General features: G+C 35.4%; 4 protein-coding genes and 1 long non-coding RNA gene across 5 annotated transcripts; 2 read left to right on the plus strand and 3 right to left on the minus strand.

Moving 5' to 3' along the window:
* The first annotated feature begins 12,673 nt into the window (after window positions 1–12,673).
* Window positions 12,674–13,270, plus strand: LOC109152713 (agamous-like MADS-box protein AGL61). Its single transcript, XM_019300364.1, has one exon. It carries the CDS (start codon window positions 12,674–12,676, stop codon window positions 13,268–13,270), a length of 597 nt encoding a protein of 198 aa, XP_019155909.1.
* A 4,484-nt stretch (window positions 13,271–17,754) lies between these two features.
* Window positions 17,755–22,379, plus strand: LOC109152928. Its single transcript, XR_002049436.1, has 3 exons — window positions 17,755–17,892; window positions 17,980–18,096; window positions 22,047–22,379. It is a non-coding gene; the product is annotated as an uncharacterized LOC109152928 (long non-coding RNA).
* Window positions 18,435–21,383, minus strand: LOC109152926 (beta-amylase 3, chloroplastic). The gene is made up of 4 exons (XM_019300618.1): window positions 20,748–21,383; window positions 20,084–20,294; window positions 19,885–19,995; window positions 18,435–19,704 (listed from the first exon to the last, which is right to left on the minus strand). Exons 1-4 carry the CDS (start codon window positions 21,275–21,277, stop codon window positions 18,913–18,915), a joined length of 1,644 nt encoding a protein of 547 aa, XP_019156163.1. The 5' UTR covers window positions 21,278–21,383; the 3' UTR covers window positions 18,435–18,912.
* A 3,517-nt stretch (window positions 22,380–25,896) lies between the features above and the next one.
* On the minus strand, window positions 25,897–48,917 carry LOC109152925. The gene is made up of 51 exons (XM_019300617.1): window positions 48,509–48,917; window positions 47,605–47,708; window positions 46,953–47,087; window positions 46,819–46,869; window positions 46,305–46,399; window positions 46,119–46,236; window positions 45,805–45,906; window positions 45,538–45,726; window positions 45,277–45,437; window positions 44,969–45,139; window positions 44,692–44,790; window positions 44,290–44,611; window positions 43,580–43,684; window positions 43,397–43,492; window positions 43,245–43,312; window positions 43,016–43,136; window positions 42,390–42,599; window positions 41,983–42,186; window positions 41,784–41,893; window positions 41,583–41,679; window positions 41,403–41,501; window positions 41,121–41,285; window positions 40,950–41,024; window positions 39,936–40,385; window positions 39,357–39,680; window positions 39,141–39,272; window positions 38,859–38,972; window positions 38,590–38,774; window positions 37,932–38,040; window positions 37,716–37,859; window positions 37,333–37,623; window positions 36,591–37,235; window positions 36,328–36,516; window positions 36,078–36,181; window positions 35,673–35,962; window positions 35,510–35,588; window positions 34,759–35,433; window positions 34,011–34,494; window positions 33,267–33,430; window positions 33,041–33,197; window positions 32,412–32,681; window positions 32,103–32,294; window positions 31,955–31,997; window positions 31,753–31,856; window positions 31,197–31,664; window positions 30,137–30,907; window positions 29,611–30,033; window positions 29,429–29,527; window positions 29,184–29,339; window positions 28,918–29,099; window positions 25,897–28,757 (listed from the first exon to the last, which is right to left on the minus strand). Exons 1-51 carry the CDS (start codon window positions 48,603–48,605, stop codon window positions 26,090–26,092), a joined length of 12,906 nt encoding a protein of 4,301 aa, XP_019156162.1. The 5' UTR covers window positions 48,606–48,917; the 3' UTR covers window positions 25,897–26,089.
* Window positions 48,918–52,998: 4,081 nt separating this feature from the next.
* Window positions 52,999–54,496, minus strand: LOC109152927. The gene is made up of 2 exons (XM_019300619.1): window positions 54,130–54,496; window positions 52,999–53,565 (listed from the first exon to the last, which is right to left on the minus strand). Exons 1-2 carry the CDS (start codon window positions 54,471–54,473, stop codon window positions 53,373–53,375), a joined length of 537 nt encoding a protein of 178 aa, XP_019156164.1. The 5' UTR covers window positions 54,474–54,496; the 3' UTR covers window positions 52,999–53,372.
* Between the last annotated feature and the right edge of the window lie 5,353 nt (window positions 54,497–59,849).

The following is a 59,849-nucleotide window of genomic DNA, read 5'->3' on the forward strand; positions in this document are numbered from 1 at the left end:
TTAATTTTAGAAAAGTGTGTGACTGTGTGTAATGTGTGTATATATATTAATTATTATTATTTATTAATATATCAAGAGTTTGAAGTAGCTTAATTGGAAAGAACTTAAATTGGTAATTAAAATTAAGAGGTTATGGCCTTATGGGTTCAAATCTTATTTCAAACAAAAATATATCAATGTATAAAAAAATTTATATATTTAAAACAAAATAAACAATATAACAAATTGTTGGCCTAGCCCGGGATTGGCCCACAAAAAGCACGGGACCGGCCCACAAGAAGCTCGAGACCTGCACGGGATCGGCCCTGAATACTACCGGGTCCAAATTTTGGCCAGCTCTAAATTAAAATACAATAAATATTCATATAATCTTGGTTAATAATAATTTGTAAATCGTGACACATTATTTTGTATAATAATTTGTAAATCGTGACACATTATTTTGTATATTAAAGATAACAGATTTTTTTCTTTTCTTGGTTGAGTTCACATGAGGAGAGTGATATATAAAGGATTGTGCAGACAAAAAATGGACACACGATAAATTAGTATCATTCACACAATTTAAAACACAATTGCACACTAGCATACATATAAACATCAGGTTTTGAATCCAGACTCTATTAATTAATAAACATATGCACACGATATACATACTATCGCATAGAGATTTGCGTATCATATTTATATTTGAAATTTAATAAGACTAATAAATTTTACTATCACACCATAACAACAATACATAGTGTTGGGGTTGGGTTTTGTTTGTTTTGTTTTGTTTATCTTTTTGGCCAAATTTTGGTAATATGAATAAAAACTTTGATTTTGAGGATTAAATAAATGGGTTATTATGTTTAATAAATGAGTTGGGGTTTGGTTACATAAATTTATACTAATATGTAATTATTTTAGTATTTTTAAAATTTATATATTTACAATACTTTAGAATTTATGTAATTATTCCATCTAATTTTATAAAGTTATATTTATAAAAATATATAAATTTTAAATTTTAAATTTATAATTTGGGTATAATTTGACAAAGTGTAGAAGAAATACGATACAGATGAAGATCCTAAGATACAGAAGAAGAAAAAGACTAGAGAACGAGAGCTTGGGCTGAGAACTGGTATCGATGTTGACAGAGTGAAGATATGAGTAGAAGCCGTGTCTAGATCGCCTATTGAAGAAGGCGAAATGTTTTGCACCTTTTATACTTAGAGTTAGGATCAGACATATGAGATGGGCTTTACTCTATATGTTGGGCTAATAAAAAGTTTGGATTATGAATATAAAGATATTGAAGAGTGTGCAAACTGGATAGCTAATATATGTGACGGAACAATTGGTAATTCAAGTGATGGTGAGATAGATATTACAATTTCAGATGAGTTATTGTTAGAAATTTATATAGTAATGGAGATTAATGTTTCAGATGAACTATCATGAAAAGCTTAAATAATATTTGGAGTTGTGGAGTTGTAAATATTATTTTAGTTTGGTAGAAAGTAAAATGGGAAATATGATTTTCGTATGGTTGAAATCGAAAGTACTCAGATTGATTTGGGTTGTATAATTGCATTGCTTAATCGCGTAGATGGTTTCGTTCTCTTTTGTTGGTTACACGAAAGATGCATTATAACCTCTCAATTTGTTGTTGGTTTCGGCAAAACATGGTTACACGAAAGTTGTGCATTTCCTGTTGGTTTCGTGCGTGAGACATGAAAGTGAATTTCAATGTTAGCTTTACATGTGATGCATGAATATCAATGATTGGCATCTTTCGTTCACATGGGTTTAATATGTCTGCATGCATGTAAAGTATAAATATATATTATTTATTTATTATGTTGCATTGCATGGTTTCTACATGCATTGAATAATAAATATATATAATATATATATTACTTTGTTATTTTGTATGCAGTGCATGAACCTATGAAGGTCCATATGATATGAATATATATAATATTCAATTATATATTTCCCATGTTTGATATATCAGATAAGATATATCTTATGGAAGTTACGTTTTAAATTTAAATGATTAACCTCCATGTAACTTCTCCAAACTGCTGTATTTACATCTATAAATACTTGGAGAAATGTCTGAAAAATAGACATGCAATAAACTTGCATTAAACTGAGATATTTCACAGTACTGCATTTCAACAGGAAGTTCTTAAACAAGCAACTTAAGAATTTCATCATCTTCTTGTATCCCATAAGATTAAATCTTGAACCTTGTTGCTTTATATAAGGGAGATTTAAAGCTTATAGGAAAGTGATCACACGCCTGAAGATCCTGTTTCCTCACTTCCCTATCATCAAACACTCCATTTTTCTAACAATCTATAAGCTTTAAAATTCTGTTTCTGAGGAAGGATGAGTTCTGGACTTCTGGACTTTGCAACCAACTTCCCTAAGTTGGAGCAGTTTGAAGGCGTGGGCTTCCGTAGGTGGCAGAAGAAGATGAAGTTCCTCCTTGCGGCTCTGAACGTGGCATACGTACTAAGTACCCCAAAGCCGGAGGAACGGGAGGATGAGACTCTTGAGGCTACTCGCCGGAGACTCAAATGGGAGAATGATGACCTTGCTTGCCGCGGCCATATTCTGAATGGTATGTCTGACACCCTCTTTGATATTTATCAGTATGAGGAATCCTCAAAGGACCTCTGGGATGTACTTGAAGCAAAGTACATATCTGAGGATGCCTCCAGTAAGAAATTCCTGGTAAGTGAATTCAATGATTATAAAATGGTGGACAATCGTCCGGTCATGGAACAATTCCATGAGATTGTCAGGATACTTGGGCAAATGAGGCAACATGATATGCATATGGATGATTCCATTGCCATAGCCAGTATCATTGATAAGTTGCCCCCTTCCTGGAAAAAGGTACAACGTACCTTAAAGCATAAAAAGGAAGCTCTTACCATGGAACAGTTGGGGGTTGACCTTCGAGTTGAGGAGGGAATCAGACTACAGGAAAGCAAGAATGCTGGTAATGCAAAGGTCACCGGGGCTTCAGGTTTTGTCATCAACTATGTTGATGAAGACAAATCAAGTGGGAACCGTAAAGGAAAAGGGAAGCCAGGAAAGACCACAAATTCTTCAAAGTTTAAGAAGAAAGGAAAAGGAAAAGGAAAAGCATCTATTTCATGCTGGGTGTGCAACGGTTCACACTTTAAAAAAGACTGTGAAATTTGGAAGAAAAGAAAGGCACAAATGGAAAGTAAAAATTCTGGTGATCATGGCCAGGGAAGTGGCCAATGGAAACAAGGTAAAATAATTAATCTTGTTTCTGATAGTACTGAAAATTTCATTGCTATGATATCTGAAATTTGTGTCATGCAGACTGATGACTCGTGGTGGGTTGACACTGGGGCAACCAGACATGTCTGCAAGGATATAAATCTTTATAAGATTTATAAAAGTCTGAATGATGGTCCAAGCCTGTACATGAGAAATGATTCCATGGTGAAAGTCAAAGGCATTGGACAAGTTGAGTTGTTGCTTACTTCAGGAAAGAAGTTGACACTCACAGATGTATATCATGCCCCAGATGTTAGAAAAAATTTAGTTTGTGGCATTGTATTAAACAAGTGTGGTTTTAAACTTGTTTTTGAAGCAGACAGATTTATTTTATCCAAGGCCGGTATCTTTGTAGGCCAAGGATTTCTGTCTAACAATATGTTTAAGTTGAATATTAATAATATTGTTGGTTCTGTGTATTCAGTTTGTACATCTTCATTATGGCATTTTCGTTTATGTCATGTGAACTATAAACGTGTATGTGAGATGGCTAAAGATGGATTGATTCCATCCTTTGATCTGAATATGGAACAATGCAGTGCATGCATGTTGAATAAAATAACTAGGAATCCTTTTCCTAGTATAAAAAGGAATTCAATTTTACTTGAATTAATTCACAGTGACTTGTGTGATTTTCATAGCACCCCATCTTTGGGAAATAAAAAATATATAGTCACATTCATTGATGACTATTCAAGACTCTGCTATGTGTACCTCCTGCATTCTAAGGATGAAGCCTTAGAAAAATTTAAAATATTTAAATTGGAGGTGGAATTGCAAACTAGTCAGTTAGTAAAAATATTACGTACTGACAGAGGTGGTGAATATTATGACCCATTATTTTTCCAATCTGTTGGTATCATTCATGAGACCACAGCTCCTTATACACCACAACAAAATGGTGTAGCAGAAAGGAAAAATAGAGTACTCAAAGAAATGGTAAACTGCATGTTATCAGTTTCCGGTCTGAGTGAAGGTTTCTGGGGAGAAGCCATGCTAACTGCATGTTATATTCTCAACAGAGTTCCTAACAAAAGAAATAGGGTAACTCCATATGAACTTTGGCACAAAAGAAAGCCAAACTTAAATTTTTTGAAAGTTTGGGGTTGCAGGGCCGTGGTACGGTTGCCGGAACCTAAACGGAAGGCTCTGGGAGAAAAAGGCATAGACTGTATTTTTATAGGATATGCAGAACACAGCAAAGCATACAGGTTCTATGTTATAGAACCAAATGACTTTATTTCGGTTCATACCGTAATAGAGTCCCAAGATGCTATTTTTGATGAAAATCGTTTTTCATCAATAAATAGAACTAAGGATTTAATTCCTAGTTCTAGTGGGACCAAAGTTGATGATTAAATTCATGATCATGCAAGTTCACAGGAACCTGAGCTTATAAAAAGTAAAAGAACAAGAAAGGAAAAGACATTTGGACCAGATTTCCAAATGTACTTGATAGAAGGATCAAGGGAGTCTACAGAGACTAAAAATCTATATTATTTTAATATAGAGGATGATCCTAATACTTTTGAGGAAGCCATGAATTCTCAAGATGTTGCTTTCTGGAAAGAAGCAATAAATGATGAGATGGATTCTATAATGGGGAATAATACGTGGATTTTAACTAATCCACCAAATGGTTGTAAACCAATAGGCTGCAAGTGGATTTTCAAAAAGAAAATGAAAGTTGATGGTACCATTGATAAATTTAAAGCCAGGCTTGTCGCACAGGGCTTTAAGCAGAAAGAAGGAGTTGACTTCTTTGACACTTATGCTCCAGTAGCAAGAATTGCTACTATTAGATTGTTAATTGCCATTTCGGCTATACACAATCTAGTGGTTCACCAAATGGATGTTAAGACTGCATTTTTAAATGGTGAATTGGAGGAGGAGGTTTACATGAAGCAACCAGAAGGTTTTGTGGTTGCAGGCCAAGAAAATAAAGTTTGCAAATTGATTAAGTCACTTTATGGCTTAAAACAAGCCCCTAAGCAATGGCATGATCGGTTTGATCAAGTAGTGCTAGCTAATGGGTACAGAATAAATCAGTCAGATAAATGCATCTACAGCAAATTTAATAACCAAGGACAAGGGGTTATTATTTGCTTATATGTAGATGACATGTTGATTTTTGGTACTGATTTGGAAAAGGTTAAGGAAACTAAGGATTTTCTTAGTTCCAGTTTTTCCATGAAAGATTTAGGAGAAGCAGAAGTTATTCTTGGGATAAGAATAATTAAACTTCAGGATGGTGTAAGTTTAACACAATCTCATTACATTGAGAAAGTGTTAAAAAGATTTAATCACTTTAGTGGTTCCCCAGTTTCTACTCCAATGGATCTTTCATTGAAGTTAATTCCTAATGAAAGTGATCCGGTCTTACAATTGGAGTATTCTAAAGTGATAGGATGCCTTATGTATGCAATGACAAGTACTCGGCCTGATATTGCTTTTGCGGTAGGGAAACTGAGTAGATACACTAGTAATCCTAGTGCAGTACATTGGATGGCATTAAAAAGAATTTTAAAATATCTGAATAAAACCATTAATTATGGTTTAAAATATTCAAAAGATATTTCCATCCTTGAAGGATATTCTGATGCCAGTTGGATATCTAATCAGGAAGATTATTCCTCAACTAGTGGATGGGTATTTCTGCTTGGAGGAGGTGCTATCTCCTGGGCTTCTAAAAAGCAAAGTTGTATTTCAGACTCAACTATGGCATCTGAATTTATTGCATTGGCAGCAGCATGCAAAGAAGCTGATTGGCTAAGGAATTTAATTCTTGAAATTCTAGTTTGGCCAGAACCGATGTCACCTGTTTTAGTACATTGTGACAGTGCTACTACACTGGCCAAAGCATATAACAGTGTTTATAATGGCAAGTCAAGACACATAGGCTTGCGACATAGCTATGTGAAAGAGCTCTTAAGTAATGGTGTTGTAGCACTAGACTTTGTACGGTCCCGGTTCAATCTAGCGGATCCGTTTACAAAAGCCTTGGCAAGGGACATGGTTTTAAAGACATCGGAAGGGATAGGTTTGAAACCCGTTGATAGTCAAGAGGTGAAGGAAAGCTCAACTCACGCCTAAGTTATCACGTTAGGCCTTGAGTTCAATGTAGATGATTACTTCATTTATTGGCGGCAAGTACTATATTAAAAGGTATCCCTAAAGTAAGTACTTGGCCTGCATTGTAGTATGGATGAGTTTAACTCTTAATTGATCTTTTGAAAAAATTCTTGGTGCAGGGCATGAAATAAAAGATCAACCTATGTGAGCATGAAGTGTGGCCGCTTCAACAAGTTTGGGTTTGGCTTGGAAATGCTTATGAATGGATACGGACACAAGGCCTTTAATAGTGTCAAGTTATTTTGAGTTGTAGTAACTGTAAAGCTTGTGTGTATTGTATCTACGTTTTTTCAAAGAGACTGCGTGATTCAAGGTTCGTCCATCACTGCAATCCGAATTAATGTAACGCATATAATACTATGTGAAAGTTCAATCTGTAAGACACTTTCATTTATGCATGAGTCTTTGGATCTATCTTGGTACAGTATTAATTTTTACTATATAAATGGAGGAGGAATGTTAGAAATTTATATAGTAATGGAGATTAATGTTTCAGATGAACTACCATGAAAAGCTTAAATAATATTTGGAGTTGTGGAGTTGTAAATATTATTTTAGTTTGGTAGAAAGTAAAATGGGAAATATGATTTTCGTATGGTTGAAATCGAAAGTACTCAGATTGATTTGGGTTGTATAATTGCATTGCTTAATCGCGTAGATGGTTTCGTTCTCTTTTATTGGTTACACGAAAGATGCATTATAACCTCTCAATTTATTGTTGGTTTCGGCGAAACATGGTTACACGAAAGTTGTGCATTTCCTGTTGGTTTCGTGCGTGAGACATGAAAGTGAATTTCAATGTTTGCTTTACATGTGATGCATGAATATCAATGATTGGCATCTTTCGTTCACATGGGTTTAATATGTCTGCATGCATGTAAAGTATAAATATATATTATTTATTTATTATGTTGCATTGCATGGTTTCTACATGCATTGAATAATAAATATATATAATATATATATTACTTTGTTATTTTGTATGATGAACCTATGAAGGTCCATATGATATGAATATATATAATATTCAATTATATATTTCCCATGTTTGATATATCAGATAAGATATATCTTATGGAAGTTACGTTTTAAATTTAAATGATTAACCTCCATGTAACTTCTCCAAACTGCTGTATTTACATCTATAAATACTTGGAGAAATGTCTGAAAAATAGACATGCAATAAACTTGCATTAAACTGAGATATTTCACAGTACTGCATTTCAACAGGAAGTTCTTAAACAAGCAACTTAAGAATTTCATCATCTTCTTGTATCTCATAAGATTAAATCTTGAACCTTGTTGCTTTATATAAGGGAGATTTAAAGCTTATAGGAAAGTGATCACACGCCTGAAGATCCTGTTTCTTCACTTCCCTATCATCAAACACTCCATTTTTCTAACAGTTATTGCTCAAGTGTGATGATGATCCTATTGCTACAATTGTTGATAACATCTTTCCTATGTTTAGACGTGGTAATGGGGATCTGTCATATCTTAAAGATAGTGCTATTTTGGCTCCAACATTGGATGTCGTAGATAACATTAACCAATACATGAATGATCATAATCCGGCTGAGGGTAGGACTTACTTCAGTTGTGATTCTGTTTGTAAGTCAGATTCAAATGTAGATATGTTAGCGGATTTGTACACTCCAGAATTCTTGAATGGTCAGCGATGTTCTGGAGTACCATATCATGCTTTGACTTTTGAAAGTTGGGTCACATGTTATGCTATTGAGAAATATTGATCACACTCTTGTGTTATGCAACAGTACAAGGTTGATTGTTACAAGGTTAGCTGATCACGTGTTGGAAGCCCATATCATGTGCGGTACAAATGCAAGTACAAGAGTATTAATTTCGAGAATGTCACTGACACCGTCAGATCCAACACTGTCTTTCAAGTTCAAACGGAAGCAACTTCCTTTGATGTTATCCTATGCCATGACAATAAACAAAAGTCAAGGACAAACACTTTCCAAAGTGGATTGTTTTTTGAAAAAATCGATCTTTAACCATGACCAAATGTACGTAGCTGTTTCAAGAGTTAGTAATCCAATGAGTTTAAAAATATTGATTTGTGGCGAAAATGTAACATGTCTAAGTATGACAAAAAATGTTGTGTACAAAGAAGTCTTCAACAATGTGTAATAAAATTTCAATATTTATCATTTGAAATTTATTAGATTTTCAATAACTGTATTTTATACTGTATATTCCATATACTATACATATAATCGTGCATAGCACGACTGCAACTACTAGTGAAACAAATATTGAATATTTGGCTCTAGTTATTATGTACCATACTAAACATTCAGTTCACACGTTATAACAACGATAAATTTTAAATTAAAATACAATAAATATTCATATAATCTTGGTTAATAATAATTTGTAAATAATAAAAATTCTTTGTAATTCTCTCAATATTTGATTTGAAATATTGTTATTTATCCCTCGTGAGTCGTGACACATTATTTTGTATATTAAAGATAATGGATTTTTTTCCTTTCTTGGCAATGCATTTTCCTATATAAGATCATATAATTTTTAATATTCCTTAAATTTTTTTCCTATTTTAACATAATGAATAAGATTTCATCCGCCAACATACACGTGCTATTAATTTCACGCTTAATTAGGTAATTTTGTGTTCCCACTACAATTAATTTTACACGAATGTATTCTTGGCACATTAATTTGTATAAATAAATAATAAATAAATAAAATTCACACACACAACATAAATCACACAGAACATAAATATATCCTTGTTATTTTTAAACAATTTTTATCTTTGTTCAAATGCGGCACCCTATTCTCGTGCGACCATATGGATTGTACCATATGCACCACCACATGTTTAAAAATGGACCAGCATAAAATGCACCAATGTATCATAAAATGTACAAATGCATCACACCCTGGCGCATTTTTGAACACGTAATGGTGCATTTGTGCATACATAGTGGTGCAAGATTGCACAATCCCACACGAAGCAGTGGCCGCACCAGATCTTGACCCTATATATATAAATAAATAAATAAATAAATAAATAAATAAATAAATAAATAAATATATATATATATATATATATATATATAACTAAAAAATAATAAGTGTAAATGAAAGTTACACTCTTCATTTATATCTATTTTTTAGGTTACATTTTATTTTTTTTAAGAATAAGGGTCAAATAGGTCATTCAACTACACAACAAACTGCAATTAGGTCATTGAACTAAAAAAAAAAAAAAAACTACAATTAAGTCTCCAAACAATGTAAAATAATGCAATCCAACCTAAAATGACATATCGACTTGGTAAAATGCTGACATGACAATTATCAAATTTTAAATTATTTTTTAATTTTATTTTAATAAATTTAAATTAAATAATTATTTAAAAATTAAAAACAAAACAATCGCCTTCTTAGCGAGGGGCTGACTTCTCACCAGAGAAGGCATCTGGGTTACCTTCTCTATTGAGAAGCTAACCTAATTGGTCGCCTTCTCCAGTGAGAAGGCGACCTGGGTTGTCTTTTTCAGTGAGAAGGCAACCCAGTTGTATTCTCAATAGAGAAGGCAACTGGATGTTTTCTTTGGTGAGCAGGCAACTGACCTGGTTTGCCTGCTTATCGAAGAAAGGCAACCCAGCTGCATTCTCACTAGAGAAGGCGGTTTGGGCCGCCTTCTCAGTGGAAAAGGCAACTGGGTTGCTTTCTCTGGTGAGAAGGTAACTTCAGGTCGCCTTTTCACCAGAGAATGAAACCAGTTGCGAGTTGCCTTCTCTAGTGAGAAGGCGACTTGAGGCTGCCTCCTCACCAGAGAAGGCAAACAGGTCGCCTTCTCACTAGAAAAGGTGATGAGTGATTTTTTAAATGATTATTTAATTTAAAGTTATTAAAATAATAAAATATTTTAAAATTCGGTAATTGTCACACCAATATGTTACTAGATGCACTGTGACCTAATTGTAGTGTTTTTGAGTTCGATGGTCCAATTGCAATTCACTGTGTAGTTGGATGACCTACTTGACCTTTATTCTCTTTTTATGCATTATGCTATTGGAGTGGTACTCTACTATATTTTGGTAAAAAATATCATTACTGTTACAACTGTCGTTATCTTTTTCCAACTATTGTTGTCATGCACAAGCATCCACCATTTTTTTTTTCTTCTTTGATGGTAATAATATATAGAAATTATATATTGGAGTACTATATAAGTTATTTTCTATTTTCAAAAAAGAGTTAATTATATTTTTGGTTCTATATTTATAGGTGACAGTTCACTTTTAGTCATTTTTTTATCAGAACATCCCCTTTTGGTCCTAATATTATTGTGACATGATTAATTTTGATCCTCTATCAACATAATCGTTGAAATTTCGTTAAATAGAAAGACATTTTGATCTTTTTAATACAAAGTGCGTTAACCCGTTATATATTTTATGTTTATTTTTTCAAAAAATTCATAATTGAAGAGCAAAATGCTCTTGTATTTAATGAAATTTCAATGATATTTTTGATGATGGACCAAAATTGGTCATGTCGCAATAATACTAGGACAAAAATGAATTTTCTGATAAAAAATGACTAAAAGTGGACTTCCACCTATAAATATAGGACCAAATTAAAAATGAAATTAACTCTTTAAAATAAATATAAAAGTTATTTTCTAAAATATAAATATCAAATATAAATATAATTATCAATGTAATAGAGTCAGTATCATTAAAAAAAATATCAAATTTATAAAAATGGTTTAGATTATTATATATAATAATTATTTAAAATCTAAATTAATTTAAGATTTTAATTAATATAGGGTACTAATATTGGACATTGATTTTTGCGCATCACGCATAGAAAATACTAGTATGTGTTTTTGTATATATATATATATATATATATATATATATATATATATATATATATTTATTTATTTATTTATTTATTTATTTATTTATTTATTTATTTATATAATTGAGAATTTTGTGGTCCCATTGTGATTGTGACATATATTCTTATGAGAAAAAGTGATATTTTTAACTCTTGAATTGTTTTATTTTTGGAAATTTAGTCTTTGTACTCCATAATAAGTTAATTTAAATAAATTTAGCCCCTTTTTGAGGATAAAAGTCTGGTCATTAATAATCAACCAAATGAGAGATACAGGTCGGTGCATGGCACAGATAACCACGACTCCGGGACAGACGAAGAATCAGTTGTCCGTGCCAATACATGAGCAACTTGATTCGCTGACCTCCTGACATGGTGAACGGACACGTTCCCAATGTCATTAGGAATATCACGACATTGCTTTACAATCAAACCAGTATACGAAAGGTTCAACGTGGAAGAATTAAAATAAGTGCAGAAATTAAGACAATCAGACTCTACTAAAACGTTATTATAATTACAGGCCTTCAACCACGTGAGCGAATAAATTGTTCATATTGTTGCACTTTTAGTATTTAGTGTTATAAAATTGTCAAACTCCATTAACATATAATATGTTGTTATTTTTCTCATTTAGAGTCAAAATTCATGGTTAAAAATGACATTCACATTATTAAGAGACTATATTTAACGATGGATATTGATTATATTTTAAGTGACAAAAATAACCTCATAAGACAGAGCGAGTTTGTTAACGGATTGGAGTTTTATATATATAACATGCACAATGGACTGAAAGATCAGAGCAACATATACTAGACAATTAAGATACTAAATCTATTTGTGTTCGTATTAATAGAGACCAAATATAATACACATTCATGAGCCAAAAATGTTGTTTTCCCTTCGTATTATTATTGTAAAAATCATACTTTATTAAGTAATTTTGTAACCCCGTTGTCATTGAACTTATCCGTATTACGCATTACTCTGTATATATATATACACAAATTAAATACAAAATACATGTATTCTTATTATCGTAAAAAAGTTATACTTGATTAAAAAAATTATTATAATCGGATTATAACTAAGCTGTCACTTGTGACGCATTACGTTGTATATATCAGCGTATATAGAATTCATATATTCTTATTATCGTTAAAAAAAAATTATACTTAAATAAGAAATATTATTTTATACTCCCTCACACCTACCTCACGTGACATCCATTTTAACACTTATAAATAGTGTTGTTCTTATTGTAAGATTTTATCATAAAGTTTCAAATATAGAGATATTGAGAGTTATTGGAGCAATGGAGGAGGGCAAGAAAACCAGGGGCCGGCAAAGAATTCCGATGCAGAGGATCGAGAAAGCCGGCGATCGATTCGCGACGTTCTCGAAGCGGCGCAAAGGTTTCTACAAGAAGGCGACGGAGCTCTGCTGGCTGTCGGGCTGCGACATCGGGATAGTTCTGACGTCTCCGACGGGGAAGCTGTTCTCGTACTTCAACCCGTCGCCGGAGTCGATCGCGCGGAGGCTCTTCAACCGGACGGAGAACGCCGGCGGAGAGATCTCTCTGGCCGTCGACGGCCACTCTCGGCGGCAAGTCAACGAGCTGTACGAAATGATGGACGGCGTGGAGGCTCGCATGGAGGGTTTGAACCAGAGATCGAAGGTTCTGGATCAGAGCATTCCGTCGAACACCTGGTGGGACACTCCCGTCGACGAGTTCTCCTTGGAGGACGTTGAGAGGTGCCAAGCTTTCCTGGCAGAGATGCAGACTCAGGTGAGTGCCCGCTTTGATGCACTTAATAATGGCGGCGCTGGCTCTTCAAGCTCCATAGCCGCTCAACAACAAAATCCTGCATTATTCACTCCCTTGCTTCCTTCAAACGCCCCCATTCTCTGATCTTCCATGGTTAGATTGATTGCAGTTTGATGGATCAAAGAGGGGTTGATGAGGTTAAGGTTTTAATTAAGTTCAGATCTTCATGCATGGCAAGGAGCTATAATTTATTACATATTTATATATTTATATATGCATTTGAATTTTATTATCATTTCAAGTTTGACTATATAATATAATAGATTGGTCTGATTATAGCGGGATGTTATAACTTGACTCGATTTATAGTCAAGAATTTTCTCGCGTATGGGTCAAGTAATGTCGTGTTTTCTTCTATTTCAAGGGTTCGTTTGCTATTATTGTTATCGTTCGATAAAACTATGTAAGTTCGCTTTTGGCTTCTTGTCATTTAAGATAATATAAATGTTATTTACTTATTTTTATGTTATTATTTTGATGGTTGCAATTTTTTTTAATACATTGAAAATAATTAAAACAATCAAGGACTAAATAAAAAAGTGTGACCATCCCTATATGCAACTTCTATAGAGTTGGTTTCTAGATGGAGGCTATTTTGATGATGCAAAAACTAGGGATTTCAATATGAGGCAAATTATTATGCGGACCCCGCACCAGGACTATGTGGTCTAATGGTATCCGGGGTAGACTTCCAAGTGGAAGGTTGTGATTTCGAGCCTCAGTGGAGGCGTTATTGGCTCTTTGTGTTTCAGTAGATTGAGAAAGTATATGAACAGATACTACAATGTAATAGAGCTAGTAGCATTCAAAAAAAAATTTATGCGGACCCCGCAAGGTGGACCCTCGTCCATGGTATAACAATTCAATCTAGCCAATTTTATTTGAGCTTATTTGTTTTGGCCTAATTGATTGACCCTCGTCCATGGTTAGTCATTTACATTATTATTTGTAAACCTAAACTTACCATTGTTAAGCTAACTTAAACCCTAATGCCGGAGACTAAACTATAATATAACAACCATCTTTCTAGTTACTAATTTAGCAAAGTCAAGTGGAAAGAAATGTGAAATGTCACAAATGTCCATATGAAAACTTAAAGACGCACTAATGTTGCTAACCTAAACCCTAATATCAGGGACTAATTTTATTTTATTTTATTTTATTTTTTTAAAGTGTTGGGCAATTTGGTGCGTGGATTACATTTAAAAACATTGAAAAAGATAAGGACAACTTACAAAATCACAATAATTAAGAGACTGAAATAACGTTTTTATATAATTTAATTAATGTGCATATATGTTAATAAGCAGATAAATAAGCTTGTTTTTATTTATAAAAAAGAATACTCCAAATCAAACATACTATTTACAAGTGGGATGAGTTCGATCTCCATTTCTCCAAATTAAAAAACCTAGGTTTTTTTCTATTTTTCTTTAAAGGAGAATTGTTCTCTATTTTTTTTAAAGGATAATTGTTCTCTATTCTTTTACTTGAACACAAAAAAGTAAACATATTTTCATTTCTTTAATTTTTATTTTTTTTAGAAAAAAAATCACTCATTTTTTAAAATTTACTAATCACATCTTAAAAGTGTGTGTTTATGTGTTTTTTTTTTTCTTTAAAAAAATAAATACTTATGATTTTTTACAAGATAGTATATGTTCTATATTTTCTCAAACATTTTAAGCACAAAGAATCTATGCTCCCATTTAAAAAAAAAAAAAAAAAAAAAAAAAAAAAAGAAGAAAGAAAGAAAGAATCTATGCCCCCACCATCCAAACCTAGCTATGACCACCATTTAAAAGGGTAATTAAGATTTTATTACTCTACTAGTTTTTTTACGCGCATTGCGCGATTAGGATAATGCCCAATGTTTTTTTTTTAAATAAGTACTTTAAAGTATATTATATTGGAATTGTTCATATATAAATAATTGAATGTTGAATTTGTGTATTTAAATAGGTAATTCTAAGTTTACAAATGTAAGATAATATAGTTAAGATTGATTATAATTGTCTATATAATAATTGTATAGGTATGGTTGAAACCAAATACGGGACATAAGGGAGAGCAAATAAAAATTAGGGCATAAAATATTAAATATATACTAATATTGAAGAGCTAACTGCTGATTGCCAAACAAGGACATTGCGAGGTAGTTTTCCACTTCAATTTGTTTTGTGATTTGATACTCTTTTTGTCAATAAAGCCCCAAGTAGTTAATATGATTGGTTTAATTATATATTTCTTATTTTTTTAAAACAATTATTATTATTATTATTATTATTATTATTATTATTATTATTATTATTATTATTATTATTATTAAATATATGTATATCCTTAGGTCATTTTACATGTTAATCTAAACAGCTAAGTTTTTGAAATATCTTTTTACCAACCGTTGATATAATTCGTTGGTCAAATCCGTTAACGCTAATCGCTAACTGCTGATTGTCAAATAAGGACATTAGGAGATAGTTCTCATTTCAATTTGTTGTGTGATTTGAATACTTTCTTTGTCAACAAATCCCTTAAGTAGTTAATATGATTGACTTTATTAATTATATTTTTTAAATTTTTTCATGGTATTAATAAAATACTTGGTAAATAAATATATAGCATTATTTTGTATTATAACTTTGATATTTAATTAAAAAAATAGTGCACAAAATAAAGACAATATAACTAATAAAATTATTTATCTTATTTAATTTATTGATAATGAATAATTTTTTTTTTTGAATAAAGACATTGTGAACACATAATTCTAAATTAAAAAAATGCATATGTATTATTTTTTGTTGTAACTACTAAATTATTATTTATATAATTTAATAAGAGTAAAATAGAGTACTAATTATGCCAACTTTGATTGGGATGAGGTTCGAACCTAAGACCCTTTTTTATTAAAATCAATGAGTAAATTAACGGTGAACTAACGGCAATTCTTAAAATTTTAACGGAATTAGTAACGGTGTGTGGGTATTTTAGAAAATTTTAGTGTAAAATTTAAATCTGATCAATCTTTTAATCAATCTGAGCCATTCATTTGACTAAAATCTGTGACCGCCATTTTTTCTATCCATTATAGGTCTAACTCTCTTGGGCTTTTATTAGTATAGTAGATATGATGTGCTTTTTCTTAAGTCCACCCATAAATTGAACGGTTGTTATACCGTACGTAGACTATGATCCAACGGTGCTGTTTCTAAGCAAAGAAATGGTCGTCGTTAAATTTAACAAATTTTGTATTTTTTTGTGTGTTTATAATAAAATAAAATTATCGTGTATTTAAAATGAAACGGAATAATTAATTGTCTCGCATATTGGTTTATATTATCAAATGGAACTGTAATTGAATTGAAATGATACTTTAATTAGTTGTGTTGAAGTGAAACTACAATATGATGAATAAAATGAAACTAAATAACATATCTCATATATTGAGTGTATATTGTCAAATAGAACTGTAGTTAAATTGAAATAATACTTTAGTTTTGCTGAAATGAAACTATAGTATGTATAAAAAGAAACTGAATAACATGTCTCACATATTTAGTGTATATTGTCAAATGAAACTGTAGTTATATCAAAATGATACTTTGGTTGTGTTGTAATGAAACTACAGTGTATATAAAATGAAACTGAATAATCGTTTCACATATTTGAGTGTATATTGTTCAATGAAACCGTAGTTGAATTAGAATTACAATTTAGTGGTGTTGTAATAAGACTACAACGTGTATAAAATGAAATTTAATAACATGTCTCATTGTAATAAGCCTATTGTATGTATAATGTCGAATGAAATTGTAGTTAAAACAAAATGAAATTTTAGTTGTGCTAAAATGAAACTATAATGTATATAAATAAAATTGAATATGTTATACAAACAGAACTAATTACACAAAACGTGTGCCATTTCTTTTTATTAAAAGAAACGACACTGTTTTGGACCATGGTCCACATTAAAATTTGGCTAAATTGAATGGCCCCAAAAATAACAATTCATTAATTCAATGTCCATTCTAACACAAATTCACAAATTATTCCGTGGAGTCAAATCCACCTGGTGGATTCGAATCCAAATGTTCACAATTTAACTTTTAAAATTCATAATTTGTATACTCTCTCTCACAATATTAACATATATGTAATTAATTACTTTGTTTTGTTTGACAAAAAAAAATTACTTTGTTTTGTATTCACAAGTTTCTTTCAAATATTACAGTCACATAATATTAACAAATTAGGATTTGATGACCCTATATTGTATTCACAAATTCCCTTTTACAACTGTTATGTGTTTTGACTTAGAAACACAATTTATATTCTAAAAGTTCACAATTTCAATACTAAAAATACAGAATTTATACGTCGTTTAAGACCAAAGTTCACATTGCAAGGTGGACCCTGGTCCATGGTATAACAACTCAAACAAATTTAATTGGGCCGAGATCTTTTTCTTTTGAAGCCCAAAAACAATGGTACCCAAAAAGAACTATTCGATGTCCAATATTCTTCTTGTTGGGCATAAATGGCGGCCCAATTTTTTTTTTTTTCTTTTCTTCTTCTTCTCCTTCGTCAATGAAGAACTAATTGAGTAATCTCTTTCTGAAATCTGAATCCACGTAAATGCAGAAGAACTTCAGTCTACTGCAAACAGTTGCCACTGCAGGCGTCTTCTCTGCAGTTTCTTTCTGGTAATTTTTATCATTCTCGATGTTGAGCTGTGAATTTTTATCGTGAAAACTGAAAAGTAATTTTTTTTTGGGGGTGCATATCTACAGGTATGGATTCATGTTCGGCAGAGAGTCTGCTCGCAAGGAGCTGGAAAGCTTGATTGATAGTCTTCGCCGTAACAACAACTCTGATTTGAGCTCAACTCCTCCATATTCCTGAATCAGGTAACCGTTACTGTCTCGTATGTTATATATCTGCATCGCTTGATCACTTTATAGCTTTGTACTCAGACAGTTATGTAGAGATGAAGATGAAACATGTTTAATTAGGTGCAATTTGAATAATCATAATTATTGGTAGTAATTGGTGATTAGAGTAGATGAAAAGTAGAGCCTTTGCTTACAAGTTGTGGTTTTCTTAGCGTTTTGGAGGACCATAATTTGAGTTTGCCTTGCATTTATGGGAATGCTTTGTGATTCCTGCAATTCTATATTGAGAATTCATCACTCTTACGAGAATAGTCTTTGGAAATTTGTGTTTGATTGTTTGAAAGTTTAGCTGAGGAAGAATTGAATGAAGTTATTCAACACTTTAATTTTCTTTTAGACTCATCAAGTCATTACAAATCATGATTAAAAAAATACAAGAGAAATATGATTGGAATTTAACTATGCACTGAGTACATGACAAATGGTTCTATATTTCATAAAAGGTGGAAAAGGCACAAATTTATTGTGCTAGAGTGGAAAGAATATATCATTTTATCCTTGTGGCAGTGAAGAGCTGAAGACGAATTAGTAAAGTTATCTTCTTTCTGACGGCCCCAAGCAGTGGATGAACTTAAGCCTCTTAACCATGGTGTTTAGACATTGTAGTGCTGCTACCTTTCTTTCTTTTGTTGCAGAAATAGATTCATCCTTGTTGGGTTCTCACGGGCTTATGGACCTATAAAATTTTCATTTATACCTTATGACATGTTCCTCCTCCTTAGCTTGGTTGTCTAAAGTGGAGTATCTTTACATGAGTATATATTTGCATCTTTACACAAGCACAGCCTCGTTAGCATTCTTGGCATTTCTCTTTTTAATGAGTCCAACATAAAGATCTGTTCTGCTCGAGTCACACTCTGGGAGCCTTGTACTACGACCTCCTTCTGACATGCTTTTAACAAATTCGACTAACTTCCTCCAATTCTCTGGCTCAAACAAATTCTTGTTCATTCTTAGATATGTAAATGCACTTAATCCATTTCCAGAGTCTGACCTGCTTGTTGCCAAAACTTGTTCATATCCTCTGCTGTCATACCTCTCCAGTGCATTTTCTCCTGCAAGCTCTGCTCCGGCATCTTTAGTAGCTACCTTTACTTGCCTAACTAAACCTTCTGGTGAGCAATTTGCACTCCCAGGCTGTTCGCCATCTTTCATCTCCATGCATGTAAAGTTGAATACAACACCATGTTTGGCTAACATATGTGCTATGGGCAAGTAACCGTTTCTTTCTCTGGTATTGTAGTATCCTGCATTCAACTCTGCTGCATGTGATCTTGTATTGTAATGCCAGTGAATTCCGGCAATTTTTCCTGATAATTTAGCTCCAGTTCCTTGAAATACTCCTGCTGCTGCTGTTAGGATTCTATCCCCATGTTCCAGTAGCTTTCCAGAATACCATTCGAGGAAGAACTGTCCATATTCAGTTTTCCATGTCCCATCCCTTCGGAAAAAGCCTGTGTCCTCGGGGAACTGATTGTACTGACCAGCATCATGAGGCCCACTTCTTCCCCACTCACTCTTTCCATGTGCCTCTGCTGATGCTGCTAGTGAAGCTCTCATATACTGTTTTAAAACAGAAAGAATTTAGTATCTTTGTCTGTTTGTAAAGATCTATCCTCAATGTTATCAATATTTCACCCCCTTGAGAAATGAAATTAGGAGAGACTTCATAGATAGTTAATGAATTCACTCTAAGCTTGGGGAGTTCTTAATTCTTAGTTTATTACTCCATATAAGGCTTACCTTATCATAGCACTGGAATTCTCCAATTCCGGGAAATCTCCAAGTCCCATTGCTCTCCGGATAGGATGGATATCTGAGCTCTCCACAAGGTCCCATTCCCACTTGAACCTCCTATATTAGGATACAAGCTTTGAGTTTCTCAAATAATGACATCAGTTGTTGGTCATTTATTAAATTTAAATAAGAAGAGGAAATATACCACTATAACGTTTCCCATATATTCCTTGAATCTCTCTCTGAAGCTTCTCATGTAGTCCGCGTAGACCTGAACTGGTGTTCTACCTCTCAGGACTGGTAATTGATCACAGCCTAAGGAAATATACTCTGGGTTTCTCCGGCCTGATCTGTCTGTGTAGACGAGGTCAGGATTCTTACTGATTTCTTCAAGCACCCACGGAGGCAATGGAATGCTGCAAAATTAAAACCGCTTTAAAACTGGAAAGCAATAAGGATAGGAAATGGTGAAAACACAATAGAGTTTAAATGAAAACTGTAATATTGAAACCCACAGGAGGAAATAACTATCTGAATGTTCTGTTACATCATAAACCCTAGCTGACAAAATCCTAAAAGAGTATAGCTCTGTAACTCTCTTATCCTATTGCATAATAAATCCAGTCCACAGAATCCTAAAAAATATATATATATAGTTCCATTATCCTCCTGGTCTTCCTTTTCCATTACAAATCTTAGTAAAAATTCCCTAAAAAGTGAAAGCTGTTGCAAAAATATTACTTGTATATACAGGAACTAGACAACTTGAGCTTTAGAATTGGAGACATATCACATATATAAGGAATTAAAAGTTTGAATAGAAGGAAATCTGAACACCAACTTAGAGGAAATGATTACTGTATTAGTACCTGCAAGAGTCACCAACGTTTCCTCCACATTGATGGAAAGACATGACAACTTGAAGCTTCAGGCCATGCTCTTGAACCATTTTCACAAGTGCAGCATAGCCTTCCCAATTGTACTTCAACGGTCCATCCTTTTCCACTAAACCCCACCAAGCATCCACCATGACTCCTTCAACTCCGGCACTTCTTAGGGCCATCAGACTTGCATTCATCGAGCGTGGCTTGTTCAGGTTTCCTCCCATTGTTATGGTGTCAAGTGGCAGCATAATAAAAACCGGCACCCTTGAACTGCTGCTGTGGCTTTGATTTGCTGCTAGACCATGAAGCCTCTCTCTTTTCTCATTCACCCTGCCTTCTAGAGGCTGAGAAAGTAGAGCAGCTTCTTGCATAGAACTTTTTGCTCGAAGGCGGTGGTGGCATGATCGCTTGAACTGGGAAAAACAAACTATGCTAGGGAAATCATCAGGATTTTTAACCCCTTTGATTTCTTTTAGATTGATAAAAGAAGTTGAAGAACGAAGAGTTAAAGCCATTATTGTTCAGAAGATGTAGGAATTAATGAAGCTTGGAAATGTTTATATTTATAAAGAAATTGCAGGTTTTGTGTCTTTGAAGGAGACAACGTTGGTGGGCTCTCGTTTAGACGTAAAAAAAAGTGCAAAAGTTCAAAAACAGTCAGCTTACCTTTTCAATGTCTGGTTGTCTGCTAGAAATAGTCATATTTTTCCCCTTCTCCAATATGCTAAAAATATTCAAATTTTATCAGCCATTCAAAGGACCACACGTGTTTGATGCCAAGAAATTGGAAATTTTTTTAATTATCTAAGTAGTTCAAAGAATATTCAGTAATGGAAACAATATTGTGCTATGATAGACTTTTATCTGTTGAGAATATCTTATTGGACGATTCATCTCTCTCTGTGATATTTTGAACTATTTGCCATATTAAGTGCATCTTATCATTCTTATGTGTCCCTGACTCCCCCTGTCCTAATCCAAATAAGATTTCACTGCTCTCTCTCTTGTTCTTTTTTTTTTTTAATGGAATCTTAATTTGCACTTATAAATCCCTGTTGGAGGCCTCATATTGCATAAATATTATCGAATGTTTGAAGTCCTTGTATATGTTGTGTGCTTCCTGACTCACTTTAGAATTAACCTCTCTGGCTTCCTACTTTTTAATTTTTCACTTGATTAAGTAACTAAATATATCAGATGTAACACTAGAATAAACATATTGTTTAAGTTCACACTAATGCTTCGGGGAGCCTCAATAGTAACACTATTCTTTATCATTTGCAGGTCTTATCTTATGGTTGGCTTATCAGATCTCCCATGTCCATCCCTTGTTCTTGCAACATATGATTACAGTAAGATCATGTTCTCGTTCTGAATAACCTGATGGAAAACGATAAGCTTATTCCTTGAAGTAAAAATACTCCCCGTCTCCCTAATTGTGAAATTATAATCTCCATTGATTAAACAAGTAACAAATGATGATACTTGTTTGGGAGTATTTTTACTCCCGAAATACCTTTAGTAGTCTAAGCTGATTGATTATTGGATGTTGGTGGGACTGTATAAACTTTTGTCAAATAGAACATAGAACTTTTTTTTTTTTTTTTTATGCTGGCATCTTAGTTGATTCTTGCGTGGTAAATTATGAACAAGGACACATGATCGAGCGCTGGTAGCTACAGTGTGGGAGTTTCACTCAATGTGGTGGACTCTTTGTGGGCACTGAGCATAGTTATTTACCCTTCTGCTATTCTATTGGGTCGGGGTGTGGGGGCCTTGGGAGCGAAGGAATTTCGCTTTTTCTGGGCAAGAAAATGGAAGGTTTACTATTTCCTCTTTTGTCACAAGAATCTCAGCCATGTTTGTGTGATAAGCAATGAGTGGTTTTGCTAAGCCAAAATCCATCAAACTCTACTAGCCCCCTTTGGCTGGCTTCTCTTGGCATATTCTTTCAAGACTCACTTTCCACACCTATATGTGGAGGGAAAAAGTCTTGAGTTTTGAAAATTTTTATTTAATTATTTTTGGTTATTTGAAGATAATTATGAACGAGTGAAGGGTGTCTTTGAATTATTTGGGCAAGTGGTTTCAACCAATGTTCCAATTTCATTTTCTTGAAAATCCTTTTTATGCATCTCTACATCACTAAATATTGCCATAACATGAACTCTAAAAGATGGCGTATAATTTTAGCAAAACTATTAACGGCTGTTGTTCATATATGTAGGTGGAGATGTTAAAACACATGTAATAAATAAATAATTTTTTTTTTCTCAAGTGCATTTTACTAAAAAAAGTGGGCATGTGACAAAAGTAATCTTTTTCTGTTTATGTGTAACAATCTAGAAATTATACTGGAGAAGTAAATAGCGTTAAGAAAACATGTGTGATGGACTCAACCAGAACAATTTTGACAATAATCGAATTTATAACATTTAAGAAACACTAACAAAGTTTAACTAATTTTTAAAATTAATATTAAATATGTAAGTTATATTGATGTTAAATATAGAATTAACAAATAATAAGTTAAAATTTAAATTGAATTGAGACGTGCAAAGAAGACATACACAAAATTAAGGTGGGCAACTTGTCTTGTCGGTGAAAAGTAAGAAAAACGGGCGCTGAAAACTGGAAGCGAATCTCAGTGCACAGCTATGAGTCATATAGCTTTGGAATTTAGCCAATGCACTTTTCATGTCTACGTGGGACAATTTGTTCATGTGGATGAGATTAAACCTTATCCATTTTGATTATGCCATGTTTTTCCCTTTCTAATTCTTGGTCTTAAGAAACAAAAACTGTACATCAAATGGTCTTTGACATTGATAATGACCAATTTAGAGGGTCACATAAAGTTTAACGCAAGTGTTTTTAAAGAATGGTATTTCATGCCTGCACGGGCTTAACTCAATGATTCAGTGGGCAATATTTGGAGCAAGAGACCAAGATTCGAACCTCGGCGGTGGCAGTGTGAAAATTATGTTTAAAGTGGGCAGATTTCTTATACGCACTCCCTGTCTGCTGAACCATTGAATCACCGTGACTTACATACTCCCAAATGCTTTGTTGGGCCAAGGTGTGAGGAGCTCTTAGGGTTGGGGATTCAACCTTTTGGAAGAAGAATGGTATTTCATTTATTTGAATCACAATTATGAGTTAATAAGACTTGGCTTTAAAAGGGCAAATGTGATTAATATTAAAAACAGTTCCAATTGAGTAGACTTAATTGACATTCTCGATTTGAACTGATCAGTTATAGATAATCTAAGCTAATTTACTTTATAATCATTTGTTAGTTAAAGTTATAAACTTCACTCAAAGCATACTCTTCAAATAGTAATTGTGAATTTTTTCATAAACTGATGATGTGATTGCCCTTTATTGCACCACATATAATTGTTAAATTTGAATAAATAACGCAATTGGAATGGGAATGGAGATGAAACAATTCCATCTTTTCTTCTCCTCTCACACGTAGGCATTGGAGCATGAAAATGAAATCCATATTAATATTATGTTGTTTATTTAGGACTAATTTAATTCTTGCATATGCCACACTAAGAACAAGAAAAATAATCCCTTTTAATGTACAAAATGCAATCTTAGCATCTAATATAATACTTTCTCTGCCTTACTTAACATGAGTTATTTACTGTTTATTAATCAAATCACTTTTATGTCTTTGTTTATTTTCTTCAACATTTTTTTAAAATAATTTTTAAATTTTATACTTAACAAACTCATTTTCTAGAAGCCATAAGTTTTGAACAAACTTTTAAACTCATTTTCTATAAGCTCAATTAGGCTAAATAAATCCAAAAAAAAAAAAAAAAAAAAAAAAAAAAGCTTTCAATCCTTTTCTATGTAAGACTATTGTATAATTATTATAGAATGGTCCCCGAACACTACAAAAGAAGAAGAGTCGTTTGGGTATTTACCTCACAGCTTGTGCGGTTCTCCGTCTGCTGAAACGTAGACGATTTCTAAACCCCACAAGCTTCTCATGGCTCTTGCTTTCTTGATTGGGACCTCTTAGTTCTTTACACTTAACATACAAGAAATCTAATGCACCAAATAAAACATACCAGCAAAGCAATCCAGTTTATGGTTCAAAGTCTAAGCAATGAAATGAAATATAAAAAACACACACAAACACAGTGTACATTTCTGACAAAATTATGCACTCTTTCCACATGATGAGATGAAAAGTAAAGAAAGAACCCTGAATTGGCACTGTTAGGCTTCATCTTTCTAATCTCTAATTATTGGAGAAAAATGTTTTCTCGAATCTAGGCGGCACTAGGCGGGCACCAAAAAAATAGTGACAGACTTGCAGTTTAACAATTTTAATGAGATTGTTTTCAATATTCAATCAAATAACACATCCAAATAAATGAAATAATGATAATTAATAAGTTATAACATCAAAACAATATTATTAAAAAATAGAAATACTCAAATACTTCAATCATCCAAAGATTCAAAGTATCAAACTAGTATACAGACGGTTGGACCAGACGACATCGGTCAAAATCGGACAAAATCGACCGACTCGGCTGAATTGGTCGACTAGGCCGCGTTGGCCGCCGAGGCCGACTTAGGCGCCTGGCCGACTTTTCGGCGCCTAATAGTGAAAGCGGAACGGCCTAGGGGCGCCTAGCACCGCCTAGGCCGATTTTTACAACAGTGCTCGCCATAAGAGGACGACGCTGAGTTAGGTGGGAATAGAGGGCTGCAAGGACAGGTGGCAAAGATAGATAGAACAAAATAGGTTATGTATACAATGTTTATCATCAAGCTACCAGTGTTCATAGGAGAGATATATGGCTTTGGTTTTCACTTTGGTATAACAAATATCTTCAGACTTTAGGTAGATATTATTGTGTGATGCATTACAGCATCGCTTTCAAACTTTTTTCAAGATCCATCCCTGCAAGGGATGATATTTCTAGCAGACCAATAAGAATATCGGTTTTTGCACTTTTAACTTTTCTCAATCTACTTTACAACAAGTCTCTAAGGGCTAATGTCAATGTCAAAATACCATAAAAAGTTAGGGGGATACAAAAGATCTGTGTATCAATATGGAAGTCATTCAAAAAGATATGTAGGATATGTGAAGAAACCAAAGAGACAAAATAAGGCAAATCTAATGTGATTCAATTTTGGATATGAACAATGTATATAAGCCATTAAAAGGAATGATGCCGTGATGAGAATAAGAAATGAATCGCAGGTGAGAATATATATCAGAATCTGGTACAAAAATTTGAAGGATACCTGCACTATTAAGCTCGATAGTAATCCAAAACCGGACATAATTCTTAGGGAATCTGAACCGAATGCTGGGAATCATCAATGACCCTCATAGGTTTCCAATCAGATTCTTCCTTGGGTTGCCGCAAAGCTACAAAGTGAAGAGCTTCACTGTGCACCTGGTAAATATGACATGCCCAGGGAAACGAATTTGGTGCCGACCAAATCTTTTGTTCCTCGAAAACCGTCTCCTCGACAAGTGATTCTGCGATGCAGTACATAGCGTCGGGTTCAGGCTCGGAAAAACAGGGCACCGCGACACAACCGAGTGAAACGTAGCCATCGGGGGCACGGGGATGCCAGATTGAGACGGCAGTAGTATACTCATCGGAGCAGTTCCTCCAAACCAGGTCGTAACCCATCGGCGGTGCGAAGTTGTCGTCAGAATAGCGATAAACGGCTGCGGCATTGGGAGGATGGCTGCCAGTACGGATTATATCCCCGATTGAGATGTAGCCGCTAGGACAGATTGGTCGCCATATGGTACAAAATCCACTCTCTTCGGCATTTTGCTTTTGGCACAACGTACACCGACCTTTCGGCTCTTGTTCGCTGCTCCAAACCTTCGAGAAGTTGATAACCCGTTGGATGAACGGAGAAACCTCTCCCGATCCAATGATGGTTTTGTGCCGTAAACTGGGATCTCTACCGTCATCCCAAGAAAAGCGCACATGTCGTTGGCTCGACGGAACTTTTAACTCGAGACTTTGCATGTCGGACTGGTGTTCTTTCCACCACTTACGAACAACCGAACATATCCTAACGGCTTGAGGCTCCTCCGACTCTTCTTCGTCTGTATTGCATTTCACAACTCGAACAAACTTTTCAGATCGTCGGAAATTTTTAAGATGAATGATGACATGAGAAGGTTTGGGATATCCGGCTTTCGCCAACTCGAGTGCCAGGAGTTCTTCCCACGGAACATCCCACATGATTTTGCACGGTTTCTTGTCCATCTTGTCGGGTGACAGACACTGTAGCAACATCACACGCTTATTTGTTACTAGAACGGTCCGTTGATAGGGCACCACAAAATGATCTTCGTAATAGTCCGACCAGGCAAATTTCGATGGCTCTTTAAACAGTTCGGTACATCCAAAATGACGTCTTTCTTCAGCGAGGTAAAGTATCATCTGACCAAGAGCTTCCCGTTCGCAGTAATCTCGAAGAACATTGTCGGCATGAATAGCCCGCGGGTTTCTTATCCTTTGGAAGCTGGTTTTGTTGCTTAGAATTTCAATGCAGTGAGTACAACTAGCTCCGATTCCGTCTACCGTCAAGGAAAAGAAATCGAGCGCCCCGCTCACCGGTTGTGCGATAAACCCTACAGCCGCTCGTCCCAATCCATGTGCGAGGCCGAGAAGGCCGTTCTGTCTCGCGCTCTCCACCGGCTTAGTCACGACCCCCGACACCCCAAACGCAACGCCTTGTGCAAGAGCTTCGGTTCCTTGAATGAAACCCTCCCCGACCCCCGTTATTCGTCTCGACCAGACTTGCTTCGAACGGAGTTGCAGAAACTGGCCATCTGTCGAGAGTTCCGCGAAGCCTTTGCTGAGAGAGGCTAAAGTCGAGCTCGCCATACCGAGCACATCTACGGAAAAAATTAAGTGAAGCGGATTGTGAATTATATCTCTCCAGAAACGATTACCAATTGCAGAAACAACCGCACTTTTCCTCATAAACCTGTCTCGATGCATAACCGGCCTTAAATGGACCTGAATTTTAAACGCGTTCCCAATAGCCGATAGTATAGGGCTCCAAACACCGAGGACTCCTCGAGGCCTCTGGGCGGGTGCCGGCTCCAACGACAACTTTAATCTCACTTCCGATATGTCAATCAGGTCTACACGTATTTCGGGATCAACTTGACTCACATTAGTACTCTTCGGAAGACGATCGAGCTGAAGATTATTATAGAACTCCACAAAAGCCCAGATAATCGGTTCATGAATGTTAAGCCTCCAGCACTTATCAGTTACTCGTACGTAAACATATGGATAAACCTGGATTCCGTTCACGATTTCGTTCTGGACAGTAACCGTCATCTTGAATACCGGATGATGAACATCGATCGTTTGTTCGGGTGCCAGCAATACGGGCATCAAAGTGAGCGGGAGCTGATTATCGAACTGCAAGTAACCCACGATGAGCTTGAACCTGCTTGTAGTGCCGCCATCATATCCGGTAGAATAAGATATCGAGACCCTTTCGAAGTACAAATAGGACAGCTCTTTAGGCCTATGATTCACGACAGAAATCCCGATAGCACCCAAGTCGATAGTAAGCTCTACAGGAGAACCGCTCTCCTGCTTCTGGCTCTGTATGTGAGAGCTTCCCGGATTTCCGGCTTCTGTTAAAGACATGCTCCCTTCATTTGGAGGTAAGATTGGCGTATTCTCGTCTAAAAACCGAGCAACTCTAATATCATCCAGATCTATAACGTGGAAAAGCAAGCCCAACCCGTCACATTTAGAGCAAAACCCGGAATTATTCAGGTCAAATTTCCAGACTGAATCCCTATTCTCACTATGAATCTCGGCATCGAGAAGCTTTTGACCGTATGGATTCTCCCATGAAAAGTTGGTAGTTGAGAGAGGTAACAATTGGATCCGTGTATCATCATCAAATCCAGATTGGCGAATTCTTATTACCATACTACTTGTTCTGTTCTCAATCCTAAGAAGCAAGAGATATTAGTCAAAACAAGGTTTGGCTATGTTGAGCATATAATATAACATAAACATAAATGTGCAATCCAACTATCAGCTTAGGCTTTTAGTTGAGATGGAGCACATGCTTCAATTTATTGAGGCATGAAATATAGGTATAAAGATACCTGATTGGACCATTTGTGGATCCAAGGCGAAAGACGACAATAAAGCGCGATCCTTCCTCAAAACCACGAATTTCCACCCTCAGAAACCTCCGTGTACCATCGGCTTTTCTCAAAACCAGAAAGATCGAGTCCTCCTTCACAATTCGAATGGGAAACGACCAATTCGTATCGTTCAGTCGAACCTACACAGTATCATCGGCCCCATAAGTGAGGTGGAGACAACAAGAAAATGAACTAAGTATAAGAGTAAAAAAGTGTGTTCTCACCTGCAATTCATTCGGGCTACTTGTTCCGAGAACTACAAACGACACTCTGGCATCTGATGCATGCAAAACCTTTGGCTCATCTTCACCGCTTAACTTAATAAACAAATTTTGGCCAACCCGATTTGTAAACGTAATGAAGGGACGGACAGAAATCACCTGAAATATAAGCGCAAATAAGCACCATTTTTATTTGGGGGTGGGGAGACCGGGGAATGTACTTGAGGGGCATTGAAATTTGAAAGAACCTTTGTTGGAACAGATTGATAAGGACAAGGTTTTGAAGATACGAAGATCTGCATGCAGTTTCGATCAGCATCGTAAGCATGAAGATCCAGCGACCCATCCTAAGAACGAGAAACGGAAAATTCAGTGGTAAACTAAATGACAAAAACTATGGAAACAGAAACTTAAAACGATGATTAATTACCATATTACTGAGTGGAGAAAGATCTGTAATGGGCCCAAAATGCTCCTCTCCAGAACGGTTAATCGAGGCTGCAAGCCCTAGTTTTTTGAAGTTCAATGCAGACGCGATTGTGTAACCATTGTATATTTCCTCCTCGGTGATTTCCTCAAATACGACCTCACTATTACTCGTTGACTTAAAAGGGAACGATATCTTCCTCGATTTCTTCCCTCCCAAGCCCAGAAATCTCAACGTAAGTGGCGGGCATCTTCGAATCGATAGCCAATAAGGACAATAAACCTTAATGGCCTTTGCTCCAAACGGTCTTTCCTCAGCATGGCTGCTGTGCTCAAGGATGATCTGGACGACCCTTCCAGAAATAGAACTTCGCAAACTAATTGTCTTTGTTGGTACTTTACTAGGGTGGGATATCGGAACAGCCTCCTATTTCAAAAGCAAAAACACCAAGAAAATCAAGGAGGCTTATATTATGGTCGAGAGAGAGAGAGAGAGAGAGGAAATCGAATAAATGTAACGAGATACTAACATGAACTGGCAACCATCCTCTTTGTGGAAGCAACGAGAAGTACAGAGGGTTTCGAATGTCGGCATTGTAAACCTTGACACACTCTCCCGGGTTAAAAACTCCTCGAACGCAGGCAAGCAAATGACCGGTGTTCTGACTCTCGAGAACCGAATACTCCGCTACAAGAGGAAGATAATTGGTTATCGAGAGTGGAGCCCGAATCACGAGGGTCCAGTCTTGAATGGGATCTGAATGAACGTCCTTTGCAATCTCGGTGGCTTGAATACTCAAACAGAACCACCTGCCACGTGAACTGCTCGATGTTCCACTAACCAACGAGCAGTACAAGAGTTCCTCGGACTCTTGGAGACTCGAGACACATATCCCCGAGTTTTCTGGTCGCAAACCAACATCATGTGAGTTGCGTGTTTTGTCAATAACAGAACTCCATGAATATTCTTCTGCTTCATCCAGATTTGACGGTCTAAATTGCAATAAATAGCGTCCAGACTGAGTAACTGCAGAGAGAGGAAGAGGAGTAACTTCACCGGGCCTTAGAGGCCCAACACAAAACTGCGGTTTATGATCTCCCAAACCACATCTTCTATGACGAACCCACCTCCTCTGTCGTGCATAGTTCACAGACTCGACTGGATTACAAGATTCCGGCCACTTCAGACTTTCAACGTTCGGAGCATAAGCCCATCCGTCAGTAATTTTAACACAACTGTTATCAACATGCCATTCATCAACCCATTCCCACCCTGATGGCAACCCAACTCCAGAAGCCATCTGTAGCAATACAAAATTAAAACATCAAAAGCCAAAGTGGACCGAACAAGCGGGCTTATGAAGCTTTGACACCATGTTATAATCTAAGATTGAATCAAGGTTACTCAACTGGGCTATAATGCACATGGGCAAAACCGCACTGAAAGATTGAATCCAATCAATCAATTAGTCTAACCCACGGCCCTATAAACCCATATGTTTTTCTCTTATATTTTCAATGTGAGACTCTTAACAAGTACAAATGCAAGTTCAGAAACAGTATAGATTGGAGACCAAGAAACGAACTTGCCTCATTGAAATCCGATCCAACCCAGCCAGCAGTAGGTGTATATTTCTGAGTTTCAAACAACTCGCAAGGAACGAATTCATAGCCATTATCGTTTTCTTCCTTCCTTTCATTATCCGGAGCCATTGTTTCATCTGAAGTTCTCAGTTTCAACAGCAGATGCATTGTAAATTCAGTATCATTACGGACTGAAACCAGGGATCTTATATTCACGTATCGGTTATTTTCCATTATGGTTACTTCACTGGCAACAACGTTGTTGCCTAACCGCCAACAGGCAGCAGGTGCAGCGTAGTTTAGCTTCACTGTAGTCCACGGCCCTTCCCTCGTGGGACTAATCTGAATAACGCCCACTTTTTTCCCCTTGTCAGATGATCTCTTGCTGATTTCCGTATCCATTCGAGGGGACAAGTAACACCCACACTTTATTCTCCCGGCTGATTTCATTACTCTTTCTTCTCCAGATGCCATCTGCATAGACATCGTATGATGTAAGGAAACCTCAACTTTCCCAAACTCGAGTAAACATAAAACACGAAGGAAAGCTTATGAGAACCACCGCGGGTGAGTCCGAAAACATCTCTATCCAATTAAGCCCGTCTAAATTGTCTTGAAATCGAGATATGTGTCTCAGTGGAGCGGAGAAATAACCAACCGCATCGCCTGCAAGGAAATTCGAATATAAATTAAAGGCGAGTTTTGACCTCCACGTAGGAACCCCGTGAAGATGAGAATATATCGAGTTCAAAAAAAAAAAGTACCTTTGCCAATGTCTGTTACAACAAGCTCTAAATTGTAGAAATCCTACAGAAGATTGGAAATCAGAAAATTGAGTATGTCATAAAGATCAAGAATGAAATATTTGACACCATTCATATCGGGGACTTTTCAAGGCAGCAATATACTGACCAGTGAATCGATTTTGAAGAAAAACACTTCATTCCATTTCACTGAAACAATGGCAGAAGAATCATCTACGCTGATTCCCCGAGTTCGAGCACTTTGTTCGTGTAAAAGTGATAGACCGGGTTGGTTCTGATCCAGGAACAGGCGGACCGCTACAGTATATTGATGAGAAGATAATCCCGCAACTTTCTTGAGCTGCATTTCAAAGTAACGCAGGTAGATGTGAGTTACGCCTGGAAAGGCAGAGATCTTTGGACTGCAAAATTTTATCCAAAAGTAAATTTGTTTTGAAGAAAAGATGATGAAATGCACCTCTGCCTCTGCTACGATTACTGTCACCATCGCTCTGCATTTACTGAAATGATTTCCTTTCATATGCGAGTCCAACATGTTCTTTGCAACTGGAACTTTTACGGGTTTGCTATCTCCAGACGGCATTTTAATTGCTTTAGTAGTCATCATCCCAGTTGTTCTTATAAAAATGTCCTGACCAAGCTTATTCCGTGGGATAATAAAATAGTTTTTTTTGTGATGGATATCAATGATCGGCTTGCCCCCATCAGTGGGAGAAACAGTTTCCGGCTGAATAAGTGGCACAAAAAGATAATTCATCAGGCTATGGACAGCGCCATCCATACAATAATCAGTACATAGATCTCTGGATGGAGAACTTTGTTGAATTTGGAAGATAGAATGGCCTGGCGGGTGGAGAATAACACCACCCGCCAGTTAGGCAAAAGCAATGATGAAGAATCAAAGAATAGAAAATGTGTATAAAGAAACATAGTACATATATAATATACAAACACATAATTGTAAGTAACTACCCATAACTGACACCTATTCATAAACAGACAGAACCCTATAGATAAACCTAACTGGCTAACTCTTTTATTTTCAACAAACTCTACCTATACTGCACAAAGAGTAGAAGATATTACCTCATAGGACTCGTGAATATGGCTAAGGTTGTTCCAGCTAGCATAAGCTTGAAAAATGGTGTTGACATTAGATACCGAAACATTCAGGTTCAGATCCCTTGTGGAGGTGAAGCGTAGCTGAGAAGCAGCCCCCGGAGCATTGATATCATACTGGTACCTGTTCAAGAGGAAAGGTATAAAAACCTGCAAAACATAAAAATGTGAACCGATTTGACAGAAAAATTACCTTAATAACCCATCAACTGGCTCAATAAGAGGCTCCCAGGAGTCATATTTGTCATTGTACGATCTACCAGCCAAGGAGAACGTGACACTGGAAATGAAATTGTCCGACTGTCCATGTAAACTAAAACCTATTCCACTTAAAGATACATTGCACAGTGGAACCATCTGCAGGCAGAAAGTTAGTTAAATTCACAGATGCATTGGTTTTTCAATGAAAATCAACAATTCATAAATAAATAAATATAGGAATAAGGGCCAAATAGGCCATCGAACTGCACAAGATAATGCAGTTAGGCCACTAAACTTAAAAAATCAACAATTGGGTCCCTAAACTAATCAATTTTAAAGAATTCTTTTAATTTGAAGGTTTCCAACAGGTCATCCTCCCAAATTAATTATTTTTAAAAAATAAAGTTTAAAAATTAATTATTAAAAAAAAAAAAAAACAGCCGACCGGAGACGAAGAGTCTTCGTCTCCGGCCGGATTCTGTTTTTTTTTTTTTTTTTTTTATAATTTAAATAATTAATTTTTAAATTTTACTTTTTTAAAAATAATTAATTTGGAATGATGACCTGTTGACCTATTGTAAACCTTCAAATTGGAAGAATTGTTTGAAATTGGTTAGTTTAGGGACCCAATTGTTGGTTTTTTAAGTTCAGTGGCCTAATTGCATTATTGTGTACAGTTCAATGGCCTATTTGATCCTTATTCCATAAATATATAATGATTAAGAAAGGTGATTACCAAGCCACCATAATCATCAAAAAGAGCTACAGAGAATGTTCGAATTTCTGCATCAACCAACATGTTATCTGAACCACTAGGGATATCTTGATCGGCAAGCTTTAAAGCAAACCTCTTTGGAGGTTTTTTAAAGCCACTGCGGACAACAAAGGGCCCGAGATCATTCCCAATAACCCATATACTGAAAGGGTATTTCATAAACTTGATCTCAGACGTATCCCATATACTTTCGTCTGAAAACTGAGCCCCGGTGACCATATCACTGCGAATGCATCTCAAGGAGGTAAAATCAGATTGCTTCGGTGTACCCTTAAAAGCTATACAACCTAACGAAACAAACCCTGAAGGAGGTTGAGGCATCCACAACGATATACTATCCACCGATTTGTGTTTCTTTATGTGCCCAACTAGTTGGAAATCCAAAGGGGCTTTTAGAATTTCATTGGACTCGTGAAAAACAATGCATGTATTAGGTGGCTCATACCTGAAACAAAATGCAAGATCTAAGTCATACCCCTGTGTTGACACAGGCTCTGTTTGGCAGAGCTTATAGCTTATTTTAAGTTATAGCTTATTTTAAGTTACTAATAAGCTATAAGCTCTGTTTGGTAATATTCCCAAAATAAGCTCCTAGCTTAAAATAAGAGCTTATTTTGGAACGCTACCATTGTAAAAAAAAAAAACATGAAGAAAAAAAAAAAAAAAAAAAAACATGAAGAAAAAAAAAAAAAAAAAAAAAAGACCCTACCCTTGGACTGCAATATCACCAAAATATACCATCCCTTGGGGTACAATAGGGCGCCATATAGATAATCGCTTTCTTGATCCCGAACCCTGATTCCACCAGATTAACCTAAAAGTTGCGACCGCTTCAAACCTCCTGGCAGAGTTTACAGAGGACGATAACTCTTGCTGGAGAGTATTACGGTGACTACTAGATGGGGCACCGTTTTCTGAACTTTCTGGTGATTTGGAAGAATCTTTATGTAATCCAAAGAATACGTGCCGCAGTCCATAAGCTCTACCAGACAAACTCAACGTAGTTGGATCTGCAGGGAGGAAGGTACGAACAGAATTGTCCACACGCCAAAACGCCAAGCTAGAAGATATGCTATTGCCAATACTAATACAATCTCTCAGATCACACGGAGAAACTAACGAAGCAGAAATACAGAAAACTGACGACGATGATGGTTGCACACTTCCGGGAGAGGCCACACAACCCAATGCAACATAGCCTTTAGGTGCTCGAGGGAACCAAATGGAACAAACTCTGTCCTCTTCAGAATGACCAGTGCCGAGAGAAAATTGAGAATCAACCTGAGACTGGGAAGAGGACCAAATCAGAGTAAAAGACTCGGGTCTCTTTACCCTTACAATGCTAGAATTGACTGCAATTACTCCTTTTGTGGGAGGTTTATCACTGTGAAACAAAAGTTATCAGCACGAAAGCCAAAACCACAAGGAAATCCAAGAAAGAGCGTGAGAAGTTTACTAACGTTGGTGTGAGATAATCACCAAGTATGGCATAACCCGGAGGTGCATGAGGTCTCCAAAACACAAACATTTTCTCTCCATCTTCATGAAACAAAAATCTAGGAATAAGTCGTTGCATCATTTCTATCATGTTAAGGAATAAAAAAAAAAGGAATCATAACCAACATTTAATTGTTCCAATCTTGTCAAACTCGGAGCACACCACCGTCTTTTTCTTCGATGTTGTCCTCAAAAACGCCAAAACATCCTCCTCAACTGCCAAAAATAGTCTCAAGATACTAAACGAAAAATTCATAAATACATCCGAGACAGTAAAGTGTATATCCGTCTTTCCAGAAGCAGTTGTGTACTTCATCGAGGTATCAAAACGTTCAACTATTCGGACTCCATTGCTCTCCATTGTTAATCCAAGAAATCTTGCATCTATTTCACTAGTGTCTCCCTTTAAAACAACCCTAGAAACATCAAAATCGAGGTTGTCAAATGAAAACATAATCTAAAACTGACAACGACACATAATAACTTGAAATAAGCATGGAATTTACTTTACTAGTAGTTTATGAATCTTACCGGCAAAATGCATCTAACTGTGCATGCAAAAGTTTGTTTAAGAGCACAAGAGACTCTCCAACATCTTTTGACGTATTGTAGAAGGTAAGCTCGGGACCAATAGCCTGTAGAGCCAATGTATATTTAAAGAGACGAGATCAAAATGGATGAAACAACTCTAATTGTCAAACGATTGCTTCAATCAATGTGAAATGGCATTAAAAATAAATTTTCAATGTGTTTCAAAGAGGAACCTCTTTCACAGTTTCACCTGCATCTCAAATATTAACTCGGTAGATCGGCTGACAGGACTCTGAGAAGTAATTCCAGAAACTGTGCTACTGGGATGAATCTCGGAAGGCCACTCATCATCTTCCTCCAGGTAGACTTTATCATCTTCTGAAACCGAGTAGCTACTGTTTGGCCCGAGTAAGATGCACGAATCTAGATACTTCCCGTTCTGCCAAAAGTATATATAAATGAAGTTTGAATAGTTTCTTACAAAACACAGACCAATTAGTAATGAAATCATACCTTGATTGTGACATTTTTGAACTGTAACTTCTTTCTGCTTCCAACGTAGAATAAAGCCTCTACGCTTGGAGAAGAAAGGTTTTTCCCCTGTCTGTCTCGCAAATACAATATTCCACCTTTACCGTCATATACAAAAAGGTCGTATCTTTCATCATCAGCAACCAAAGGTTTGAGCGGAGAGATAAAGAATTCGGAAGAAGGCTGAACGTAAGTTGGCCGATCAAGAATGAGTGCGTCTATTAAATGCGAGGAACCCCTGTCATCGTCATTTGACAGCATGCTACGAACCGTGGGAACAAAAAATTCAGCAACTGCAAGCAGGAAATCCAGTGCAACAAGCAACTGTGGCCTCTGGATGCAGAGAGAAATTGATGTCAAACATTCACCGAATTTTGCATCAAGAATAATCATTGTGGGGCTCGGTGCCAAATCCTCCATATCACTAGTTTTAACGTCGGGATGATTATCCCCATCTCTCACAAATTTCGAAGACCTATATCCAATTGTCTCAGGCTTCCTAATCGCCAACTTGAGTTCCTCTTGTATACCTTCTCGGTCATCCACCACTGCAAAATCACCAAGTGAAGATGAAAGAAAGCCTTCTCCTGCAGTATTGGATTTGTAAAGAAGCCACAGACTGCTCACCTTAAACACAACAAACAGTTTTCAATGTTGTTGAATATAGGAACTTCTATGATAGAGAACAGAGAAAATTCTAACATTTATAAGAAAATATTACTACCTGCAGTGTTGCAAGAGATGCATCCCTCGTTAAGCCGTAATAAAGGCAAAGTTCAACTAGGTTAATGGAGACCGAAACCTTGGTAGTAATCCATCTAATACCATCTTCAGTTTTAGTGTTTGCAGTGTCGGGGCTCTGCAGGGCTAAAGGTTCGGTCATTACAGCCGAAGGTGAAGCATAGTCCCCTATTAGAGGGGGCAAAGTATTTGGAGTCTCCGAAAAATTAGCCACAGCACATTCAGTAATAATCTCGTACTCTGTGCTAGATAGAGCTGCTTTCAATTCTTCCATCTGATTATGACGCATATCAACACAGACAATACATCTCAGTTTCCAAAGCAGTAAGAGAACCAAAAATGTACAAAATATGAGCAGTAAAATACCTTTACACTAACTTCTACACTTGGAATTTGATGAAGTAAGTCTCGTAATGATCTTTGGATTACAATTGAAATGCCACTAACATCTTGAATAATGCTTTCACCTAATTCCGACCCAGCACCAACGTTTAAATTGATATCTTTGACCTACAGAAGGGAACTTGCGTAAGTATGAATATTCTTTCATAGAAATATGTATCTAAAGGATATAAATCTTACTGAAACTGTTAATATTTCCATGTGTACAGCATTCATTTCATTTTTGCTCCCACAAAACCATTGAAAGCTGTTCTGGATAGTGATATGAACAACATCGAGCTTTAAAAAACTGCAAGGAAGAGGAGTCGAGATTAATAAGCATACGAAGATATATACAAAAAACACAAACCAGTTGTTATGTGTGTTGCATGAAAGTACCAACAATTAAAGTGTGTCATTACTCTAGAGATGTCATTAGAGTTAATACTATCTGATGTCCTCCGAGTATAGTGGTTTTGCCACGTTTAGTCCTAAATTTTCAAATTGACCATTTGTGGTCCTTCGACTTTCAAATTTAACCATTCGTGGTCCATGTTAACCACCCATGGTCCTTCAAGTTTCGAAATTTAACCAGTTGTGGTCCTCTTGAAAGGGCCATGGTTGGTTAAAATTTAATAGTTGAAGGACCATGGGTGGTTAACTTGGACCACGAATGGTTAAATTTGAGAGTCGAAGGACCACATATGGTCAATTTGAAAGTTTAGGACTAAACGTGGCAAAACCACTATACTTGGAGGACCTCGGATGGTATTAACTCCATTATAAAAATTGTAGTGAGGCCATTGTTCAAAATAACTGATGAAGTTGAAAGGATTTACAGAGAAGAATACAAGCTTACTCAAGACTATCAGTACGGCGAGGCATCAATATTATGGGTTTTCTAAGCGAAACATCCAGCTTGAAAGCAGGTGACCCTTCAACCTCATTTCTTGTAAACCATTTTTCCGAGTTTGTGCCTTGATCTTTAATTCTGACAAAATCTTTCGAATCATTGGGAACAAGACCCATGAAGTAACTGATAACCTAGAAGTCAATTTTAGAATTGCACAAGATCAGTTACTTCACTGAGCTTTAGTAGGTAATAACGATAGGCAAAAGCTCAGTTACCTCCTGTATAAAACGGTTCAAATAAACAATCCGCACTTCACATAGCTCACCAAGAAGGCTATAGTCATAACCTTCATAATCTTCATCATCAACATTGAATGAACAGAATTCCAACTGTAGCTCCAAATATGAAAATTTCAGTAAATGGGGAAAAAAAAAATCAAGGCAAAATATTGATTCCACGACATTTCATCATATCTGCAGCCACAAGAAAATTTGTGTTTGCCAGTAGAACAATGACCCCAACCCACAAAAAAAAAAAAAAAAAAAAACTCTCTTTACCTCCACGAAAGAACTCCCTCCTGGATTTCTCATGTCACAAGCCCAAAAATACCCGTGAGTATCGGGTAGACTGTCATCACTGATCCGCAGATTTCCAAGGGATGCCTTTATAGTAAAAGAAGATGGAAATACCTAGATGTGGAACACAATATCACTTTCAGTATCATAAGCACGTAAAATAATTCCTAGTTTTGTTCGAGACGGGAAAATATGAACCTTAATATCAGTAAGGAAATTATCTTGTGACAGAGTAGCAAGCGAAGATCCATCTTCTTTCATCAGTAAAATCTGGGCACGAGCCATATTCAATTTCAAACAGAAAACGATTCTAGACTTTCCTTTACCAAGCAAACTCTTAACTGCAGGCTCATCATCCACATTTGCATCAGAGATCTCATGTTGTAGCTCGGATGATGAAGACGTGTCACTAAACGATTCACAGCTTCCTTCCTCAAGATTTATAGCATTTACAAAATGCATGATTGCCTTTATCGTTGGTCTGCGACAGAAAAATGACAATGTAGCTAGCGTCACCACCACCTGTAAAATTGAGTAATGAACTTAAAAACTTATTAAGAGTCCCACATCTATAAAATAAGAGAGAACATATGGGTTTATAAGGCCATGGGTTAGACTAGCTAATTGGTTGGATTCAATCTTTTAGTGTGGTTTGGCCCATGTGCATATAGCCCAGTTGAGTGACCATGGCCCAATCTTAAATTATATAACATGGTATACTGAATGAAGATTAAAAAGGATTCAGAAAGGCAGGTCGAGAGAATATTAACGGCTTACCTTTGTATCAACATTAGAATAAAGGGGGGAGTTTTGATCAAATATTATAACTTGTGCCTTCACAAAACTATCAAACGTATCAGTTACTTCCATAAGATTGCCACCATTTTCAGTTGCTTCCGTAGGAAGAAGACCAGCAATACGGTTAAAACTAGGAGCCTTTATAACGGTCCTGCCTGGTGAGAATGACGAGGTAGGACTCAACAAGCCAGAACCACCGCCCAATGCATGTGGACTATCGATGTCATTTAGATCTTCTGTTGCCTCATAGAATTTCTCTTCTGCTTCATATTGAGCATCGATCACGATTTGAGTATCACTACTCCTAATGAAAGATCTTGCCAGATAACATGGCTGCAACATTCCCGATGGGCAAACTAAATCTTCTATCTCCAAAGACTTCAGTACAGTGCCAATAAAAATATCCTTTCCTCTAATTGAAAGCTCAACCTAGAGAGGAATAATAGGCTTATAATAGATGCATATAACCAATAAAAGAGTTAATTCCACCAGAGGTCTCTTTGTATTTGGTGGCAATTCCAAATTTAGTCCCAGACTATCGTTTTTGCCATTTTACATCCCAGACTATCGTTTTATGGACACTTTTAGTCCTTATGACTTTTTCTATTTTTAGTAAGGGCATTTTTGTCTCTTCTTATTTTTCTTTTGTTATTTTTCCGATTTCAACCGGTTTAATTCGTTTAGAACTTTAGATAACCTCGGATTTTCAATAACCATATTTTTCAACTGATTTTTAATAAAGTTCTAAACAAATTAAACTGGTTGAAACTGGAAAAATAACAAAAAAAAATATGAAGAGACAAAAATGCCCTTACTAAAAACAGAAAAAGTCATAAGGACTAAAAGTGTCCAAAAAACGATAGTCTGGGATGTAAAATGGCAAAAACGATAGTCTGGGACTAAATTTGGAATTGCCACCAAAGACAAGGGACCTCTGGTGGAATTAACTCCCAATAAAACATCAAAAGTATAGGAAAAATGCAGTGACCTTACCCTCCCACCAGTTGCTCTAAATTCAAACAGACGGCTCTCCTCCTCCAGCAGCACCTTTGTAAAACTGTGGTCGTTCTACATCAAGTACAGAAAAAGAAATTCGCGTGTCATTAAACTATCAATCCACAATTTCAGATAACCGTAACTTTTGATTGTATCAGCCATGCTTACCTGGCCACTATAATTGAAGCACATCTTCAACTCGTCAAGAACACCAGTCAGATACAGATTCTCCACCTTTGACAGGTCCTTGTTGTCACGATTATTGATACGATCCATTTCAGAGTCTTCTGAATCAGATGAAGATTCAGACAAACCAGAGATAGGAGCAGATCCCTACATGGATACTCAGAGTGAGAATAGAGATGGAGATTTTCCCCACCAGAAATCTAAAGTCTTAATAACAGAAATATATATATATATATATATATATATATATGCATGTAAATATACCGAAGCACGATAGATTGCCCCCTGCAAACTTCTCTGCCAAACTCTCTTTGATTCTTCAGAGTTGTAACGTAATATTACGGCATTTGCATCTTCTACTATCTACATGTACATATGATGTAAATAAAGTCAGAACACAACTGCAAAAATCAAGACGTGACTTGAATCTTATCCAGCAATAACCTTGTTATTGGCTCGCTCAGCATCACAAACTGCCAAAACATGTTTTACGTTTCCAATAATGTCAGGAGGGACTTGATAGAGTTGTTTTCCTCGTAAACTGCAACAATCATAAACAGCAAATCTAGATTAACACTTTCCATGATGTATTCCTGAATATTATTTAGTAATTAACTTTCATAACTGAGAGAGAGAATTGTTTACCCGATATATTGCTTGTAGGATCTAGAGCCAGGGTTTTCTAGTACGTAAAGAAAAGGGCCTACAATACATACATATCTTCGTTGCCATACAGCCTCCCTGCCTCCAACGCCCTTAAAATATAGGATAAGTGTATACAAATCAGAAGGTTCATAAATCATACTATCAGAATTCAGAATGACTAATTTAGGTTCATAACTACCTTCCAACTAAGAAGCGATAACCACCCTTCAAAATCAGCTTGGCTCCAAGGGCGAAAATAGTCTAAATCATTTCGTTCCCCTCTCTCGAAAATCTTGACAACTTTCATCAGCCGATGATAGCGAGCAGGAGAGAAATGGAAACCAAGGGATGGAAGTTGAACTGAAATTCTCGTTGATGGAAAGCCTGGGTTTTGTAGTCGGATCTGACAATGACAAGTGGAATTGTTAGACAGCACTAAGGTTTGTTGAGCATATAACCATTAATGTGCAATCCAACTATCAGCTTAGACCTTTAGTTGAGATGGAGCACATGCTTCAATTGTACCTACACCAACTACGGAGTATATTTTTTCCTATTTGCACGAGTAATAAAATAAAATCGAAGATAAATGTGTCAAATTTATACCTGCTGAAGCTTTAAAATTACCCCACACTTATCAATAACGGGCAGAACACAAATAATGTTGGACTTGGAACGGCCACCTATTTTAGTAGTAGGAAGCGCTTGCCCCCAGTGGTAGTCACCATCAACCAGAAAAGCAGAGACATCGCTCAAAACAAGATCAAACTGTACATACATATTCCTGTCCTCATGTGAAACAAATTCCGAATCATCCTGCATAATTATACAAATCCTGTATGTAAGTCAACTTTGGAGACATTTTCTAGTTATCCTAACAGGGCGTTTGGTTCACTGTAATTTAGCTGTAGTTGAATTGCAATTCAGTGGATGCTTCAATTACATTATTTGGTGGAGGGAATTGCAATTCCCTCCTTTTGTTGAATTGCAATTCATGGGGTACCCCCCATGAATTGCAATTCAATGAATTTGAGAAAGGAAAAACATGTGAAATGACATTACTACCCTTGGTTGTTATTACTATTATTATTACACAAGGGTATTTTAGTCTTTATACCAATAATTCTATTTCTCCCTACCAAACAACGTAATTTGAATTCCTACTTTATTCCCACTTTATTCTTTTCCCACCGAATTACAATTCCTTTCCCCCCTAAAAAACATATGATTACCTTTGTATGGATCACTAAATTCCCAAAGTCAAGCAAAAGCTTGGTAGAGTGGGCGTTATCTGGAGAGAAATCTGTTGGAATGGTAACTTTGGGTGCTGCAATATTCAAATCCAGTAAGAACCTAGAAGAAAAGGACAACTCTTGTAAGAACATTGTAAGTAGGTTTTTTGTCTTCATCATTGTAAAAAATGACAGAAAATTTAAATTAACACGTCACTAAAAAGAAAACCTGGTCTGATCCTTTAGCACTCTATTCACTTGTTGCTGTGCAGTTCGTCTGACCTCATCAATAGTCATCTGTTAAGATACAATAGATAACAATAATAAGAAGCTGGAACTTGGAAAGGAATATGAGTCCTCAAATGAAGCCTAAAAGCAGACCTGCACAGCAGCAGCAGTCTCCAGAGCTATGGTTTGACTTACAGCAACATTGCTTTCAAAGAAGTTGACAATTTGATCAATTGAGTCCTTCAGATACTGATCAAAATAAGTAATTTAATTAGATAGATAGATCGAATCAATAATTAGCAAGTGTTGAAGAAAATTGAAGTGATAGCATCATACAGTTACATAGCATGGAGAAGCTTTAGCGACCAAACTCCAGTCCACATTACCATCCAAAGGTTTAAAACAAAAGACACCAACCAATGATTCCTTGGAAGTTGCACTCTGCATAACATAATGCACAATATAGAACATAGAGCTAAAAACAAAGAAATAGATACATAAAGAAAGGGTTAGGGTGTGTTTGGTTTGCACATGGGAATCGGAATCGGAATGGGTATCAAATACTTGGTAATGGTAATGGGTTTGGTGAAAGTATTTAACATGTTTGGTAGTAGGGTGGAATGGGAATGGTTACTAATAGTAGTGCTTGAGAATGAATAAGGGAATGAAACCCTTATTTTATTTAGGTATGGGTTTTTCAATTCATGGGATATTCGAAACCCATAGTAGTGTTCTAAAAACCTATCAACCAAACAATATCAATCACTTTCATACCCATTCCTATGGGCAAAACCCATCAACCAAACACACCCTTAGTGCTTACATGAGAGAGAAATGGGGGATCACAACAGGTAATTTCATTTTACAAAACCCCAGACACCCCCTGTGCCAACTTATTAGAAACTGGTGAAAAATTCATAATTCTAATTTTACCAAGTCAAAGAGTAGATAGTTTTATAGGGAGTCACACAATTTGCTCTACATCCCATTTTTCCAAGTAATCTCATTCTAAGCGAAAAGGGGGTAAAGATAGAAAAGAGACACACCTCAGCAATAAGACCATTTGGAGACAGCAATTGATATGATCCCAACTTTATGTCAAAAACTTTTGTCTCCGAGTAAAGCTGAATAGAACAGTCGAGATTATCACAGGACAAATCGGCAAGGCAATCCTGACCGTCACTAAGTTTAGAAGCATTATGTTTCATGTGAATCTCCAAGGTAGTATGTGGCAAGTCCCTCCTGTCATGGGTTGCAAATAATGGTTCTTCATCACCTTCCTTGTACCCAATTATATTATTTAATCTTTCCCAATCAGCCTCACTGAAAGTTCCCGGAGCACTTTCATCTTCAACAGATTGACTAGACCTGATGAAAGCATTAAACCAACACATCAAGAAGAGAAGATATTGTTTAAACTAAAAAAGTATTCATGGAAAGAAGTTAACCAGCCAAATGACCACCACGGTTTGTTTGCTTTTTGTTTTTGTTTTCTTACATAAAGGTCTGACTCCATCGACTTCTTCACAAACTTGTGGGCAAGCATCCTACAGAGACAAAATACAGCATTAGCTCCACCAAATGCCAAAAAGAAGGAATCACCACAGATGTCACCCCTAACCCCTGCATTTCCCCTCTAAACGAAAACAAGCATGAAGGAAGTAAATAGGAAAACGATTAACTCAAAAGCTAACATTTCCTTCAGCAAACAGGAACACAATGTACCTCCACTGGAGTATAATTTCAATATCTAGTTCACGATCCAGTTTCTCTACATCCATGTTATCATCAATAACAACCCGATCAGGATCGGATTTCAGCAGTGAAGCATATAAAGAAATGTATTTCTTGCGCAAACTTGCATATCGCAGGACCTGCTCCCATGATAGTTTCCCACTGCAAGAAGATATGATAATAATACTATTAATATCAATTAATAATTTAATATTAATACTTGCAAAAAGAAAAAGATAAAACAAGAGAGGATAAATAAATTGGGAAGGTTTCTTCCACCTCTACGACTATTTAGATACCTGCCCTTTTTTATTTGATCAGACACAGCTTTGAAGGCATACTTCCACCAAGCTCTTGGATTAGATTTTACCATAATATGTGGACGAAAATGAGCATATTTTAGTCGTTGATTAAATCCAGAAAAATTCTCAGCCAATTTTATTATATCTCTGTAACCACTCTGCAAAGAGGTACGGAGGCAAAAGTTGAGTTACAAGACCAGCACAGGAAACTGATATAGTTCTTCATAAAGCAAAAAAGATAAACGTTGTAAGACTAGCCTTTGACAAACAGAGGGTCACATCATCCAAAGTTACAGCTGCTCTCTGCAACGGTTCACCAGTCTGAAGTGATACATTAGGCCGCTGTTTAGAGAATTTTCCATTCCCTGTCACAGGTTGCAGAATGTATGAATGCTCCTTTACAAGATTATCAGCTGGTTTGCCATCCTGAGTCCCATGTCTGAAAACCTAAAACATGAACCTGGTCAGGAACAAGACCAGCTCATGAAGAACATAATGCATAAAAGACGTACAAGGAGAATATACCTGGACCCATTCAACTGGTAGCAAATCCTCCCATGGTTTGTCAATATGCCACGGAATGATATCAGAATCAAAGTAAACAGCTAGTTTTTCAAGCTCCACAGACTTGCATGTCCAAAAAAAAAAGGTGTGTATGAGCAAGCAACCAACATGAAAAGCTAAACAAGTATATAATGCAATATGTAATCCTGCAGTATGCAGATCCAGAAACCCAGGTTGAAGGATCTAGTGAGAGTCATCAAAACAATACGGCCTATATATTTATTGTATACATCCCATCAAAACAATGCAAGGACACAGTTGCAATAGAATCATACCTTCTGTATAAGTTCTAATGCACCTCCAGTTATAAAAGTCTCCTTCCCATAGTCATCAACTGTCATTGCTGAGAGTTTCTCTAAGGTTATACCCGCAGCAAATGGATGGCCAGGATTGCTGCATAGTGTAAGTTATAAGTGGCTAAAACTATCAAGAAAGAGAGAATTTGTACATGACACCCTTACCTCTCAACATCCTCGTATCTAATATGTATGTTGGAGATGGAAAGCTTCAAATTTCCAATTATTGTGCTGATAAAAGATTGCAGCCAAGAGTTGTTCTAAAAAAATAATAATAAGAAAATCAAATTACAAATACTCTATTTAAAACACATGTTTTAACACTTTCAACAATAACAAACATGAAAATGAAATGTATTAACAATGACAAGGAAGAGAAGGTTGCTAAAGAAGAAATTTTTGCCACAAGAACACACTTAATGCTCCTAAATCAAATTTCCCTCAAACATAAACATAAAATTTCAAGTAATATACAACACATAGAGCTAGCAAAAAACTGTTACTCTTTTCAAGGGCAGTTAAGCTCATTTCCAATGAAAATCTTCAATAATAATACAGTCACGGTGCTACACCACATAAAATATATATATAACAAGTGAAAGTTTTCTGCTATTAAGGAGAATAACCATGCAACGCAAAGGATTCATTTCATGTTATGGCCAAGACAGAGAAAGTGTACCATTTCACTCTTCAGCATTAGTCTACTCTCAACCAGCTTCGTTTCCATTTCCTAGTGCAAGGAAAAATGCAGATTTGTATGAATCATCTAAGCAAAACACTCGAGACTTAAAACTCAAAAGGAGAAGGTCTCACTCGTATACGGTTCTTCTTAATTTCTTGGACAGCATCCTCACTAGATCCTTCAACCTGGGTTGCAGGCTCAGCTAATAAAAAAATGCGATCAAGGTGAACCACAACAGGATCTTGGCCAAGCCTGCTCCATGGAACCTATAATTTAGGAAATATAAAAACGTCAATAATAAGAAACAAAATGTTAAGACATTACAAGGACATTAAGCCATGCTTACCATCTAGACAAATAGACATAAAACACATAACATTTATAAAATATCATGTATCCAATAATCATGTTAATTTGTCTCCACCACTACTGTATAATTCCGAAATCATTATTTGTGTATGAACTTTTGGAAAAATACATGTATATTTCACAAATTTGTAAGCACATCAAATGGCATAGATACATACAACTGTACAAGGTCTAGTATGATGCCAAGTAGAAAACATTTTCTGCATTTTTCCATTGTACTTCAACTAATCCCAGAAAATAAACTTATATTTTTCATCCCACAACAACTACACGGCTATTCTTCAAAATAAAAATATATTACACCAACAGGGCTTGCATGAAAGCATAAGAATCAGCATTACCTAGCATATTCATTTCATTATCCAGAATCAAAATTATCAAATAAGCTATGGACTATGTACTTAGTTTACGAACCTTAAGTTTCACCGATCCAAGAAATCCAGCCTTAACTCTCACGGGCAACTTCAATGCATTGAGTGCCTCGGGCTTCAATTGCATATTCGTAAGTTCTACATCTCCTGTTACACATTAGAATCAATGCATCCATCAACTTCATTAATGCATACCCATTAATGTAAGTTCTACATCTCCTGTTAATAGTGCTACGATGCAAATTGAATAAAGAGAACTGCATTGCCGCCAGGTTTCACTTCATTAATGGAAAAAATCAAGCAAAAAAAAATTTGTTCGTCGCCCATAAATAGGTCAAAAAAATGTCATTCAACTAAAAATGAATTAGTTATGTTTAATGCCAACACATTCAAATAATTATTTTCAGCTCTGCATGCTTCAAGAGTACTTCATCTCCCATCAATAAATAAAGGAATTACTTCAATAGTTCTACTCTTCAATTATGTTTTATGTAATATTTATCATGGCTGAACTCCAATTCATCACCTCATAGAAACTTATTGGAAAACCCCAGGTTTTACACAACTACAAAAAATAATTAATTCTCCAATCACTTTAATTGGTTTCATCAGTTGGTCATGTGTGCTTCAATGTCTTTAAAAATATCTGCTTTTAGCTCAACCGCCAGCACTTTGGTTCCACATTTAGCTTAGTCTATTATACATTAATACTAGTCCATGAAAGTGGAAACTCACAAGCTAAAAATGGGGCATTATTAGTTCCACAAAAAAAAAAAAAAAAACACAAATAAAGTTTGAACCAAATAATGAACTAAAGTGAATCGCCTTGCATTCACGAATTCAACTACATGTGAAAATGCAACGTTAAACTGCAAAGTGAAAAGTGAAATTGCAACAATTATACAATTGAATAGCTAAATGAAGTAAGAATTCACAATCAATCTTACCTCGCCAGACACTGATCTTCAGAGCTTCTTTGTTAAGTCCTAAAACGTAGTTCCCCAAATACCTCTGCAGCAAATACGCCACTTGATCTTCCAGCATCTTCGCAAGCTCCTATCGATTCCTCCTCTTCCTCCTCCTCCCCCTCCTCCTCCTGCTGCTCGTTCTCTCAGTAACCGTACAGACATGTACACAGATACATACACGTCTGAGCAAACACGGCGCCCATAGGCGTGCACGGCAAAAGCTTTTAGAGGGAGAAGTGTTCCGCAAGCTATTCAATTCCCCGAAGAAGAAACGGGAGAGATTCAATTGGAAGTCTGAAGAATCGGCGCGATTAAACCTTTTTTTTTTCTATTTTAAGTCTGACGATCGGGTCTTCTGTCTGTGTGGAACTGTCTTGAGATACGTTTCGGTTTGGACAAATCACAAATGTGTTGTAAACCTCCCACCATTTTTTTGTGTATGTGGAACGACAACGCCGTGACAGGTAGCGGTCCTAACGGAATGGGCTTGTGCGCACGTGAGGGTCGCGTGCCGCATGTGTTTACTAAAGCACAAGTTGGCAATTTATATCGTGTACCACGACGCATATAGTAATGTGCGTCTAGACACAAAATGCGTGCGTTTCATGCTGACGTAACCAGTTCGTTCGAACAAATCAAACCTCATTATGTGTATTAAGTTATAATTTTATGTGTATTATGTTAACCAAACATCATTATGTGTATTCAGTTACAAATTTATGTGTATTGTGTTTGAGTTTATGTGTATTCAGTTAAGAGTTTATGTGTATTATGTTAATCAAATCACACTATGTGCATTCAGTTAAAAGTTTATATATATTATGTATTATGTTAGATTATGTGTATTCTGTTATGAGTTTATGTGTATTTTATTATAAGTTTATATACATTCGAAACAAAGATTTTCTTTTAACAATTTAACATAACAACCTCATTTTGTGAGACGCGGGGAGCATAGTGTTATAACCATTGGCACAAGTTGACAACTGACAAATTCACGTGGTGATCTCAAAGCCCATAATTTGTATTGGACTGACGCCGATATGATCTGGACTATAAAGCCCGAAACATTAATTGGGCTTTGGTTACAGTGCCAATCAAAAAGTTGTTATCTCTATATTATTTAATATTAGCCGTTGGGCCCAATTGTCTATTGGCCTACGACGATTAATTTGGCAAATTATGCTGTAGAAATGTGTCCACCTTATGGTTCCAAAACTGTTCATAATTATGAATATAGAATTCAAAAATTATGAACATAGAGTTTTATAATTGTGAATATAGAGTTCAATAATTGTGAATATGAAGTTCAAAAATTTATGAACAGATACTACAATGTAATAGAGCTAGTAACATTAAAAAAAAAAAAAAGTTCAAAAATTATGAGCATAGAGTTTTATAATTATGAGTATAGAGTTCAGTAATTATGGACATAGAGTTCTGTAATTGTGAACATAGAGTTCAATAATTGTGAATATGAAATTCAAAAATTATGAACATGGAGTTCAGTAATTATGAATATAGAATCGTGTCCACCTTCCACGGCATAAATATACGATTAATTTTTCAATTAATCGATTTTAAAATTATCTAGACAGTCGTATATAAGATCCACTCGTATCTATTTAATTAACTATTTAGCAAAGTCATGCAGCTTGATTGCGGCAAATAATGCTATGCAACTGTGTGCACCAAATTGAATCCATAATTTTTTTACTATAGATCCATAATTTCTATACTATACATTCATAATTTCTATACTATAGTTTTATAATTATTGAACTCTATATTCATAATTACAAAACTCTATGTTCATAATTTTCAATGTTCATATTCCTAATTGTTGAATTCTGTATTCACAAATCACTGAACTATATATTCATAATTTGATAACTATACAATTTACAAATTATGAATCTATAGTACAGAAATTATGAATTTATAATACAACAATTATGAATCTACAATATAGAAATTATGGATCTATAATATATAAATTATTAATCCAATTCTGTGTGCACCCAGTTGCACATCATAACGCTCCCTTGATTGCCACTTTCACTCAGAAGTTGTATACCCAAAAGATGATCCCTGCCCCTCAAATGGGTGATGCCACCCTCTTAGTTTATACTTTTAAATGTGTTGATTAATTATTAGTGTATGACTTTTTCTCTCTTTATTTTTCCTTTTCCGATCTTTCACTAAATCATGTATGATATGTCAATATAATATAGATTATATGAACAATCCCAATAGTAAATTTTTGGTAGTTTTTGGAACAGTAAAAAATTAATGTGCTGATTTTTAACAAATAGAATGGGTGATTTTTTGAATATTTTTTTCTTATAAATGTGAGATTTTTGTAAGCCCTAAAGAGAAACAAAAGAAGGCAAAACTACTCTAGAAAACTCGCTTGTGGCGCAAATTTTGCACCCGACTGGGCGCGTTAATATTTTCTTTAAAAATAAAATATATATATATATATATATATATATATTTTTCCTCTTCCCTTTTCTTTCTCTTTCCTTATTGTCCAGACAAAAATCACTAAAAATATCCTACTATTGAGCTAGGAAGCTCTAAAAACCAGATGTCCTGCCCAAATTGAACATAGACCTATACACCTCAATATCGAAATTAGTAGCTAGCCAAATTTCTATTTCAAGAATATGACAACACAACTTACATAGCCATCAACAAATTTTTCTTTTTATGTAGTCAAATTAGTGACACTTATCTTGATTTCTTTCCCTCAAAATCTCAAGATGTCAATTAAAGCAACCCTAAAAAGAAAAAGAAAAAGCCCAAAAAATGATAAAGCACAGCTGGAGCCTGGAGGGTAAGTAAGCATGATGCAGCTAATGCACATGATTTTTTTTGCTTGTGTAAACTACGAAGTGGTCCGGGTTTTTCTCTGTTTGTTTAACAATTCAGGTCCACCCAATTAATTCCCTTTCATTCCAAGAGTCATGGAAACTAACCCAAAAAGAATCGTCACTTGTAAAAATCAAACTCGAGTTATCTCGAAATTTTCCATCATAAAAAGAGCTCATTTACGACTGACCCTTTTAGGTTAAAGCCCAAAGAATGATGTGTGTGGCAAAACACTCCATAAAGGCAGATGGCACACCAATAGCAAGCATGCTTTAAAAGGTAATGAATTGGTCTTCACAACTTGACCCATCATTGTAATGGTTTTTACTATCCAACAAGCTATTATTAGAGGGGTCAACTTAATGAAGGGTTATTGTCATTGAGGTCACTTTTATTGGCCCTTCATACAACTCATTCCCACAAAGTTCAATGACAAATTAAAGCCCAATGCCTTTCATATGTCTTACATTTTCTTGTGTTTTGTACTACCTATCTATAAAATTTATATTTCGTACATCGTCAATCGTACACATACTCACAAATGGTTAAAAAAAATGAATAATTTATAACTAATTTAGACTTTAAATCTTACCCAATAGGTACTTGCTTTGATATATACACACACATACTCACGATTACTTAAAGTTTTCTTGTACTCTGTTATTTGATTACAAAATTTATATCATGTACATTATCAACCGTACAAACAACATATATTATCTTGTTAGGTTATGAAAGTAATAGAAATATGAAACTTAAAGTATATTTTAAACCTCACCCGAGAGATACATGCTTAGGTATGAGACTTAGAAAAAAAAAATGCCAAAGCATTCAAGAAGTTAAAATGAAGATTTTTTTTTTTTTTAAATGAAGATCATATAAATCAATATTTTCTTTTGAAAATAGTCCGAAATAAAATTAAAAATTGATTATTTTTTCCTTGAATTATTAGATCATTTATTTTTCTTTTAAAAGGGTAAGATGCACTTACTTTAAATTGCCTCGCGATGGGACAGGTTATGGCCTAAAATTTTTAACTTGCAAAAATGCGAGTCTCGCAGTGCTTGGCCTACGAGCTTTTCATAATTTTATATATGTTAAAAATGTAACTTTTTTATTTTTAAACACAAAAAAAAAAAGTATATTATTTAAGTTAAACTATTTGAATATAAAATAATAAAATAATAATTTTTTTATTTTTAAAATTAAGCCCACGAGTCCGCATGAGACGGGTTAGGGTTTAATAATTCAAATCTATGAGCTTTGCAGGCCAAACTGCAAAGGCCCGCGTAAAAAAACTCGCGATGGGGCGGACTGGCCCACATTGACACGATAATTCACATATATATCACTCTAATTTAAAAGCATATAATGAAAAATAAAATATTATTATAGAATTAAAGTAAATGCAGTAATTTTCCATATAATCAACTTGGAAGCCATTACTACTTTTCTCCAGCTTGCTAGGAAATTCCCTTCCAACTTGAGCACAATGATTTTTGCCACCCAATGGGCTCAAAAAGACAAACACATCAGTTTCATGGACAAAAAAAAGCAACCAAACCCACTAACTACACACTCTCCCCTGCAAGAAGTTAATGGAGAACAGAAAAAGTGGATTCTTGAACTTGCAAAGAAGAGAAGCAGAAACTTTATGCCATGCGTCATTGATTCTCATTTCCATCATAGAAACCCAAAAAAAAAAAAAAAAAAAAAAAAAAAAAAACACCCAAAAAAACAAGACCCATCATGTTCTTCTTCTTCCCAGGCAAAAACAGGCCTCTCATCACATCACCCCATTTACATCTATAGAAGACATAAAAACACATAATCCTCATATGTACTATGTATATATGCTTCTCCAAACACCCACACCACCTAAGCCTGAGCTTCTTCTTCTTCATCCTGTCTAATGGGCTCTTTTCTTGTTTTTGGTTTTTCTTATTTATGTTCTTTATGGTGGGTTTAGTTAGGCAGCAGCAACAGTGTTAGTGTGGAAAGAGTAGTCTTGTGCAGAGGTTTTGTTTGGAGAAGTTGATCTCCTTTGGTCTTTTTTTCTCAAAGCTTTCATGGAAGTAGAAAGGTTCCATCTTTTCTCCTTGGATTCATCCATGTCTATCTGCTCTTGCCTGCACTCTTCACTGCAGAATGGGGTATCCCCTCTGCAACAACAACACATAATCAGTACCCAAAACCAAATCCAAACAAATCTCTAAAATTGAATGAAAAGATTCAATTTTTTCTAGAAAACTAGTCACCAACAATTGAGGGTGTGCATCAGGTAAACCTACGACCCATCCGAAGGTGTGTATAGGTAAACCAGCCTTATTAACCTAAGCGGGATAGGATCGATACAAATCAAGAAGGCCAATAAGGTGCTCGACTATGAGTCAAAATTGAAAAGATTCAATTTTTATCACAAAACTGGAAACCCAAAGCAAAACAAGAAAGACCCATTGCAGTAAATCAACACAATTTCATCTGACAAAACAGAAATCATGTCTCTTTTCAACCAGGAAGGCGAATAGACTGCTAAACTATGAGTGGAAATTGAAAAAGATTCAATTTTTATCACAAAACTGGCAACCCAGAGCAAAACATGAAAGACCCATTGCAGAAAAACAACACAATTTCATCAAACAAAACAGAAACCATGTCTCTTTTCACCCCCCAAAAAAAAAATGGCAGTGAATATAATCAAAGCATCATGAAGAGTGAAGACTAACCTGTACATGAAGATGTCTCTGTTATCAAGGGGCTTTCTGCAGAGGAAGCAGGAGTCCAGAAAATGGGATTGTTGGGGGCAGTGAGACTCTTCAAATCTACCATCACTCCAGTAATAACACCTCCCATTTCCACCAGATCGTGGAGAACCCATCATCACAGCAGCAGAGGAGAGATTCCTCAAGCTACTCCTTCTCTGCGAATAAACCGGCCCAGAAACCAGACAGATACTCTGATGATTCCCAGAAACCCCAGCTTCCATATCCGGCACTATAGATACAAGCCCATCATCATCATCCTCAAAAAAGCAAGACCTCCTTCTTGCTGTTCCAGTTGCAGGGTCCATATTATAGAGAGAGAGAGGGGGGGGGGGGGGGGGGGGGGGAGAGAGAAACAAGAATGGGGCTGTGGAGGTGTGGAGCTAGAATTGGGGGAGGTTATAAAGAAGGGTTGGTAGAGATGTGATGAAGGAAGATTGAGAGAGAGAGAGAGAGACCGGTTTCAGGGATTCCGTGCAAGTGAATCTATTGGCCAAGACTACCTTGTATCTTTCTTCTGTGGCATAATTCATCAATTTGATTTGGCCCATTCTTCTGCTGTTTAGCCCTTGGACTTCGGTTTATTTACATCCCCACCACATTTAAGATTCTGACTTTTTGCGAACGACAAATCACCATGGATGGACAAAATATCAACTCGTTTTGAATTAGGCGTTTGGTTGGAAAGAATGAATTAAAAGAAAAAGAAATTATAATTCAATGGGAATAAAGTAGAAATTCAAATTAGCAGGGCTCTAGAAACGATCGAGCACATTTTCAAGGACTGTGTAGAGTTAGCAAGGCTCTGGGAACTTCTTATATCGCGGCAGGCCATGCAGGTGTTACAAATGCAAAGATGGACGGATTGGCTTTCCACGAACCTGAAGGCGGACCGTGCTTTGGGCTTCCAGTACCATTGGAGGGTTACTTTTGGCGTTGCTTTATGGTGGTGCTGGCGATGGCGCAACAGCAGCGTGTTTGAAGGCACGAGGGTAAGTTTGACGCAGCGGGTGGCAATGATCAAGAGCCAACGGGACGAGATGCTAGAAGCTTTCCGAAAGAAAGGGCCGATGAGTGTAGCAGTTGATGGCGCGCAGAGGTGGATCAAACCGGATGCAGGGTGCGTCAAGCTGAACGTTGATGGCTGCAGTAAAGGGGCGAACATGATAGCGGGGTGTGGTGGTGTCATCCGGGATCATACGGGCCGGTGGATAAGAGGCTTCACGCATAACATCGGCTCGTGCACGGCGGAGGAGGCGGAAGGATGGGCGATGCTTCAAGTCCTCCATTTGGCGGCAGCATGGGGTGCTACAAATTTAATTGTTGAAAGTGATTCCTTGGATACCATCAACAAGATGTCAAATAGGGAGTATGGTTGGAGATGGATGAGCAACGTCTTGAGGATGAGTGCCGGGGAATGTAACAAGTTCCTTCACTTGGAATTTAAGCACGTCCGACGTGAGCATAATAGAATTGCAGACCACCTTGTTGCGGTGGCTATTACACATGAGCTAGGCACCCGAGTCATCGTGGACATGCCCGATATCGTGGAGGATGTGACGTGGGAAGATACTACAGGGGCCAAAGTCACTCGCAGCGAGAACTGAGAGCTTCAGTCGGGTTAATCCCTCCTTTTATCAAAAAAAAAAAAGTAGAAATTCAAATTACATTGTTTTGTAGGGAGAAATAGAATTATTGAAATTGAGAAGGAAATAAGTGGTATAAAGACTAAAATACCTTTGTGTAATAATAATAGTAATAACAATCAAGGGTAGTAATGTCATTTCATATGTTTTTCATTTCTCAAATTCATTGAATTGCAATTCATGGGGGTAACCCACCCATGAATTGCAATTCAATAAAAGGATGGAATTGCAATTCTGTGGAAATGCAATTCCCTCCAACCAAACAATGTAATTGAGGCATCCACTGAATTGCAATTCAACTACAGTTAAATTACAGTGAACCAAATGCCAGGTTAGTGAAAGATGTGTTTTGTTCATGAGTTTACATATCAGGAATAAGAATTAAAATCGTAGTTAGTGTTTAATTGATAATTTTTTAAAACACAATTATGAGTTTTTATTACCGTTTAATTAAAAATAAGTATTACTTCATTTTATTGATAATTTAATTTTAAAATTTGAATTAGTACTTATTTTTGTTTTGATTATTTTTGTTCATATTGACTTTGGATATCATTATATTTGATCAATTGTCATTATTTTTTGTTTTTATATTTTTAAAACATTTATTCTCATTATAGAGTCATACACAATCAAACATCTGTAATTATTCTAATTCCACCATACTACCAAACATGAAACATATTTGTATCAAAACTCATTATCAGTATCAAGTATTTGATTCCCATTACGATTCTGATTCCCATGTGCGAATCAAACACACCCTACATTCTATTTATTAAATACAATACAATAAGTGTTAAAAGAACTCATATAAAGTTAACAACAACTTAACCAGTATGTAAATAAGAAATTCAAAAACATGACATATCTAATACAAAGTTTATTCAGAATGTATGGGGAAAATTTTTGGAACAAAAGACAACGTAAGAGTAGAAAAAATGATTTTCGAATTCTTTGTAAAGATCTATCATAAGATTAATATGACACATACATCTGATATAATAATCAAATTATAACATTCGACCCGAGAAGTCCTTAAGCATCACTTAGCTAAAATTTATAACAAATGTATTATATAGTTAATTAGTTATTATAAATCTTTATAACAAATTAATTATATAAATTTTAATTTATAATTCCAACAAAATGGTCCCTCATTTGCACTCAAATTTTATATAATTGTACAACTTTTTATATTAATTAGGTACTTACAAATTGATAAACTTTACCAAAAACTAATTAAATAATATTAAATCTGCGTACATAAAACTATTAAAATTTGTACAAGGTTGACAAAACACCGTATTTATTATTATAAAAAGAAAGATATTGTACAAATAAATGTACAAAAAATTTATTTTTAAAAAATTATCAATCTTTTTTTTTTATCTACAGTTGTTAGTTATGGTATTTTTTTTTTTTGTTAACGAGAAAATTCAAAATTGACTATCTCAAAACAAGAAAGTTCTTTTCAGAAAAAAATAAATAAAAAGAAGAAAGTTAATAGATCGCTCTTTAACCAACATGGTTGGCGTGGTGGTTCAGCCCCTCGTCCCTTAAGCATGAGGTTGGGGGTTTGATCTCCACCCATGTGAATGGAGCAAACCATTTGGTCAGTCCCCTACCACTTAGTATGCTAACAGTAGGGACGGGAAATTACTCTTCCGGCTTCTATCGGCAGGAATGATATCTTTGGGCAAAAAAAAAAAAAAAAAAAAAAAAAAAGATCGCTCTTATGGTTAATAAAACTTAAAATTTTATGGTTACAAAATTGATAATCTGACTAATTTAATTGGGATTTGGTATTTTTTTAAATATTAAAATTTTTTTCTTATTATTATAAAGAAATGTCCTTGTGGTACGAGGAGTAGTTTAGGTGGTACAATGTGGGTAAATTTGGAATGAAAGTGGCTAAGGAGTGGTCGCAACTCGCAAGTAGGGCCCGGTTAGATCGGGCAGTTTCCACTCACAAACTAACGGCACATGAGATGTTATGCTCTTTTATGGGTCGCAGGTTAAAACGTCAATAGTCATACTTTCCCCCTTCTCTACATTGAAATTACATATTTACAGGCTAATTGACCAATGACCACACCACAAAAATAAAATCCTTCATTTATTTATTTATTATATAATAAAGTTATATGGTTTGGAAAATAATTAATGCTACAATTAATGCCACAATATCTTTTATTATTAAAAAAAAAGCATAATATTTAAAAAATAAAATAGCTATATATTATATAATCATATAAAAAATATACTTTTGAAAAATAAAATAGCTATATATTATATAATCATATAAAAAATGTGTTCAATTAGAGTTTAAATTTACACATACAAAATTTAAAATTTGCTTTCCAAATGTAATTATCTTAGTTATTATTCGTATTATAAAAATTATAATACAGATGAAATACAATTAAGAATAAATCAATGTAATTATGTAAATTCTCTCTATAAGTTTATTTGAATATGTACATAATTAGAGATTATAATAACCATACAAAATTATAATTATAATTTTAATTGTAATTTTGTATTCTATAAAATTAATAAATACTTGACCAATGAAAGCTCAAAAATATTATTATATTAAATAATTTATAATATTTTAGTTTTTCTATTTTTATTTATATTTATAATAATATAATTTTTTCCCGTGCATCGCGCAGGTGAATTACTAGTAAAATAATAAAATAAAATTCAAGACTTCTTATAAATTGATAATTATAAGGAAACTTTTTTTGACCTTTTCATGATTATAACTGAAATTTTTTTACCTTTTCATTCTTTCCAAAAGTCTGATCCCCAACCCCGACTCAACAGAACATCTTGAAGGATGTGAATTATTGTAACTCAACTGAACATGAATCATAAAGGCTAGACATTTGCTTATTGAGAACAAGGTGCTCCCTTCACTTTGAGAGGTTGCTCCCACACTGGCGTTGGTAAGACTCAATCCCTGATTATTCTTTCCAACTTTCACCTTTATAACTAGTTGAGCTGCCCATGCAGGCTTTTTTACCTTTTCATGACATTGTGGTGTAGTGGCACGAAGTGTCTATCTCATATGGGAGGTCATGTGCTCGAGCCTTAGTAGGGGGATATTGACTATTTGTGATTCAGTAGGTTGATAAAGTAGTTATGAACAGATAATGCATTGCAATGGAGTCAGTAATACTATTTTAAAAAAAACTGAACAATTTAAATTTAAAAAATCATACCAAATGCTTGAAATGTCAATAATTATAGTAAAAAAAAAAAAATGGTGTACATTGATTGAACCTCACTACTATTGTGTACTAACTCACAAACTACATATGAAAAGATAAATCGCACTAGAAAGCTCACAAACTACATATAGAAAAATAAATCGCACTAGAAAGACTCTATGCAAAAGGCTTGAGCTTGTATGAATCAAACCTTGCCTTCAGGTAAAACTATAATACATCAAACTTTAGTTACATTACAATTATTTTGTATGGATATATTATTAAAATTATACTAACGTTTCAAACTTACTATATATGCCTCTCAAACTCTTTTTTATATCGTATTTCCTTTCAAAATTATATGGGTGGAATTTTCCAACACTTGTTTTTCTATTTTTAAAGTTTAGAAAGACCCTATTTAACTAGAACTTAGATTATAATTCAAACGTATAAAAAAAAATTGTATATCTATATTGGTATTTACATCTAGCAAGACTAATCTATAGAGTCTCAATTTAGCCGTATAAATTATTCACAATTTGGATATGACCTCTACAAATTTAGTATGGGATTCACAATTTGGATATGACCTCTATCAATTTAGTATGTAATATGATTGAGTTCAAAACTAGACGATATATTTTGATAAATTTTTAAAATAAATAAATAAGAGAGGAGTTGACATACCGGCATTGCGTGTGACATAAACAAAAGTTTGAAATTCATATTGTACTTTAATGTCGTTACTTCATGTGCAGGGAAGTGCACGGGATATTATGGAGGTTATGCACACAATAATTGCATAAATAACATATATATA

Source organism: Ipomoea nil, unplaced genomic scaffold, assembly GCF_001879475.1.
Source record: "Ipomoea nil cultivar Tokyo-kokei standard unplaced genomic scaffold, Asagao_1.1 scaffold2480, whole genome shotgun sequence".
Taxonomy (NCBI): Eukaryota; Viridiplantae; Streptophyta; class Magnoliopsida; order Solanales; family Convolvulaceae; genus Ipomoea; species Ipomoea nil.

What these genes read in the sequence shown, in the direction of transcription:
- LOC109152713 (XM_019300364.1), top strand. Translation starts at nt 12,674, where the DNA reads ATGGAGGAGGGCAAGAAAACCAGGGGCCGGCAAAGAATTCCGATGCAG.
- LOC109152926 (XM_019300618.1), bottom strand. Translation starts at nt 21,277, where the DNA reads ATGGCTTTAACTCTTCGTTCTTCAACTTCTTTTATCAATCTAAAAGAA. An exon ending in AACGTTGGTGACTCTTGCAG is followed by an intron (nt 20,295 to 20,747) that starts GTACTAATACAG and finishes TTAATTTTGCAG; the next exon opens with CATTCCATTGCCTCCGTGGG. An exon ending in ATATGGGAAACGTTATAGTG is followed by an intron (nt 19,996 to 20,083) that starts GTATATTTCCTC and finishes ATCCTAATATAG; the next exon opens with GAGGTTCAAGTGGGAATGGG.
- LOC109152925 (XM_019300617.1), bottom strand. Translation starts at nt 48,605, where the DNA reads ATGCTGGAAGATCAAGTGGCGTATTTGCTGCAGAGGTATTTGGGGAAC. An exon ending in TTAGAGCAACTGGTGGGAGG is followed by an intron (nt 40,386 to 40,949) that starts GTAAGGTCACTG and finishes ATTCCTCTCTAG; the next exon opens with GTTGAGCTTTCAATTAGAGG. An exon ending in CATCTCTTGCAACACTGCAG is followed by an intron (nt 37,236 to 37,332) that starts GTAGTAATATTT and finishes GTTGTGTTTAAG; the next exon opens with GTGAGCAGTCTGTGGCTTCT.
- LOC109152927 (XM_019300619.1), bottom strand. Translation starts at nt 54,473, where the DNA reads ATGGACCCTGCAACTGGAACAGCAAGAAGGAGGTCTTGCTTTTTTGAG. An exon ending in AGAGACATCTTCATGTACAG is followed by an intron (nt 53,566 to 54,129) that starts GTTAGTCTTCAC and finishes TTGTTGTTGCAG; the next exon opens with AGGGGATACCCCATTCTGCA.